At 41.2% G+C, this 72,089-nt stretch overlaps 4 protein-coding genes and 1 pseudogene across 6 annotated transcripts in view; 3 read left to right on the forward strand and 2 right to left on the reverse strand.

The window, feature by feature from the left end:
- Positions 1-11,228: 11,228 nt before the first annotated feature.
- LOC120064326 (UDP-glucuronosyltransferase-like) lies at positions 11,229-19,672 on the forward strand. The gene is made up of 5 exons (XM_039014820.1): positions 11,229-12,306; positions 13,710-13,841; positions 16,039-16,126; positions 16,311-16,530; positions 17,785-19,672. The coding sequence occupies exons 1-5, from the start codon at positions 11,368-11,370 to the stop codon at positions 18,071-18,073; spliced, it is 1,668 nt and encodes a 555-aa protein (XP_038870748.1). The 5' UTR covers positions 11,229-11,367; the 3' UTR covers positions 18,074-19,672.
- Positions 19,673-19,708: 36 nt separating this feature from the next.
- On the forward strand, positions 19,709-29,492 carry LOC120063984 (annotated as a pseudogene).
- Positions 29,493-33,460: 3,968 nt separating this feature from the next.
- prmt2 (protein arginine methyltransferase 2) lies at positions 33,461-38,666 on the forward strand. The gene is given in 9 exon segments (XM_039014295.1): positions 33,461-33,484; positions 35,355-35,449; positions 35,487-35,574; positions 35,817-35,978; positions 36,237-36,401; positions 36,586-36,674; positions 37,412-37,541; positions 38,198-38,334; positions 38,425-38,666. Coding segments are annotated over 9 exon segments (1,086 nt in total). The 3' UTR covers positions 38,621-38,666.
- A 24,623-nt stretch (positions 38,667-63,289) lies between these two features.
- si:ch211-218d20.15 lies at positions 63,290-71,396 on the reverse strand. 2 transcript variants are annotated; one of them, XM_039014109.1, is made up of 8 exons: positions 71,189-71,396; positions 70,818-70,936; positions 70,563-70,623; positions 70,359-70,426; positions 66,603-66,705; positions 64,924-65,042; positions 64,594-64,739; positions 63,290-64,380 (listed from the first exon to the last, which is right to left on the reverse strand). In XM_039014109.1, the coding sequence occupies exons 1-8, from the start codon at positions 71,250-71,252 to the stop codon at positions 64,278-64,280; spliced, it is 783 nt and encodes a 260-aa protein (XP_038870037.1). In that variant the 5' UTR covers positions 71,253-71,396; the 3' UTR covers positions 63,290-64,277. The 2 variants fall into 2 exon arrangements, with proteins under 2 accessions (XP_038870037.1, XP_038870036.1); XM_039014108.1 differs by having other exon boundaries at positions 70,818-71,396.
- A 404-nt stretch (positions 71,397-71,800) lies between these two features.
- Positions 71,801-72,089, reverse strand: part of med14 (mediator complex subunit 14) — a 51,130-nt gene continuing 50,841 nt past the window's right edge. For both annotated transcript variants that reach the window (XM_039014822.1, XM_039014821.1), the window contains one exon: positions 71,801-72,089. This exon is cut by the window's right edge and continues 688 nt beyond it. The gene's annotated coding sequence lies outside the window, so the exon portion shown is untranslated.

The following is a 72,089-nucleotide window of genomic DNA, read 5'->3' on the forward strand; positions in this document are numbered from 1 at the left end:
GTGACAGTGGTTAATAAAATCTCCCCATTTCTGCCCATTTTTTTTGCACAGTCTTGCAGGCCTTCTTATACAGCTGCAACTATATGCATTCGTAAATCAAGACCTTTCTTGAGTTGGGCTCTTGGATAGTGCAACTTTTGAGAATGTGAGCCTATGGTTGTGTGGGGGAAAGGGGTTGAGTGTGTGTGAGTGTGTGGGTGTATGTGTGTATCCCACAACTGTTGCGAGGGAGTAAAGGATGTTGGCCAATATAGGATGACTTACAATAATTGTTTTCTAATATAATAATTGTTTGCAATAATGTAATTTTGGTAATGATGAGACTGGTGAGAGGTAAAATCCTTTGCATAAATTGCCTACATTATTACATATATTAATAGCTAATTATGGGAAATAAGAAACAGGATTTTTAAAATATATATTTTTTTTATGGCTATATATAATACAAATCAAGGTGAGGGCGATGGAAATGTATTTGGCGGTTGATCTACTTCTGTTCTGTAAATGGCACTGTGTGCTCTTTTCGAAGGATGTATCCCAGTCTTTTCAGGACTATGGGATACGGGAGGTCAGGGGTGGTCTGCCGGGCATTGGGATGACAACCCAACTCGGGATGAGGAGGGCTTTTAGCGGGTGGAACAGTGGGGACCAATTGGAGGTTTACTTAGTAGCAATGTAAATATCATGGTACAGCTATACAGACACTCAATCATCATGTTACTTTTTAATGGTACGTTTACAAACATATATTTTGATAAATAGAATTGAAAGTTGTGTCTCATTATGGTAAGTGGTGAAATAAGTATAGCCAGTTACAATTGTAATGGCTTAGCAGATAATAAGAAAATACATTTACCTGGCTAAAAGAGAAGGAATATAATATCTATTGTTTACAGGAAACTCATTCAGCAATTTTAGATGAAGTTTTGTGGAAAAAGGACTGGGGGGCGAAATATATTTCTCCCATGGGCAAAGAAATTCAAAAGGGGGGATGGTATTAATTAACAGTAATTTTGATCCAAATGTGCAAATTGTCCAAACAGATCATCAAGGTAGATGGATTATTTGAAATATGTTATTGGACAATAAACAGATATGGCTTATTAACATATACGGTCCAAATAATGATGATCCAAGCTTCTTTGAAAATATATATAAGAATTGATCAACTCTACAAGCAACACTAGACTCTATTATTATGGTGGGAGATTTTAATACGGTCTTAAATACCTCTATGGACCGGAAAGGAAATCACACTACAAACTATCACCCTCGGGCACTAATATTGGAATTAGTGGATATATGGAGGCTTAAATACACTGACCTAGTGAGATATACATGGCGGAGGCTTAATCAAGCTAGTTGTCTTGACTACTTTCTTATGCCATTCTCTCTGGCACCAAAAGTTTGAAAAGTGTTGATAGGGGACGGAATGCGGTCGGATCATCACATAATTGGCATATATATTACTCTTACAGAATTTCCACGTGGGTGAGGATATTGGAAATTTAATCAAAGCCTACTAGATTATAAATTGTTTAGAACTAGGACAAAATAATTCATAACTGACTTTTTCAGACATAACATAGGTACAGCAGATCCCCTTAATGTATGGGACACTTTTAAATGCAATTCAGTACTCATCTATAAAACAAAAGCAATTTAGATCAAAAGAGTCCATATTAACAAAGGAAATTGAAGGACTAACAGTGCAGTTAGATAGCAAAAAAAAACTACCATAGAGGCACAGAATAAGTTAGAGAGGAAAAACAAAAAGAAATGGAGGAACTTATTCAAGAAAGATCCAGTGTAATATATTATTTAAAAAAAATTATAATAAAGCAAACTGGATGGAATATGGGGAAATGCACCAAATTATTTTTCAATCTTCAATATAGAAATGCTACCAAAAGAAAATGTTTTCAACCTTGTTACAAATTATGGAGTCACGCATGATTCACCGAATTATATTTTGAAAGAGGAAGTAAAGTACTTCAAGAATATGTTTTCGTTTCAGGCTCCTCCATCTTCACTAACCGAAGCTAATTGTATGTATTTTTTCCCTGTATGTATTTTTTCCCTAATAATAATGTAAAATTAACATCTGTACAGAAAGACTCATGTGAAGGCCAAATTACAGAGGAGGAACTTCTTGATGCAATTAAAGCCTTTAAGGCGAGGAAAACTCCAGGGCTGGATGGCCTACCAGTGGAAGTACACCAAACTTTTTTTGATGTACTCAGAGGACCATTATTAGCATGTTTTAACCACTCCTATATAAATGGTAGATTATCGAACATGCAACAAGAAGGTCTGATATCATTATTACTGACACAGGCACAATGTCACGCCCTGGCCTTAGTATTCTTTGTTTCCTTTATTATTTTAGTTAGGTCAGGGTGTGACATGGGGAATGTATGTGTTTTTGTATTGTCTAGGGTGGTTGTATGGTTTAGGGGGTTAAGTAGAGTAGATGGGTTTGTGTTTAGTGTAGGTGTCTAGCTGTGTCTATGGTTGCCTGAATGGTTCTCAATCAGAGACAGATGTCATTAATTGTCTCTGATTGGGAGCCATATTTAAGACAGCCATAGGCACTAGGTTAATGTGGGTAATTGTCTAAGTTGTACGTTTGTAGCTTGTGTGTGCACTTACGTTTATAGCTTCACGATCGTTTTTTGTTTCGTTTTGTTATAGTGTTCGTTGCGTGTTTTTCCCTTCTCGAAATAAAGAGAATGTATTTTGCACACGCTGCGCCTTGGTCCTCTCTCTCACCCATAGACGATCGTGACACACAAGTGGTATATCTAAAGATCCAGTCCATTTAAAAAATTGGAGACCTCTTACACTTCAGTGTTGTGATGCAAAAATTCTAGCAAAATGCTTGGCGCATAGAATTAAAAAAGTATTGTCAGATATTATTCATCCTAATCAGACAGATTTTTTACATGGACGATACATTGGGGATGATATAAGACAAGTACTGGAAACAATAGAATACTATGAAATATCGGGGACACCAGGCCTGGTTTTCATAGCTGATTTTGAAAAGGCTTTTGATAAAGTACGACTGGAGTTTATATATAAATGCCTGGGATATTTCAATTTTGGGCAATCAATTATAAAATGGGTTAAAATTATGTATAGTAACCCTAGGTGTAAAATAGTCAATAATGGCTACAACTACGGTTGCAAACCGTAGTCAGGCTTTTTTTATGGAGGTTTTGGAGCAGTGGCTTCTTCCTTGCTGAGCGGCCTTTCAGGTTATGTAGATATAGGACTCGTTTTACTATGGATATAGATACTTCTGTACCTGTTTCCTCCAGCATCTTCACAAGGTCCTTTGCTGTTGTTCTGGGATTGATTTGCACTTTTCGCACCATCTCCTTCCTGAGCGGTAGGATGGCTGCGTGGTCCCATGGTGTTTATACTTGCGTACTATTGTTTATACAGATGAATGTGGTCCATTCAGGCGTTTGGAAATTGCTCCCAAGGATGAACCAGACTTGTGGAGGTCTACAATTTTTTGTCTGAGGTCTTGGCTGATTTCTTTTGATTTTCCCATGATGTCAAGCAAAGAGGCACTGAGTTTGAATGTAGGCCTTGAAATTCATCCACAGGTACACCTCCAATTGACTCAAATGATGTCAATTAGCCTATCAAAAGCTTCTAAAGCCATGACATCATTTTCTGGAATTTTCCAAGCTGTTTAAAGGCACGGTTAACTTAGTGTATGTAAACGTTTGACCCACTGGAATTGTGATACAGTGAATTATAAGTGAAATAATCTGTCTGTAAACAATTGTTGGAAAAATGACTTGTGTCATGCACAAAGTAGATGTCCTAACTGACTTGCCAAAACTATAGTTTGTTAACAAGAAATGTGTGGAGTGGTTGAAAAACAAGTTTTAATGACTCCAACCTAAGTGTATGTAAACTTCCGACTTCAACTGTATATGGGGGATACAATATTCTCAGCTCTGCAGATTTTGCTGTGAGGAGGCAGAGTCATTAGATCATTTATTTTGGTATTGTCCATATGTAGCTCGTTTTTTGTCACAGGTCCAGGAATGGCTGAAAAATTGCAACATTTGCCTAGAACTAACGCTGCAGATAGCAATACTGGGTGATTTGAAAAGCCATAGTCAATCAATAATATAATAATTATTTTAGCATAAATGTTTCTCTTTAATTTACATGAGCTATGAGAATAGAAAGGTTCAGTACTTTTGTGAAGCATCACAGCACAGTTGAAAAATATATGGCAAATAGAAATCCAAAATGGATGGTGTTAAGAGATAGATGGGAGGGGTTGAATGGAGCTGAGGGTGGGACTAATAACAAGGTAACCAATGTAAAACATACGGGGTCTGTCAAATGTTTATATCTTCAGAAATGTTGTGAAATGGCACAGTTACAAATAGAAATCAAACTGGATGGACATTAGAAATAGAGGAAGGACTAAAAACAAACAAAATATAACTATTGTAAAATAGATTGTGTCTGTAAAATGTGTATAAGATGTATAAACGGATGGTAGAAGCCTAAGTGTTATTGTTTATTAGTTTACTCCAATTGGGGGAAGGGTGGTAAGGTTTGCAGGGAATAATAAAGGTATATTCTAAAAAAAAAAGAATGTATATCTATATGGGTATGTGTATGTATATATGTGTATATGTATGAATGTTTATGTATGCATATGTATATGTATGGGTATGTATGTGTATGTATATGGATATATATGTATATTTACCCCAAAAATATATGGTGGATTGGAAATGATGCAGACAATTACATTGATGGAAGCAGCAATCTTTCCGCAATATTAAGATGATCCACTCCTAAGAATATATATATATTTTTTTAAACGTCTCCGATCTCGTCTCATTGATTGGACTCCAGGTTAGCTGACTCTTGACTCCAATTATCTTTTGGAGAAGTCATTAGCCTTGGGGTTCACATACTTTTTCCAACCTACACTGTGAATATTTAAATGATGTATTCAATATAGACAAGACAAATACAGTCGTTTGTGTGTTATTAGTTTAAGCACACTATGCTTGTCTATTGTTGTACTTAGATGAAGATCAGATCAAATTTGATGACCAATTTATACAGAAATCCAGGTAATTCCAAAGGGTTCACATACTTTTTCTTGCCACTGTAGATCCTTCAGGGACCACAATCATTATCGTGATTGGAAAATAAAACAAGGAAAGCAATACAAAAAAACTACAGTCAGATCTTGTCGTGGAAATATTGAATCAAATATTTCTCAGATATACTTGTAAATTCAATTAGACTTTATTACAAAAGTAACAGAAGCCACGCAATTCCATGGAAGAACTGATTTCTCCAGTCTCAGTACTCAGCTTTTATACCTTTCCACACTTGCATAACATACATAGTCATTCATCTCTATGTAAATGATTAACACCCCTTGGCCTTGCGCCACCATTATCTTTCTGTCTCAATTCTGGCTTGTTAACGCCCACATCTGACTTATCTTGCTCAAGTTTAGATTATATTGGTGGCGACACCACAGTTCTAATACAAAAAATAATACATTTATTGCATATATATGTTCCTAGTATAAGTGCATTTCTAATAGTACTTGATTAATACAAACATATCTTTCCAGTGTGTAACATGTCTCCCCAATACAAACACATGGCTTGTGGTTCTATAATTGATTAACTAAAGTACACAGTCACTAGCCTTCACAAGTTCAGGCCTATGTTGCCTATGAATGATTAACCCATATACGTGTCCAGTAGCCTTCGCAAGATCAGACATGGCCCAGGACGGTCAGGTCTATGTTGTTCCAGCTTGGCATATTCACATAGACATGTAAAAACAGAATGTAAGCAGAATCTAACAGTTAGCCTTATATTGTTCCAGCTTTATACATTCACATGGATCCAGCCTACGTTATGCTTACACATGTCTAATGAATAACCCCATAGTAATTATGCTCCCTACATCTAAGAAAACAATATAGATACTGGAAAATCCACATGATGTCATGGAAATTCTTCTACAATCTCCTGTGAATCTGTTTGGATGGAGTCAAAATGTAAATATCTTACTTTGGCAAATCTTTGTTTCTAATAGATAGACTTTATGGTTCAAGAGAAAATAGCCTAATTCATGAAATAAACAACTAATCAACAATGGCATTATTTTCAATTAACTCTGCAACTCATCCAACTATTTACTTTGTTCACAACTGATACCAGTTTGACACCAAAACATTGACAACAAATACATATTGACAAGGTAAAATAAATAAGTGTGTAAAAAAATGTATAGGATATATTTCATGCTGAAACTCTCATAATAAACACCAATGGTATTCACTAAGTTGATGGGTTATATTTAGGATAATGTTTTGCAGTTTTGTCATTCTATTTTTTATTTTAAAATATTTTATTTATTTATTTTTTCCTATATTTTATATGTGATAAGGCCACACAGAGGGCCAGAGATAATTACAGACATCTGCGATAATCTGAAGTACCCAAAAGGGCCATGTCAAGTGGTAGATTACATCAAATCCTTGTAAAATACCCAAATTCTGGTAGTTTACTGATAAACTTTGAAAGTTTCCAGTAATATACCCTCCATTTGCAACCCTAGTTATGCCTATAATAAGGCAATTCATATTCATTTTCCAAAATGAATTATTGTTAACTTACAGCAACGCATGCTAGAAGCCTTGACCTGGTGCACACATATTTCTCTGTCCTCAGTTTAATTGAAGTCCTCAATCTGTCTTTTTGCCTTGTAACTGATTGGTTCTAGAAAGAAAGAGAGAAGGAACAACACATGATGAAGATGAGCTAGCTACTTGTATAAAGCAATGGAAAATCGAATAAAAAAATCTAAGACAACGATAAACAGCTGCCTCTGATTGGGAACCATACTAGGCCAACAAAGAAATATAAACATAGATTTGCCCACCCAAGTCACACCCTGACCTAACCAAATAGAGAATAAAAAAGCCTCTCTAAGGTCAGGGCGTGACAGTACCCCCCCCCCCCCCCAAAGGTTGCAGACTCTGGCCGCAAACCTGAACCTACAGGGGAGGGTCCGGGTGGGCATCTCATCTCGTCGCCGGGGACTCCGGACCGTAGATCGTTGTCGCGGACTCCGGACCGTAGATCACTGCAGGATCACTGGGGACCGTCGCCACAGGCTCCGGACTGGGGACCGTCGCCGCAGGCTCCGGACTGGGGACCGTCGCCAGAGGCTCCGGACTGGGGACCCTGGATATACTGGACCGTGGAGGCGCACTGGAGGTCTGGAGCGTAGAGCTGGCACAACCCGTCCTGGCTGGATGCTCACTCTAGTCCGGCAAGTGCGGGGCGCTGGCACAGGACGCACTGGGCTGTGAAGGCGCACTGGTGACACAGTGCGTAGAGCCGGCGCAGGATAACCTGGACCGAGGAGGCGTACTGGAGACCAGGAGCACTGAGCCGGCCCAACCCGCCCTGGCTGGATGCTCATTTTTGCACGGCAAGTGCGGGGAGCTGGCACCACAGTATTCAGACCCTTTACTCAGTACTTTGTTGGAGCAACTTTGGCACCGATTACAGCCAGCCTCGAGTCTTCTTGGGTATGACGCTACAAGCTTGGCACACCTGTATTTGGGGAGTTTCTCCCATTCTTCTCTGCAGATCCTCTCAAGCTCTGTTAGGTTGGATGGAGACACAGCTATTTTCAAGTCTCTCCAGAGATGTTCATCGGGTTCAAGGGGTCTGAATAGTTTCCGAATGCACTGTATAGGCTACATGTAGGAGAATAATACATACATTAGCTACCTTATCAAGCTTGAAAACGATACACTCATTTATCACTCAAAAAAAGTGTTATGTGTGCACCACAGACATCTTTCCAGGGTGTTGATGCATCCTCCTTCCAATGCAGCTTCTTCCAACACCATGGCGATGGGTATCCATCTGCAAAAGTGAAGCTCAAGTTAGCTCATAATGTTGCTAACTGAGCTGTTGTGCTAGCAAACACCATTTTTAAGTTTATAAGGAAGTGTAATTAATACTGTAAGTTAGACACTCATCAGACAACTTCGGCAGGTAGCTAGATAGCTTGGTTTCCATTTCCCCCCTGACTGGTCCTCAACGTTACTGGTCTTGGAACTCATGTATTCACCAGAAACAGCTTCTGGTCAACTGTTTCCAACTAATGTCAATAAATATTTTTGCCACAGGTTTGCCACAGATTGAAATAGAATCTTGAGAGAATTGTTTGCCAGAAAGAAATCTCTGGCAAACTGTTTGCCACTAGTGGAAAAAAGTATTATTGTTGCCAAAGGTTTGCTGCAGATTCACCACTATTGGTAAACATTTGCAAACTTCTGGCAACAAGTTACGGTTATGACGCCGAACTGCAGTCAGGTCAAGACCCTGGTGAGGACACCGAGCATGCAGATGAGCTTCCCTGAGAAGGTTTCTGACAGTTTATGGAAAAATTATTCAGTTGTGCAAACCCACAGTTTCATCAGCTGTCCAGGTGGCTCATCTCAGACGGATGTTGAGGTCCTGGGCTGGCGTGGTTACACGTGGTCTGCGGTTGTGAGGCTGGTTGGACGTACTGCCAAATTCTCTAAAATGACGTTGTAGGCGTCTTATGGTAGAGAAATTAATATTAAATTATCTGGTGGACATTCCTGCAGTCAGCATGCCAATTGCACACTCCCTCAAAACTTCAGACATCTGTGGCATTGCGTTGTGTGACAAAACTGAACATTTTAGAGTGGCCTTTTATTGTCCCCAGCACAAGGTGCACCTGTGTAATGAGCCTGCTGTTTAACCCAGATTATTGATATGCCACACCTGTCACGTGGATGGATTATCTTGGCAAAGGAGAAATGCTCACTAACAGGAATGTCAACAAATTTGTCCATAGAATTTGAGAGAAATAAGCTTTTTTGTATACGGAAAATTTCTGGGATCTTTTATTTCAGCTCATGAAATATGGGACCAACACTTTACATGTTGCGTTCATATTTTTGTTCAGTGAAGATGGGAAAACAAACATGGTAACAACAAACAGAAAACTGTCCGATCACTGGAAGTACAGTAACTTCATATTTTGTTTCTTTAATCAGAAACATTCACTGTGAGTTGATCACCTCAACAGTTTCTGTTGAGTAGAGAGTAAATAGGAGGTGGTGTAGAAAGGCGCTCTGTGGGTGAGACTGTATTCAGGATTACATTGTTGTTGTTGATCACAGTAATTTCACCTCCAGATCTTTGATTAGCACTGTTTACTGCATTGTAATGTGTGATTGAAAGTGTTGATTGCGTAAAACGTAGTGTTATTTCAATGCAGATTTATTATTTCCATAGAATGGAATGTTCAAGGATATCTAATATTATATTCTTCATTACCATAGTGTAGAACAAATGTAACGTATTTGTGTCACTCTGCTGAAGGTGTTTTATCAACCGTGGTGTCAATAACCGTAGGTGAAATTCCTTTCTATATATAATATGTTTGATGTTATCTCCCCCGGACTGGAGGTGTGGGTGTCTGTTTTCCAAGGCAGCTTGCTTCGCACGCCACTGGTATTTTTGAAGTGTGTGTGTGTGTATCAGCGTGTGTGAACGTCTGTGCATGCAACAGTGCTTGCGAAAGTATGTGTGCATGCAGGTTGGCGTGCCACTGAGAGTTTAAGATTGCGTGTCAGTGTTTTGGGTGGGAGGAGAAATGGGAGGAGTTGAAGGGGTAATGGGCTGGATTCCTCACGAAACATGAGGTAATACTTTGAGATTTAGGGTATAGCTCAATGGTTAGAATACCATCATGACTCCTCCCAGAGCAGGGTTATTGGTGTAAGGGTTAACTATGACTTGCATTTTGCGTGCTCTGTAATGACCTTTCCCGTTACTTTTGTTTTTCATTAAGCAGGTTTCCCTTGACCCAGGTTAATTCAACAAAATAATTGTCGCTCAAAATGTGTAATGGAAACGGCAGCTATAGGATCCATTTCCTATCCATTCGACAGGGGTGTATTTTTATTTTGTCTAGCTTCTTTATTGCGACAAATGATAATGGAAACGTTTTCGTTTAAAAATAAATTATGATTGCCTAATCATTTTGAAGGTGATGTACACGTGATGTACCAGTAACTATAACGCGTCACTCCACATTTCATTCTAAATGTCTGCTACATGCTAAATAAAAAATGTAAACTATAAAAATTATGTTTCTGTGCAGGACAAGGATTGTCCTGACTTTTCAGAATGTCTAAATTGCTTCCCCATTCTTTTCTGGTTGGCTGGCAAGTTTCAACATCCAATTATTTCAGATCTACAAGAGTGCACGTTTCACCATGGCATGGACCTTGGCGATACGTTTGCACATGAGAATTGTTAAAATATGGCACATATGAGTACATTATTGCATTCTATAGCCTACATTCTGGCTTTCGCGGGTCCTACCTGAGACGAAACAGATAGGTGGGAGGGCATACAGGTTGTCGCCAATTTATTAATGCGCAATTTGCCTAAATGGGTAATGAAAACAACCATTACATTATTATTCAACACTGTAGGTTTTTGCGTGTTTTTATTTTATTTGTAGGTGTGACGCCATTAAGTCCAGTTGTTTTTATCGACAAGGTAGTTAAATGGAAAAGCACCTCAGCAGGCAATTTTCGCATCTATTTTCGATGCGAACTTTTTAAATGTAGACAACAAAAAAAATCACTGGACAAGTTATTGTAAATATAGCTAATGTCATGCTACTCAATGGGACATTTATGAATAACAGACAACAGTTTATTTTGTAGAACTAAGAAAACCATCAATTAAACTATAGCAATATGAGGACTATTGGAAAAAAGTATAATGCTGTATTATTAATGAGTGTTGTTAAAAATAGCATTTTGTTTTTACAGAGCCCATTTAAATGAGTGATGCTTACTTTTCTGTTTTCAGTACTTGTTAATACAATGTTTTACTGATCATAAGTATAACTGTTATACTTTCTCCCTCAAAAAACGAGTACATTATAAGTCACTAGTCAATAGGCAGCTAATATCGGCACCCAGAACCAACTCAGCTACGCTATATGTTAAGTCACATTGAAATTACTAGCGAGCTAATCCTCTCCATGTCATCAATAACCTGAACCATTCAGCCTGCTGATAGACTTTAGTCAACAGGAAGGATTGACTGGGGTTATATAACAGCCTGCCTGCAAAGGCAGACCCAGACATAGCAGGGAGACACACTCCCACTCACAGTTTAGTCTGAGGTCCAGCCCCCTCTCAGTAGCATTCAGTGCCAGACTTCAGGGAGGTAGTTTCCTTCTCACAAAACAGCTTGTGTAACTGAGCAGAGAGGCATGGGCTGGCGGAAGGGTGTTCTTGTGCTGAAGCTGGGGCAGGGTCTGAGGCCGGGGCTGAGGCTGGGGCCAGGGTTGGGACTGAGGCAGGGGCTTAGGCTGGGACTGCTGGTTCTGCTGTGCTGCCTTGCCCTGTGTCCAGCGCCTGTCCAGGGGGACAAGGTCCTGGTGATGCCTGTAGACGGGAGCCACTGGCTGAGCATGAAGCTGCTGGTGAAGGAGCTGGCGGCCAGAGGCCATGAGATGGTTGTGCTGGTCCCTGACACATCCATCCTCATCCAGGGCTCTGACTACTACAGGACTGAGACCTTCAGGGTCCCCTACAGCAAGGCACAACTGGACGAGAACGTCAACAAACTGAAGGACGCTGCGTTCCTCAAGGCCCCGGATGTAATGGACATATTCGTGAACGTGCAGCATCTGATTCACTTCACCACCATGCAGGTGAAAGGCTGTGAGGGTCTGCTGTATGACAAGCCCCTGATGCAGCGACTGAGAGGAGAAATATTTCAGATGATGCTGACCGACCCCTTCCTACCCTGTGGATCCGTCATCGCTGACTCCTTCAACATCCCAGCGGTTTACTTCTCGAGGGGGATCCCCTGTGGGCTGGATGAGAAGGCTGCCCAGTGCCCCACTCCCCCATCTTACGTACCACGCTTATTCTCCGGCAACACTGACAACATGGACTTCCTAGGGAGGGTTAAGAACATGCTCATGTACAGTCTGGAGAGCTACCTGTGTACGGTAATGTTTGCCAGCTTTGACGAGCTGACCAGTAGGTACCTGGAGAAGGACATGACGTACAGGGAACTGCTGGGTCACGGGGCCATCTGGCTGCTGAGGTATGACTACTCCTTTGAGTATCCCAAACCCAGGATGCCCAACATGGTCAACATTGGAGGCATCAACTGTGGTAAAAGAGCTCCACTTCCAGCGGTGAGTCTCATAAGAATATGTTTTAGAATAAACAACTTCAACTGTGCGTAGCTGTGCAACCTATATGGATCCAGGTCCAGAAACCTCAAGGGATAGATTCACTACTGTGGCAATTATACCCCCCACTATAATCTAACAGAGGAACTGAGGGGCCCTTCTAGTTCCTACCCTACAAACCACAGGAAGATAAACTACTCTGCAGGGATTGTTCTGTGGGGTAAGGGTTGGGGTTAGCTGTGATTGTTATAGGGTTTATTATGCCTTTATCTTCTATGAATACAGGGTGTGTTATCAAAGCATGGTATCCTTTCACAACTTCACCCTCCCTCCTTCAGTTAATGTTCTGTTAATACTGTTCTAATACTGATGTGTGGGATTTAAACATACGTTTTTTTTAATGTGAATTAAATCATTTGATGCCTTCTCTGTTTATATTGTTCAATGTGAAATATTGATGACCACCATGAGGTAAGGTTTCACACAGCAGTTGCTGTTTGTTTTCTGCCTGTATGTACATACAATTCCATTGCATAATGAAGGACCACAATTCATTGTGTGTTTGGTTCATCGTGTGTGTCGTTCTGCAGATATTTCGGAGAGGGGTCTACTTCCAATAACTGTGATATGTGATTGTTTTTTCTTACTTCTTAGAAGTTGATTAAACAGCATGATCATTCCACAGGTGCACCTTCAAATAAAATTGTATTAATCACATGCACCGAATACAATAGGTGTAGACCTTACAGTGAAGTGCTTACCTACAAGCCCTTAATCAAGAATAAGAATAAGAAAGAAAAGAAAAGGAACAAGTAATTGTGCTGGGGACAATAAAAGGCCACTCCAAAGTGTAAAGTTTTCTCACACAGTACAATGCCACAGATGTCTCAAGTTTTGAGAGAGCGTGCAATTGGCTTGCTGCCTGCAGAAATGTCCACCAGAGCTGTTGCCAGAGAAATGAACATATATTTATCTCCCATAAGCCGCCTCCAACATCGTTTTAGAGAATTTGGCAGTACATCCAACCGGTATCACAACCACAGACCACGTGTAACCATGCCAGCCCAGGACCTCCACATCCGGCTTCTTCACCTGCAGGATCGTCTGAGACCAGCCACCCGGACAGTTGATGAAACTTAGGCGTATCTATGTCTGTAATAAAGTCCTTATGTGGGGAAAAACTCATTCCATTGGGTGGGCCTATGCCCTCCCAGTCCCACACATGCTCCCAGGCCCACCCATGGCTGCGCCCCCGCCCAGTAACATGAAATCCATAGATTAGGGCTTAATTAATTTATTTCAGTTGACTGATTTCCTCATAAAATTGTTGCATGTTGCGTTTATATTTTTGTTCAGTGTAAATGTAAAATGTTTTTGTTAACTAACTCTTCCCCGTGCCTCAACAGGACCTGCAGGAGTTTGTGGATGAGTCAGGAGAGGATGGCTTCGTGGTCTTCACCCTGGGCTCTATGATCTCTCAGATGCCTGAGGAGAAAGCCAAGCAGTTCTTTGATGCCTTCAGCAGGATCCCTCAGAGGGTAAGGACTCCTCGATGCTGTCCCAAATGGCACCCTATTCCATATATTGCACTACTTTTGACCACAGCTGGTCAAAAGTAGTGCACTATATAGGGAATATGGTGTTTGGAACGCATCCATCATCTGTCTATTACATAACGTTTCCCACAGTTAACCCTTTCTGACTAACACAATCTTTAAGTATACAGTCTCTACGTCTTCTGTAGACATCAACAACTGACAACATATTTCCTGAGCTTTCTTGCATCTCCTAGATATAGGACAGACACTTTAAAACCTTATTCCTTACTGTCTTTTTTGCTATTTATGAATGAATGTGTTTCTATGGGCTGTAGTAGTAAAGGCCAAATTCAATATTTTATCAAATACAATTTTTTATATATATTTTTAATACTAAATGGGGTCCTAAAATTCTAAATCAAATAGCTAAATGATCAATAGTATGACCATCTTAAAACAATTCCATATGTTAGCTTAGTCATGCACTGCAATGACACGATTGACTGATGATTGGTTGAAATAAATTCATAAGAAGAAGATTGAGGGAGCTATACTGTTAGAGTTCAGCCTGTGTGTCCATGTATACTGATGATTCAACCCTATATGTGTCAGCAACCACAGCTAGTGATATCAATGCAACCCTGAACAAAGAGTTGCAGTCAGTTTTAGAATGGGTGGCCAGTACTAAACTGGTCCTTAACATCTCTAAAACTAAGACCATTGTATTTGGTACAAATCATTCTTTAAGATCTAGACCTCAGCTGAATCTGGTAATGAATGGTGTGGCTGTTGAACAAGTTGAGGAGACTAAATTACTTGGTGTTACCTTAGATTCTAAACTGTCATGGTCAAAAATGATTGAATGGTTGTAAGTCTGTCTGTGGTAAAGAGATGCTAAAGAGACACCACACTACACAAAGCAAGTCCTGCAGGCTCTAGTTTTATCTTATCTTGATTAATGTCCAGTCGTATGGTTAAGTGCCGCAAAGGACCTAGTTAAGCTGCAGCTGGCCCAGAACAGAGTGGCACATTTTGCTCTTCATTGTAGTCAGAGGGCTAATATCAATACTATGCATGCCAGTCTCTCTTGGCTAAAAGTTGAGACTGACTGCATCGCTTCTTATTTTTATAATAAACAAATTGTTTGCATAGTCAACTTACATACAACACTGACAAACACACTTACCCCACCAGACATGCCACCAGGGGTCTTTCCCAGTCCCCAGGTCGGGAACAAATTCCAAAAAACATACAGTATTATACAGAGCCATGATTGCAGGGAACTCCCTTCCATATCAAAAACAAATAAAGCAACACCTCCAGTCACAAGGCCTCTCCCCCATATAACCTACTTGTTGTATGCACTGACATGTATGTGTAACTGATAGATGCACACACACGCAAACTACATGTTAATGTACAGTATGTCAGTTGTAAAATCTTGTCTGTAATGTATTTTTCGTTATGTGTCAGACCCCAGTAAGACTAGCTGTCGCCATTGGCGTCAGTTAATGGGGATCCTAATAAAACAAAATCAATACAGCCTTATTGTATAATTATCTATAGTAGAAAGCAATGGGTTAGAAGAAGCCTACATAACCAACCCGTAATGCAAAATGCAACATCCATTTATGGCCAGCTATGTAAACTCTAACACTGATTTATCCTGCAATAGATGTCATTAAATTGGTAATATTCATTTTTGTCTTCTTCTAATGCCTTAAGGGGAAAGTAATCTGAAAGTAATTAGATTACGTTACTGAGTTTGGGTAATCTAAAAGTTACGTTACTGATTACTATTTTGGACAGGTAACTAGTAACTAACGGATTACATTTAGAAAATGACCTACCCAACGCTGCATATAGGCCTAATCTCCAATCCACCATTAATCTAATCTAGACTAAGAACAAGTCCTTTGTCCCCCGTTGTACTTAACTCTGAGGAATGCTGTAATTACATGGAGTTTCAATGACATTTGCATATTCTCCATTCTTCATATACAACGTCAAGTGTCATGGCAAGCTGCTGTTCTATGTTGTTCAGTTTGTGTGGAGTACACTGGAGCTATGCCTTAACGCTCCAGACACACATTTATATTCCACTACAAAGTGGTGTACCTTCACCACTATATCCAGAATTGGCAGATGATTCTATATGACTTGATTAGCTAAGTAAACTGTTGTTCTCTGTTTTAAGGTGGTGTGGAGGTACACAGGAGTGGTGCCTGAGAACGCTCCAGACAACGTCAGATTGATGAAGTGGCTTCCTCAGAATGATCTGCTGGGTTGGTTTAGTCTCTCATCATCAGAGATAATGTTACAATGATATAGTTATGATGAAAACCACCTGGGTTACAGAAGTTAGAGGGGTACTCTTCTCAGTAAACACATGCTACTGTTGTTGCCATTTTGCAAGAGAAACAATACATCTTCTTCTTCGTGGTGAATGTTCTATGTTCCATGTTCTAGGCCACCCCAAGGTCAAGGCCTTCATCACCCACGGAGGAACCCACGGTATCTACGAGGGGATCTGTAACAGTGTTCCCATGGTGATGCTTCCGTTGTTCGGTGACCAGAGTGACAATGTACACCGCATGGCAGTGAGGGGTGTCGGGGAGGTGCTCAATTTGTTCGATATCACCTCAGACAAACTGGTGGAGGCCCTCAACAAGGTCATCAACGACAAGAGGTCAGACATCATGTTAACGTAATACAAGGAAGTATACTGAACAAAAATATAAACGCAACATGCAACAATTTCTACGATTTTACTGAGTTACAGTTCATATGAGGAAATCAGTCAATTGAAATGAATTAATTAGGCCCTAATCTATGGATTTCACATGACTGGGAATACAGATATGCATCTGTTGGTCACATACAGTATACCGTTAATAAAAAATGGGCCTCAGGATCACGTCATCGTATTTTTGTACATTCAAATTGCCAATCGATAAAATGCAATTGTGTTTGTTGTCTATAGCTTATGCCTGCCCATAGCATAACCCCACCACCACCATGGGGCACTCCGTTCACAACGTTGACATCAGCAAACCGCTCACCCACACAATGCCATACACATGGTCTGCTGTTGTGAGGCCAGTTGGACGTACTGCCAAATTTGATTAAAACAACGTTGGAGGCGGCTTATGGTAGAGAAATTATCATTAAATTAGCTTGCAACAGCTCTGGTGGACATTCCTACAGTCAGCATGCCAATTGCACGCTCCCTCAATACTTCAGACATCTGAGGCATTGTGTGTGTGACAGAACTGCACATTTTAGCTCAAGGTGCACCTGTATAATGATCATGCTGTTTAATCAGCTTCTTGATATGCCACACCTGTCAAGTGGATGGATTATCTTGGCAAAGACAAAATGTTCACTAACAGGGATGTAAACAAATTTGTGCACAAAATTTGAGAGAAAAAAGCTTTTTGTGCATATGGAACATTTCTGGGACCAACATTTTACATGCTGCGTTTATATTTTTGTTCAGAATAATAATGTTACAAGGACATGTTATACACTGAAAATACAAACTATGAACCTCTTAAATGAAACTACATGTAATCTAAAATTGAATCTTTGTAATCCCTGAAAGTCATTTTTATCATGAGGACCATCAACAATAACTAGTAATGCTGCATACTCCAAGATAGGTTAAAATCTTGCCTTTTTGGTAATTTTTTTAATAAATTGCTAAGGTGTAGACACGTTGTAGGACACAAGCTCAAATAAACAGGACAAGCAGGATAAAAATATAGCAGTGCAAACAGTACAGGGACCAAATCTTAACTCGAGATCTACATATTGAGTTTCAGTGCAAATATAATATTGTCAACAATGCATGATTTACATGAACGTCTGAGTTCCTCATTAGAATTCAGCCCCAGTCTATGAGGAGATTGTAAACCCTGTTGCATCTGTCCTTCCGCCCCAGTTACAAGGAGAAGATGCTGAAGCTGTCAGCGGTACATAAGGACCGTCCCATCGAGCCCCTGGACCTGGCTGTGTTCTGGGCGGAATTTGTGATGCGCCACGGAGGAGCAGAACACCTAAGACCTGCCGCTCACGACCTCAACTGGATCCAGTACCACAGTCTGGACGTGTTCACTCTGCTACTCACTATAGTTCTCATTGTTGTCATGGTCACCGTTAAATGCTGCAAAGTCTGCTTCCGCAAGTGTTGTGGAACGAAGAAGACTATGAAGAAGAAGAAGAGTGAGTGAATGTCCTTCCTGTGGCCTAGGCCGGGATTCAATCCAAGGCTCGTTGTAGAGCGCTGTCGACAATAATGTGCCTTTAAAAGGCAATGTTCCTGTGTTTGCTGAGATCACATTCACAGTAAACGCTGCAGATGTTGGCTCAATCATAAAGTACCTTAAAATGTCAAGCGCACTACAATGCGCTACAGATTGAATCCCAGCCCAAGCCATCAGGCCCTAGAGTTCAGAGTAACTATACTGCCCACTCTAGGTCCTGTGTATAACAGGGAGTGAATAGGCTACTGTAGGTTGAAGGAAAGAAACGCCTGACAGAGATTTGCCATTTTTATGTTTGTTTGATATCTCAGGATAATGTCAGAGTAACTTCATGTATCTGTTGTCAATAAGGCCTGATGCCTGCCACCAGCAAGACAGTCTCATTCCATCACAGGAGGTTGGTGGCACCTTAACTGCTGGTAATGGCTGGAGCGGAATGAGTGGAATGGTATCAAATACATCAAACATGTGGTTTCCATGTGTTTGATGCCATTTCATTTGTTCCATTACAGCCATTATTATGAGCCGTCCTCCCCTCAGCAGCTTCCTATGTATTCCACAGTCAGCCACTGTGCCTTTGGAGGAGTGTGACTCAAACTGTTGGCCTGTCTAGCATGTGTGATGCCAATTCAAGATCCTGTTTAGTAAAAAGCATGAACTGATGCACACCCACATTGTTTTGTAGAGGTGCTAACCAACGAAGATTAAACTGTATAAAAATCAAGTTGCACAGTCAGAGTTGCCGAAACGTTGGTTATTAGGTTTACTTAATCAATTGTTTGGAGTATATATATTGAGTGTACAACTTTCTTTCTTTTTATACAATTTAGGATCCTGGTAACACAACCAATATATGTCATGCTGGTATAAAGGATTTTGGAGACAGGCACAGTAATACACAATAGGGTTTTTTGATACACCCAAAACAAACACGTATACAAAAACACTGGGCTGTACCCAAACAAAAGAGCGAGGGTAAACCTTGTTGAACGCCACAGGACGATTCCCATAATACACAATATATATATATATATATATATATATATATATATATATATAGATAGCACGCAGCATAGCAGCTGCACCAACGTACTCAAACCACCAATGGACATGGGAACAATAACCGCCAGCCCAATGGAAACCAAAGGGCACACTTATACAAGTACTAATCAGTGGGAATAGGGGACAGGTGTGCGTAATGAATGTTCCGGAGGGATCCGTGACAATATAGTGGCAAGAGAGAATTTCTCTTTGTCTTTGAAAGGCATTTTGACAATAAAAAGCTATGGCAGGTGTGTCATTTTGCTTGCGCCTCATTCGGTCTTCATCAAGGTCCAGAGAGCACCACTGACATTTTTTAAAATATTTCCTCACCGTCAAAATTTGCTAAATGTAGTCCTTTATCCATCGTTTTTGGAATTTCCAATGCTCCCTGACTGTCTAGCGTTCATTTCAGTAACTATTGTTTTTTGTTGTACAGTACTTTTTCATTATGTTTGGAATAATGTTTCAAGTGAAAAAAAAACATTGTGAAAATCTACAAATAAATTGTAATACAAAGTTGCATCCCTGTCCCTTTCATTGCAGTTAGAGGGAAAGGAAATGGGTTGGGGCTGTGTATGTGACCGGGGCTGTGTAAGTTTGGTTATTTTGATTTCCAAGTCAAAAAAGGAGAGTAAAAAAAAACTGAAAATGCCTCAATTTATTTTTCGCTTCTGAATTTGAAAATTGCATTATTTTCTCATTTATTGTATCAAAATTGGACATGGAATAACGGGAAACAAATAACCACTTTTATTCAATTTTTGTTTTTTGTTTTGTTCATACCCGGAAGTACACACCTCCTCATAGAAAATTGACAGGACTTAGTGGCGGTGTTAACACCCTAGGTTGGCAGTCCAAAGAAAGGATTAGACTATGACTGGAAGATAAAAAATACTAATGTTAGCTAAGATGCAGAACTTTTTAGGAAGTTTGCATGCCAATAGAACAAACTGAACAAAGTTGGCTTGCACTAGCTGGCTACTGACTATACTCATGTTAGATAGTAGTAGCTAGTGGAAGTAAGTTAGTCCCTCAACCTGCTATAAGATGAAGCTGCCTGACCAGAGCTACCTGCTGCGGAAAGGTCAAATTTCTCCATTACTTTCTGTAGCTACTTAGCTAGATCTTCAGTCGGCTGATGGTGTTTATTTACTGAGTAATAATGAACAGTAGTTACTGTAAATGGTCTATCTGGTACTTTATATAGCTAACTTAGGTATTGCTTACACATACAACAATATCCAGTTAAGCTATAGCGAAATGCAGACATAGGCTATACTCTTCAGTTGTGAACACGACTACTGCTACGACAATTGGCCTAGGATCTTAATTCGATTAGCCTGTTGTTGCAGGAAATGCAGAATTGTAGTGTATTCAAGGTTTTAAAAGGCTTCTAAAGTTTGTAGTTTACACTTTAAAATGTCAGACTTGATTTTCCCTAAAATGTATCAACCTCTACAAAAATATCCATTAATTATAATCCATACAATAATTCTAATTTCCTGTTGCTGCAGGATTATTTTCCTGCTGTGAGAAAATGGTCAAATTAAGATCCTACATCTGTACAGTGCCTTTGGAAAGTATTCAGACCCATTGACTTTTTCCACATTTCGTTACGTTACAGCCTTATTCTAAAATGGATGTAAAAAAAAATCCTCAGCAATCTACACACAATACCCCATAATGACAAATTGAAAACAGTTTTGTAGAAATACCTTATTTACATAAGTATTCAGACCCTTTGCTATGAGACTCAAAATTGAGCTCAGGTGCATCCTGTTTCCATTGATCATCCTTGAGATGATTCTACAACTTGATTAGAGTCCACCTGTGGTAAATTCAATTGAGTGGACATGATTTGGAAAGGCACACACCTGTCTATATAAAGGTCCCACAGTTGACAGTGCATGTCAGAGCAAAAAGCAAGCCATGAGGTCGAAGGAATGGTCTGTAGAGCGCCGAGACAGGATTGTGTCGAGGCACAGATCTGGGGTAGGGTACCAAAACATTTCTGCAGCATTGAAGGTCCCCAAGAACACAGTGGCCTCCATCATTCTTAAATGGAAGAAGTTTGGAACTACCAAGACCCTTCCTAGAGCTGGCCGCCCGGCCAAACTGAGCAATCGGGGGAGAAGGGCCTTGGTCAGGGAGGTGACCAAGAATCTGCTGGTCCCTCTGACAGAGCTCTAGATTTCCTCTGTTGAGATGGGAGAACCTTCCAGAAGGACAACCACCTCTGCAGCACCCCACCAATCAGGCCTTTATGGTAGAGTGGCCAGACGGAAGCCACTCCTCAGTAAAAGGCACACTATAGCCTGCTTGGAGTTTGCCAAAAGGCACTTAAAGACTCTCAGACCACGAGAAACAAGATTCTCTTGTCTGATAAAACCACGTCTGGAGGAAACCTGGCACCATCCCTACAGTGAAGCATGGTGGTGGCAGCATCATGGGTGGAGGCAGCATCATGCAGGGGCTTAGGCTGGGACTGCTGGTTCTGCCTTTCCCTGTGTCCTACACCTGTCCAGGGGGACAAGGTCCTGGTGATGCTTGTAGGGGGGAGCCACTGGCTGAGCATGAAGTTGCTGGTGAAGGAGCTGGTGTCCAGAGGCCATGAGATGGTTGTGCTGGTCCCTGACACATCCATCCTCATCCAGGGCTCTGACTACTACAGGACTGAGACCTTCAGGGTCCCCTACAGCAAGGCACAACTGGACGAGAACTTCAACAAACTGAAGGACGCTGTGCTCCTCAAGGCCCCGGATGTAACGGACATATTCGTGAACGTGCAGCACCTGGTTCACTTCACCACCATGCAGGTGAAAGGTTGTGAGGGTCTGCTATATGATGAGCCCCTGATGCAGTGACTGAGAGGAGAAATATTTTAGCTGATGCTGGCTGACCCCTTCCTACCCTGTGGATCCGTCATCGCTCACTCCTTCAACATCCCAGCGGTTTACTTCGAGGGGGATCCCCTGTGGGCTGGATGAGAAGGCTGCCCAGTGCCCCACTCCCCCATCCTACGTACCACGCTTATTCTCCGGCAACACTGACAACATGGATTTCCTAGGGAGGGTTAAGAACATGCTCATGTACAGTCTGGAGACCTACCTGTGTACGGTAATGTTTGCCAGCTTTGACGAGCTGACCAGTAGGTACCTGGAGAAGGACATGACGTACAGGGAACTGCTGAGTCACGGTGCGATCTGGCTGCTGAGGTATGACTACTCCTTTGAGTATCCCAAATCCAGGATGCCCAACATGGTCAACATTGGAGGCATCAACTGTGGTAAAAGAGTCTCATAAGAATATGTTTCAGAATAAACAACTTCAACTGTGCGTAGCTGTGCAACCTATATGGATCCAGGTACAGAAACCTCAAGGGATAGATTCACTACTGTGGCAATTGTACCCCCACCCCCCACACCCCAAAAAATACAAAGAAAAAACATTCAAATAGAGTTTCTGCTCAACATTCACTTTGGGAGAACGTCCCTCTCTGTACTACCCTCCATTCTCTCTTTTCTAAACACTGTGTTCAGCCAGTGAAACCTGAGCCAGGAACAGCATTGATGTGTCCCAAATGGTACCCTACCCCTTATATAGTGAACTACTTTTGACCAGAACCCTATGGGCCCTGGTCAAAAGTATTTGAGTAATAGGGTGCCATTTAGGACAGACCACAGTTATTTCTTCCTGGAATGTGGCCACTGTAATCTAACAGAGGAACTGAGGGGCCCTTCTAGTTCCTACCCTACAAACCACAGGAAGATAAACTACTCTGCAGGGATTGTTCTGTGGGGTAAGGGTTGGGGTTAGCTGTGATTGTTATAGGGTTTATTATGCCTTTGTCTTCTATGAATACAGGGTGTGTTATCAAAGCATGGTATCCTTTCACAACTTCACCCTCCCTCCTTCAGTTAATGTTTTGTTAACCAGACCAAAGACTGTTCTAATACTGATGTGTGGAATTTAAACATACATTTTTCATGTGAATTAAATCATGCAATGAATACAATAGGTGTAGACCTTACAGTGAAGTGCTTACTTACAAGCCCCAAACCAACAATGCAGTTTAAAAAATCTGAATAAGAAATAAAAGAAAAGGAACACTTCACCTGGGGGATCTTCTGAGACCAGCCACCCGGACAGCTGATGAAATTTAGGAGTATTTATGTCTGTAATAAAGCGCTTTTGTGTGGAAAAACTCATTCTGATTGGTTGGACCTGGCTCCCCAGTGGGTGGGCGTGGCTCCCAAGTGGGTGGGCCTATGCCCTCCCAGGCCCACCCATGTTCCCAGGCCCACCCATGGCTGCGCCCCCGCCCAGTAACATGAAATCCATAGATTAGGGCTTAATTAATTTATTTCAGTTGACTGATTTCCTCATAAAATTGTTGCGTGTTGCGTTTATATTTTTGTTCAGTGTAAATGTAAAATGTTTTTGTTAACTAACTCTTCCCCGTGCCTCAACAGGACCTGCAGGAGTTTGTGGATGAGTCAGGAGAGGATGGCTTCGTGGTCTTCACCCTGGGCTCTATGATCTCTCAGATGCCTGAGGAGAAAGCCAAGCAGTTCTTTGATGCCTTCAGCAGGATCCCTCAGAGGGTAAGGACTCCTCGATGCTGTCCCAAATGGCACCCTATTCCATATATTGCACTACTTTTGACCACAGCTGGTCAAAAGTAGTGCACTATATAGGGAATATGGTGTTTGGAACGCGTCCATCATCTGTCTATTACATAACGTTTCCCACAGTTAACCCTTTCTGACTAACACAATCTTTAAGTATACAGTCTCTACGTCTTCTGTAGACATCAACAACTGACAACATATTTCCTGAGCTTTCTTGCATCTCCTAGATATAGGACAGACACTTTAAAACCTTATTCCTTACTGTCTTTTTTGCTATTTATGAATGAATGTGTTTCTATGGGCTGTAGTAGTAAAGGCCAAATTCAATATTTTATCAAATACAATTTTTTATATATATTTTTAATACTAAATGGGGTCCTAAAATTCTAAATCAAATAGCTAAATGATCAATAGTATGACCATCTTAAAACAATTCCATATGTTAGCTTAGTCATGCACTGCAATGACACGATTGACTGATGATTGGTTGAAATAAATTCATAAGAAGAAGATTGAGGGAGCTATACTGTTAGAGTTCAGCCTGTGTGTCCATGTATACTGATGATTCAACCCTATATGTGTCAGCAACCACAGCTAGTGATATCAATGCAACCCTGAACAAAGAGTTGCAGTCAGTTTTAGAATGGGTGGCCAGTACTAAACTGGTCCTTAACATCTCTAAAACTAAGACCATTGTATTTGGTACAAATCATTCTTTAAGATCTAGACCTCAGCTGAATCTGGTAATGAATGGTGTGGCTGTTGAACAAGTTGAGGAGACTAAATTACTTGGTGTTACCTTAGATTCTAAACTGTCATGGTCAAAAATGATTGAATGGTTGTAAGTCTGTCTGTGGTAAAGAGATGCTAAAGAGACACCACACTACACAAAGCAAGTCCTGCAGGCTCTAGTTTTATCTTATCTTGATTAATGTCCAGTCGTATGGTTAAGTGCCGCAAAGGACCTAGTTAAGCTGCAGCTGGCCCAGAAAAGAGTGGCACATTTTGCTCTTCATTGTAGTCAGAGGGCTAATATCAATACTATGCATGCCAGTCTCTCTTGGCTAAAAGTTGAGACTGACTGCATCGCTTCTTATTTTTATAATAAACAAATTGTTTGCATAGTCAACTTACATACAACACTGACAAACACACTTACCCCACCAGACATGCCACCAGGGGTCTTTCCCAGTCCCCAGGTCGGGAACAAATTCCAAAAAACATACAGTATTATACAGAGCCATGATTGCAGGGAACTCCCTTCCATATCAAAAACAAATAAAGCAACACCTCCAGTCACAAGGCCTCTCCCCCATATAACCTACTTGTTGTATGCACTGACATGTATGTGTAACTGATAGATGCACACACACGCAAACTACATGTTAATGTACAGTATGTCAGTTGTAAAATCTTGTCTGTAATGTATTTTTCGTTATGTGTCAGACCCCAGTAAGACTAGCTGTCGCCATTGGCGTCAGTTAATGGGGATCCTAATAAAACAAAATCAATACAGCCTTATTGTATAATTATCTATAGTAGAAAGCAATGGGTTAGAAGAAGCCTACATAACCAACCCGTAATGCAAAATGCAACATCCATTTATGGCCAGCTATGTAAACTCTAACACTGATTTATCCTGCAATAGATGTCATTAAATTGGTAATATTCATTTTTGTCTTCTTCTAATGCCTTAAGGGGAAAGTAATCTGAAAGTAATTAGATTACGTTACTGAGTTTGGGTAATCTAAAAGTTACGTTACTGATTACTATTTTGGACAGGTAACTAGTAACTAACGGATTACATTTAGAAAATGACCTACCCAACGCTGCATATAGGCCTAATCTCCAATCCACCATTAATCTAATCTAGACTAAGAACAAGTCCTTTGTCCCCCGTTGTACTTAACTCTGAGGAATGCTGTAATTACATGGAGTTTCAATGACATTTGCATATTCTCCATTCTTCATATACAACGTCAAGTGTCATGGCAAGCTGCTGTTCTATGTTGTTCAGTTTGTGTGGAGTACACTGGAGCTATGCCTTAACGCTCCAGACACACATTTATATTCCACTACAAAGTGGTGTACCTTCACCACTATATCCAGAATTGGCAGATGATTCTATATGACTTGATTAGCTAAGTAAACTGTTGTTCTCTGTTTTAAGGTGGTGTGGAGGTACACAGGAGTGGTGCCTGAGAACGCTCCAGACAACGTCAGATTGATGAAGTGGCTTCCTCAGAATGATCTGCTGGGTTGGTTTAGTCTCTCATCATCAGAGATAATGTTACAATGATATAGTTATGATGAAAACCACCTGGGTTACAGAAGTTAGAGGGGTACTCTTCTCAGTAAACACATGCTACTGTTGTTGCCATTTTGCAAGAGAAACAATACATCTTCTTCTTCGTGGTGAATGTTCTATGTTCCATGTTCTAGGCCACCCCAAGGTCAAGGCCTTCATCACCCACGGAGGAACCCACGGTATCTACGAGGGGATCTGTAACAGTGTTCCCATGGTGATGCTTCCGTTGTTTGGTGACCAGAGTGACAATGTACACCGCATGGCAGTGAGGGGTGTCGGGGAGGTGCTCAATTTGTTCGATATCACCTCAGACAAACTGGTGGAGGCCCTCAACAAGGTCATCAACGACAAGAGGTCAGACATCATGTTAACGTAATACAAGGAAGTATACTGAACAAAAATATAAACTCAACATGCAACAATTTCTACGATTTTACTGAGTTACAGTTCATATGAGGAAATCAGTCAATTGAAATGAATTAATTAGGCCCTAATCTATGGATTTCACATGACTGGGAATACAGATATGCATCTGTTGGTCACATATACCTTTAATAAAAAATGGGCCTCAGGATCACGTCATCGTATTTTTGTACATTCAAATTGCCAATCGATAAAATGCAATTGTGTTTGTTGTCTATAGCTTATGCCTGCCCATAGCATAACCCCACCACCACGGGACACTCCGTTCACAACATTGACATCAGCAAACCGCTCACCCACACAACGCCATACACATGGTCTGCGGTTGTGAGGCCAGTTGGACGTACTGTCACATTTTATTAAAACAACGTTGGAGGCGGCTTATGATAGAGAAATGAACATTAAATTAGCTTGCAACAGCTCTGGTGGACATTCCTACAGTCAGCATGCCAATTGCACGCTCTTCAGACATCTGAGGCATTGTGTTGTGTGACAAAACTGCACATTTTAGAGTGTCCCTAGCTCAAGGTGCACCTGTATAATGATCATGCTGTTTAATCAGCTTCTTGATATGCCACACCTGTCAAGTGGATGGATTATCTTGGCAAAGACAAAATGTTCACTAACAGGGATGTAAACAAATTTGTGCACAAAATTTGAGAGAAAAAAGCTTTTTGTGCATATGGAACATTTCTGGGACCAACATTTTACATGCTGCGTTTATATTTTTGTTCAGAATAATAATGTTACAAGGACATGTTATACACTGAAAATACAAACTATGAACCTCTTAAATGAAACTACATGTAATCTAAAATTGAATCTTTGTAATCCCTGAAAGTCATTTTTATCATGAGGACCATCAACAATAACTAGTAATGCTGCATACTCCAAGATAGGTTAAAATCTTGCCTTTTTGGTAATTTTTTAAATAAATTGCTAAGGTGTAGACACGTTGTAGGACACAAGCTCAAATAAACAGGACAAGCAGGATAAAAATATAGCAGTGCAAACAGTACAGGGACCAAATCTTAACTCGAGATCTACATATTGAGTTTCAGTGCAAATATAATATTGTCAACAATGCATGATTTACATGAACGTCTGAGTTCCTCATTAGAATTCAGCCCCAGTCTATGAGGAGATTGTAAACCCTGTTGCATCTGTCCTTCCGCCCCAGTTACAAGGAGAAGATGCTGAAGCTGTCAGCGGTACATAAGGACCGTCCCATCGAGCCCCTGGACCTGGCTGTGTTCTGGGCGGAATTTGTGATGCGCCACGGAGGAGCAGAACACCTAAGACCTGCCGCTCACGACCTCAACTGGATCCAGTACCACAGTCTGGACGTGTTCACTCTGCTACTCACTATAGTTCTCATTGTTGTCATGGTCACCGTTAAATGCTGCAAAGTCTGCTTCCGCAAGTGTTGTGGAACGAAGAAGACTATGAAGAAGAAGAGTGAGTGAATGTCCTTCCTGTGGCCTAGGCCGGGATTCAATCCAAGGCTCGTTGTAGAGCGCTGTCGACAATAATGTGCCTTTAAAAGGCAATGTTCCTGTGTTTGCTGAGATCACATTCACAGTAAACGCTGCAGATGTTGGCTCAATCATAAAGTACCTTAAAATGTCAAGCGCGCTACAATGCGCTACAGATTGAATCCCAGCCCAAGCCATCAGGCCCTAGAGTTCAGAGTAACTATACTGCCCACTCTAGGTCCTGTGTATAACAGGGAGTGAATAGGCTACTGTAGGTTGAAGGAAAGAAACGCCTGACAGAGATTTGCCATTTTTATGTTTGTTTGATATCTCAGGATAATGTCAGAGTAACTTCATGTATCTGTTGTCAATAAGGCCTGATGCCTGCCACCAGCAAGACAGTCTCATTCCATCACAGGAGGTTGGTGGCACCTTAACTGCTGGTAATGGCTGGAGCGGAATGAGTGGAATGGTATCAAATACATCAAACATGTGGTTTCCATGTGTTTGATGCCATTTCATTTGTTCCATTACAGCCATTATTATGAGCCGTCCTCCCCTCAGCAGCCTCCTATGTATTCCACAGTCAGCCACTGTGCCTTGTAAAAAGCATGAGCTGATGCACACCCACATTGTTTTGTAGAGGTGCTAACCAACGAAGATTAAACTGTATAAAAATCAAGTTGCACAGTCAGAGTTGCCGAAACATTGGTTATTAGGTTTACTAAATCAATTGTTTGGAGTATATATATATATATATATATATATATATATATTGAGTGTACAACTTTCTTTCTTTTCATACAATTTAGGATCCTGGTAACACAACCAATATATGTCATGCTGGTATAAAGGATTTTGGAGACAGGCACAGTAATACACAATAGGGTTTTTTAATACAACCAAAACAAACACGTACGTATACAAAAACACTGGGCTGTACCCAAACAAAAGAGCGAGGGTAAACCTTGTTGAACGCCACAGGACGATTCCCATAATACACTATATATATATAGCACGCAGCATAGCAGCTGCACCAACGTACTCAAACCACCAATGGACATGGGAACAATAACCGACAGCCCAATGGAAACCAAAGGGCACACTTATACAAGTACTAATCAGTGGGAATAGGGGACAGGTGTGTGTAATGAATGTTCCGGAGGGATCCGTGACAATATAGTGGCAAGAGAGAATTTCTCTTCGTCTTTGAAAGGCATTTTGACAGTAAAAAGCTATGGCAGGTGTGTCATTTTGCCTGCGCCTCATTCGGTCTTCATCAAGGTCCAGAGAGCACCACTGACATTTTTTAAATATTTCCTCGCCGTCAAAATTTGCTAAATGTAGTCCTTTATCCATCGTTTTTGGAATTTCCAATGCTCCCTGACTGTCTAGCGTTCATTTCAGTAATTGTTTTTTGTTGTATAGTACTTTTTCACTGTTTGTAATGTTTCAAGTGAAAAAAACATTGTGAAAATCTACAAATAAATTGTAATACAAAGTTGCATCTTTGTCCCTTTTCATTGCAGTTAGAGAGAAAGGAAATGGGCTGGGGCTGTGTTAGTTAGGTTATTTTGATTTAAGTAAAAAAAATGGAGTAAAAAAAAAACAGAATTTTTCTTATCTGAATTTGAAAGTTGCCTTTATTGTATCAAAATTGGACATGGAATAACGGGAAACAAATAACCACTTTTATTCAATTTTTGTTTTGTTCATACCCGGAAGTACACACCTCCTCATAGAAAATTGACAGGACTTAGTGGCGGTGTTAACACCCTAGGTTGGCAGTCCAGAGAAAGGATTAGACTGGAAGATAAAAATACTAATTTTAGCTAAGATGCAGAACTTTTTAGGAAGTTTGCATGCCAATAGAACAAACTGAACAAAGTTGGCTTGCACTAGCTGGCTACTGACTATACTCATGTTAGATAGTAGCTAGTGGAAGTAAGTTAGTCCCTCAACCTGCTATAAGATGAAGCTGCCTGACCAGAGCTACCTGCTGCGGAAAGGTCAAATTTCTCCATTACTTTCTGTAGCTACTTAGCTAGATCTTCAGTCGGCTGATGGTGTTTATTTACTGAGTAATAATGAACAGTAGTTACTGTAAATGGTCTATCTGGTACTTTATATAGCTAACTTAGGTATTGCTTACACATACAACAATATCCAGTTAAGCTATAGCGAAATATACTCTTCAGTTGTGAACACGACTACTGCTACGACAATTGGCCTAGGATCTTAATTTGATCAGCCTGTTGCAGAAAATTTCCAGCACAGATGGAAATGCAAACTTGTAGTGTTTTCAAGGTTTAAAAGGATTCTAAAGTTTGTAGTTTACACTTTAAAATGTCAGACTTGATTTTCCCTAAAATGTATCAACCTCTACAAAAATATCCATTAATTATAATCCATACAATAATTCTCATTTCCTGTTGCTACAGGATTATTTTCCTGCTGTGAAAAAAAGTCAAATTAAGATCCTACATCTGTACAGTGCCTTTGGAAAGTATTCAGACCCATTGACTTTTTCCACATTTCGTTATGTTACAGCCTTATTCTAAAATGGATGTAAAAAAATCCTCAGCAATCTACACACAATACCCCATAATGACAAATTGAAATCAGGTTTGTAGAAATGCTTGCAAATAAAACAGAAAATACCTTATTTACATAAGTATTCAGACCTTTTGCTATGAGACTCAAAATTGAGCTCAGGTGCCGTCCTGTTTCCATTGATCATCCTTGAGATGATTCTACAACTTGATTAGAGTCCACCTGTGGTAAATTCAATTGAGTGGACATGATTTGGAAAGGCACACACCTGTCTATATAAAGGTCCCACAGTTGACAGTGCATGTCAGAGCAAAAAGCAAGCCATGAGGTCGAAGGAATGGTCTGTAGAGCGCCGAGACAGGATTGTGTCGAGGCACAGATCTGGGGTAGGGTACCAAAAACGTTTCTGCAGCATTGAAGGTCCCCAAGAACACAGTGGCCTCCATCATTCTTAAATGGAAGAAGTTTGGAACCACCAAGACCCTTCCTAGTGCTGGCCGCCCGGCCAAACTGAGCAATCGAGGGAGAAGGGCCTTGGTCAGGGAGGTGACCAAGAATCCGATGGTCCCTCAGACAGAGCTCTAGAGTTCCTCGGTTGAGATGGGAGAACCTTCCAGAAGGACAACCACCTCTGCAGCACTCCACCAATCAGGCCTTTATGGTAGAGTGGCCAGACGGAAGCCACTCCTCAGTAAAAGGCACACTATAGCCGCTTGGAGTTTGCCAAAAGGCACTGTTACGTTCCCAGTTTCTGTTGTGGTTTGTGTATTTGTATGTGTGTTTCAGGATGGCTTCCTGGATTCCTTTAAGCAGCTGATTGGTCGGCCCCATTGATGATTGGAGCTGACCCCGCCCTCTCGTCAGAAACAGCTGAGCATTCATTGAGCATTCTGCGCTGTGCTCTTGCAGTCATCTTTTCAGGACGGCCACTCCTAGGGAGAGTAGCAACAGTACTGAACTTTCTCCATTTATAGACAATTTGTCTTACCGTGGACTGATGAACATCAAGGCTTTTAGAGATACTTTTGTAACTCTTTCCAGCTTTATGCAAGTCAACAATTCTTAATGTTAGGTCTTCTGGGATTTATTTTATTTGAGGCATGGTTCACATCAGGAAATGCTTCTTGTGAATAACAAACTCAAATTTTATGAGTGTTTTTAATAGGGCAGGGCAGCTCTAATCAACATCTCCAATCTCGTCTCATTGACTGGAGACGAGATTGACTCATTGATCCAGGTTAGCTGACTCCTGACTCCAATTAGCTTTTGGAGAAGTTATTAGCCTAGGGGTTCACATACTTTTTCCAGCCTACACTGTGAATGTTTAAATGATGTATTCAATATAGACAAGAAAAATACAATCATTTGTGTGATATAAGTTTAAGCACACCGTTTGTCTGTTGTTGTGACTTAGATGAAAATCATATCAAATTTTATGACCAATTTATGCAGAAATCCAGGTAATTCCAAAGGGTTCACATACTTTTTCTTACAACTGTATGCACACTATCATTCAAAAGTTTGGGGTCACTTTGAAATTTCCTTGTTTTTGAAGAAATGCACATTTTTTGTCCATCAAAATAACATCTAATTGATCAGAAATACAGTGTAGACATTGTTAATGTTGTAAATTACTATTGTAGCTTGAAACGGCTGATTTTTTTTATGGAATATCTACATAGGCGTACAGAGGCCCATTATCAGCAACCATCACTCCTGTGTTCCAATGGCAGATTGTGTTAGATAATCCAAGTTTATCATTTTTAAAGACTAATTGATCATTAGAAAATCCTTTTGCAATTATGTTAGCACAGCTGAAAGCTGTTGTTCTCATTAAAGAAGCAATACAATTGGCCTTCTTTAGACTAGTTGAGTATCTGGAGCATCAGAATTTGTGTATTCAATTACAGGCTCAAAATGGCCAGAAACAAAGACTTCCTTCTGTAACTCTTCAGTCTATTCTTGTTCTGAGAAATGAAGGCTATTCCATGCGAGAAATTGCCAAGAAACTGAAGATCTCGTGCAATGCTGTGTACTACTCCCTTCACAGAACAGCACAAACTGGCTCTAACCAGAATAGAAGGAGTGGGAGGCCCAGATTGCTGATTGTTGCTGATAATGGACTTCTGTATGCCTATGTAGATATTCCATTTTTAAAAATCAGCCGTTGCCAGCTACAATTGTCATTTACAACATTAACAATGTCTACACTGTATTTCTGATCAATTTTATGTTATTTTAATGGACAAAAAAAATTGCTTTTATTTCAAAAACAAGGACATTTCTAAGTGACCCCAAACTTTTGAACGGTAGTGTATGTCTATACTGTTTGTCTATGTCTGTCCCTGACACCTATTGAAAGATTAGTGGAATCTGTGTGGGTAGCTGGACAGGTAGGATGACTGACAGTGAAGGTGAACAGGTGGTCACGTGTCAGGTGACAGAGGAATGGATGAGACTGAGGCAGGAATTCCTTTAACCATAAAGTGGTATATTTACTGAGTAGTCTGTGCTGCATAACAAAGGAAACAAAATAACATGTATCCAATCAAATTCATAATCACAAAGATCAAGTCATAACAAGCATTCATGATAAACATAATTAGGGAATTCAACAATCCAGTTCATTAAGAAGTCAATAGTAATCATCCGTGAGTCATTTAGGCTCGTAACTATTTTTCATAAATCATGAAAGAATACAAACAGTGAATGGTTATTCAATCTATAATCCCCATTATTTTGATATCAAAGTCGATCAGTTAGCAAACAATGACGTTTCTCATTTCACCCTTTCAATTGTCTTCATGTGTACATGTAATTAATTTAATTACATATTAACCATATCGATTGCATAATTGGCCTATGAGGAGCATTAGGGCCGTGATCATTGACCATTCACATTACACCATATGTTTGAAGCATGCGCTCCAAGCCACGCTCCGCGGTAGTAACTATAAACAATAACTGATGGCCCACTCTCCCGCTCGCAACAGATAGTTCAGATGAAAGGTAACAGAGTCGGTGGACTTACATGGATTCATGGACGCACAGAACTTCTGGAGCAGACGGAGTTAAGGAAGAGAAAGCAGCGAGATCAGGCGATGGCGTTTTCCTCCTTTTATGGGGATGAGATCTGTCCGTCATTGCCACCTGACCTAATTAAAGCTCCCCTGGCCCAGCTGAGTAAGTGGCCATGAATTAAAGGATTATTCCACCAACTCCATGTGCCTTTTCTACACCTATACTGTATGTCTGTCTCTGACCCCAGCTGTATGTCTACAGTATGTGTATGTCTGTCTCCGACCCCAGCTGTATGTCTACAGTATGTGTATGTCTGTCTCTGACCCCAGCTGTATGTCTACAGTATGTGTATGTCTGTCTCCGACCCCAGCTGTACGTCTACAGTATGTGTATGTCTGTCTCCGACCCCAGCTGTATGTCTACAGTATGTGTATGTCTGTCTCCGACCCCAGCTGTATGTCTACAGTATGTGTATGTCTGTCTCCGACCCCAGCTGTATGTCTACAGTATGTGTATGTCTGTCTCTGACCCCAGCTGTATGTCTACAGTATGTGTATGTCTGTCTCCGACCCCAGCTGTATGTCTACAGTGTGTGTATGTCTGTCTCTGACCCCAGCTGTATGTCTACAGTATGTGTATGTCTGTCTCTGACCCCAGCTGTATGTCTACAGTATGTGTATGTCTGTCTCTGACCCCAGCTGTATGTCTACAGTATGTGTATGTCTGTCTCCGACCCCAGCTGTATGTCTACAGTATGTGTATGTCTGTCTCTGACCCCAGCTGTATGTCTACAGTATGTGTATGTCTGTCTCCGACCCCAGCTGTATGTCTACAGTATGTGTATGTCTGTCTCCGACCCAAGCTGTATGTCTACAGTATGTGTATGTCTGTCTCCGACCCCAGCTGTATGTCTACAGTATGTGTATGTCTGTCTCTGACCCCAGCTGTATGTCTACAGTATGTGTATGTCTGTCTCTGACCCCAGCTGTATGTCTACAGTATGTGTATGTCTGTCTCTGACCCCAGCTGTATGTCTACAGTATGTGTATGTCTGTCTCCGACCCCAGCTGTATGTCTACAGTGTGTGTATGTCTGTCTCTGACCCCAGCTGTATGTCTACAGTATGTGTATGTCTGTCTCTGACCCCAGCTGTATGTCTACAGTATGTGTATGTCTGTCTCTGACCCCAGCTGTATGTCTACAGTATGTGTATGTCTGTCTCTGACCCCAGCTGTATGTCTACAGTATGTGTATGTCTGTCTCTGACCCCAGCTGTATGTCTACAGTATGTGTATGTCTGTCTCTGACCCCAGCTGTATGTCTACAGTATGTGTATGTCTGTCTCTGACCCCAGCTGTATGTCTACAGTATGTGTATGTCTGTCTCCGACCCCAGCTGTATGTCTACAGTATGTGTATGTCTGTCTCCGACCCAAGCTGTATGTCTACAGTATGTGTATGTCTGTCTCCGACCCCAGCTGTATGTCTACAGTGTGTGTATGTCTGTCTCCGACCCCAGCTGTATGTCTACAGTATGTGTATGTCTGTCTCTGACCCCAGCTGTATGTCTACAGTATGTGTATGTCTGTCTCTGACCCCAGCTGTATGTCTACAGTATGTGTATGTCTGTCTCTGACCCCAGCTGTATGTCTACAGTATGTGTATGTCTGTCTCTGACCCCAGCTGTATGTCTACAGTATGTGTATGTCTGTCTCTGACCCCAGCTGTTTGTCTATGTGTGTATGTTTATCGCTGACCCCATCTGACCTTAACCCTAACCCTCTCTGACCACAGCTGAGTTTCAGAGCTGGAGACAGGTTACTGGTCCACACCAAGACGTCAGCTGACTGGTGGTGGGCAGAGTTAGGAGGCCTCTGTGGCAACGTTCCATCTAGTTACCTGAAACAAGATGTGGAGGACAGTTACCTAAAACAAGGTGTGGAGGAGGACACCTCAGAGGACACCTCAGGACCCCTGGCAGGATGAAGAGTACTTTGGCAGCTATGGAACACTGGTTTGGCTTCTTGTCTCTCTCTCTTCCTAATTAACAATACATTAATTTCTACACAGTGATATTATTTGCATCCCAAATGGCATCCTTTTAAATATATATTTTACTACTTTTGACCAGGGCCCAGATTTGTCCCAAATGGCACCCTATTCCCTAATGTGCACTATATAGGGAAACGGGTGGCATTTGGGAGGTAGCCTATGCAACATGTGTTAATATTGTTGTCTGTGTTTCTGCTGACCCAGAGGCTTCAACTGGAGATGCTGAGTGACCGAGCGAGGACGGAGGCGTACCGCCAGGTGATTCTGACCAACAGCGCCCCCGTCACGGGGAAGGTGGTTATGGACCTGGGCTGTGGCACCGGAGTCATCAGCCTCTTCTGTGCCCGCCTGGCCCAGCCCAAAGCTGTAAGGATACCAAGATAATATATATATATATTATTATAATCAGTAACTATTCATATCGCAGATAAAAGTCTAAGATATTTTATTAAATTCATGTTTAGTGCCAGATAGCAGTCAACTTTTATTTTGAGCCTTCATATTACAATGCCTATATCTCCATCTAGGGAACAATGTACATTCAAACACCATGCGTTTGTGCTGTAGGTGTATGAAACTTCTGTTCTGTAAGTGTATTAAGTCCTGTGTTGTGTTGTTCTGTAGGTGTATGCATTGGAGGCCAGCTCCATAGCAGAACACACTGAGACCCTGGTGAGGCAGAACGGCTGTGAGGAGGTTGTGACAGTCTTCCAGGGTCGGGCTGAGGAGCTGGAGCTACCAGGCACAGTAGACATCCTGATCTCAGAGTGGATGGGCAACTGTCTGCTGGTAGGGAACTGTATGCTGCTAGGACTAGGAGTTATTGTTTTAACCTCTGAATCCACTAACACCATTGTTTCATAAAGACTTCTGTGATTGAGAACCTACTTGATTCTCATCTCCTGATCTCCACCATAGCAAAGCATTTTGCAATGGAAAATGAAATGAAAATCTCTCTGCCTGGTCCCGTCAGGCCCTGGACTACTACACAGAGAGGATGGGCTTCTGGGAGCAGCCCTACGGACTGGACTTCACTGCCCTCCAGAAAGATCCAAAGCTGGGGTTCAGCCCCAGTGGTCACACCATAGAAATATAATCACTAGAACAGACCTGGAGCCTCTGACCATGGTGATTCTATTTCATTATTATTGTATTATGATGATTCTATTTCTATGGGTCTCACTGACCATGTCCATTTGCGTTCTCTAAATGTAATCCCTGATGTGATCAGTTAATTGAGCTGTAGTTGTTATATAAGTATTCTTAGTTTGTTTTTCATGACGCTTTTGCCTGTTTTGTCATTTATTTTAAATGACATGAGTTGTCCTGAGGTGTTTGTCAAGTGTAAACCAGGAGTGTATGTAACTGTTTGTTTATTTCCAATGTGGAGGGTTTCAGTAGTGAGACTGTCTGTCAGGTGTGATGTCACAGTGATGCAACTACAGTAGGGACAACACTATGGACAGTAAGTTTTAACTACAATACCTTTGGGGTCAGTTTCCCAGATATAGATGAAGCCTGTACAAATCCTGAACTAAGAAGCACTTGCTTTTTAGTCCAGGACTAGGCTTAATCTGTTTCTGGCAAGCTGTCTCTCGGTGGTGAGGGTGTAGTTTGGTGTGAAGTGGTAAGCGTAACATCTATGGTAAAGTGGAACAACAAACTTAAAATTGCTCTGTCAGCTATGCTCCAGTCTTTACAGTGCAAATTAAACAACCAAACCAATCGGGTAAGTCTGTCATTGAACAATATTGAGTGGCTGTGAGTGGCTAGTTAATGTGACTGCCCCCACCCTCCAGATCCCTGGCCCAGTCAGAGTTCTTCTCCAGGCCCAGGTTCAGCCACCTCCTCCAGCCTGAAGACTGCCTGGCCACCCCCTGTGATGTCATCACTCTGGACATGCTCATGCTGCATGTTACAGATCTAGAGGTACAGTACGTCTGGTTCTCACAGATCTGGTACTGGATTATATACAGTGTAAATGTAAGGCATAATCAACAAGGGGCTAAGCGTTCTCTGGAAAATAATGAACGAAGTGGAAGGTGTGTTCCACGACGCACTAGCAGAGTGGAACTGAACTTCCACTGAGTTGCATTATTTTTCAGAGAACGTATGAAGCCCCGAGTTGATTATCCTTTTTATACCATGGCTATAATTTAATACATTTGCCACTAGAAATGTGTTAATTTGACAGGATAATGTGTTCAACACTCACTGAAGTAGCTAGCAAGTTTACTAGATGGCTACAGTAGTTGCTGTTGTAACCAAATAAACAGACTTGCTAGTTTAGCTAACCAAACCATCAGACCTAGCTTGCTATTATGAAAATAGAATTCAACAATACCAATACTGTTTTCAATTCAACTTTTGCTGTCAAAAGCAGCTCAAACAAAACGTGTAAAAATGAACTATAGGCATTGAATTCTACCGTGCAAATATACTGTGCGCTATAGGAAAATAACGCACACTCTAGAATGCCTTCAAGCCAATCAGAAAGGAGTATTCAACAATGCCATGGTGTAAAACAATATAATAACATGTAATTCACACACACATACATGTAAGTCAACGTGTTCCCTGTCTAGAAGCTGAGGGGCCAGTTTACCTTCATCGTGGAAAAGGCCGGGACATTCCACGGGTTCACTTCCTGGTTCAGAGTTCAGTTCCAGAGCCTGGAGAGAGACAAAACCACATTGGAGTTAGACACTGGGCCCTACTCTGAGTAAGTAGTGGAGGTAGACACTGGGCCCTAGCAGCTTTCACAATCAGTACAGCCAATGCGATATCAGCCTCTCCCTCTTCCCTCCATCAGGCCAACCCACTAGAAGCAGACTCTGTTCATGCTGGACGGGCCGATCTCGCTGCTCAGTGGAGAGACGGTGTCTGGAATCATTCTTCTACACCGGAACCCCATCTGGAGACGTCACATGACTGTGGAGCATCAGCAGCACAGAGGAAACAGGAAACTGCATGGCAAGTATCCTCTATCTTTTAGGGGTGAATCGTAATTCCCACTTACCTCAAATGTTCACTTATACCCATTTCAGACAGAAGATGTGGTATGTTACCTGTAAAGAATGACCCCCTTTCAAACAGCCCCTTATATACATATTAGTGGGTAACTGGAAAATTGGGTGGAGTGGGGGGTGTTGTTAAACCATGGGGGCTGTTTGTTTACCTCAACGTTTCACTTAGTTTCCCATTGACAGTAATGCATGACTAAGTGAAAATTCAACTTACAGTACCAGTCAAAAGTTTGGACACATCTACTCATTCCAGAGTTTTTTTCTTTATTTTTACTATTTTCTACATTTCATAATAATAGTGAGACATCAAAACTATGAAATAACATATATGGAATCATGTAGTAACCAAAAAAGTGTTAAACAAATCAAAATACATTTGAGATTTTTCAAAGTAGCCACCCTATGCCTTGATGACAGTTTTGCACACTCTTGCCATTCTCTCAACCAGCTTTACCTGGAATGCTTTTCCAACAGTCTTGAAGGAGTTCCCAAATTTGATGAGCACTTGTTGGCTGCTTTTCCTTCGCTCTGCGGTCCAACTCATCCCAAACCATCTCAATTGGGTTGAGGTCGGTGGTTGTGGAGGCCAGGTCATCTGATGCAACACTCCATCACTCTCCTTCTTGGTCAAAACAGCCTGGAGGTGTGTTGGGTCATTGTCCTGTTGAAAAACGAATTATAGTCTCACTAATCCCACAGATGAGATGGCATATCGCTGTGGTAGCCATGCTGGTTAAGTGTGCCTTGAATTCTAAATAAAACACGGACAGTGTCACCATCACACCTCCTCCTCCATGCTTCACGGTGGGAACCACACATGCGGAGGTCATCCGTTCATCATCCGTTCCATCCACTCTGCATCTCACAAAGACACTGTGGTTGGAACCAAACATCTCAAATGTAGACTCATCAGATCAAAGGACAGATTTCCACCAGTCTAATGTCCATTGCTCGTGTTTCTTGTCCCAAGCAAGTCTCTTCTTATTATTGGTGTCCTTTAGTAGTGGTTTCTTTGCAGAAATTCGACCATGAAGGCTTGATTCACACAGTCTCCTCTGAAAAGTTGATGTTGAGATGTGTCTATTACTTGAATTCTGTGAAGCATTTCTTTGGGCTGCAATCTGAGGTCCAGTTAACTCTAATGAACTTATCCTCTGCAGCAGAGGTATCTCTGGGTCTTCCTTTCCTGTGGCGGTCCTCATGAGAGCCTGTTTCATCATAGTGCTTGATGGTTTTTGTGACTGCACTTGAAGAAACTCAAAGTCCTTGACATTTTCCAGATTGACTGACCTTCATGTCTTAAAGTAATGATGGACTGTCGTTTCTCTTTGCTTATTTGACCTATTCTTGCCATAATATGGACTTGGGTCTTTTACCAAATAGGGCAATCTTCTTTATACCCTACCTTGTCAAAACCCAACTGATTGCCTCAAATGCATTAAGGAAATCAATTCTACAAATGACCAAGGCACACCTGTTCATTGAAATGCATTCCATGTGACTACCTCATGAAGCTGGTTGAGAGATTGCCAAAAGTGTGCAAAGCTGTCATCAAGGCAAAGGGTGACTACTTTGAAGAAACTCAAATATAAAATATATTTTGATTTGTTTAACACTTTTTTTGGTTACTACATGATTCCATATGTTATTTCATAGTGTTGATGTCTTCACTATTATTCTACAATGTAGAAAACAGTACAACATAAAGAAAAACCCTTGAATGTCCAAACTTTTGACTGGTACTGTAAGTGGAATTAAAGATTCACCCTGAAGTGTGTACAGTAACTTAATTACTAAGCATCCTTTCTCAGTCTTCTAACATTAATATAATGACGGATTCTACTGTGTTTTTGTAGATCTGGATATCTAAGAAGTTATAGACTTGTCACCTCACCTGTTGCTGTGTTCTCCCTGTAGGTCCAGACAAAGAGTTTCCCTATGTGGAGATGATGACATCATAGGCTGTCATTGAAGGATGTAGCAGCCAGACCTCTCTGATATTAGCCTAGTCCCAGATCTGTTTGTGGCTTTGCCTACTCCATTGTCATTGTCAAGCCAAACATGACAATTCCATAAGGAGTGTTGTGGAAATTACCACCAGGGACTCCAAGTCAAACTTAAATGATCATACTTTATTATCAGCAAGCTGGAGAGGTTCCAACAAACGTAATGCACCAAGTAGTACACGTCTGTCAGGAGCTCTGTCGGAGAAGTCCTGTTCTCTTATATACTGCTTTTGCAGACAAGTTATATTTGCATGATTTACATGATTAAATATTTGAATTCATCATTGACGTTTGGTTCATGTATGTGACCGACCAATACCTCACGAGGCTTCTTCTCTCCAAGCTGAGACCTTGAAACTGATATATCCTTTTCGGTTCTCAAAACAATGTTCTGGGCGTACTGACAAATTGCTTATACTGATAGGGATCAATCAGTCACTTGTATGAACCCAGTCGAATTGGTTATTAGAAAAGCACAAACATCAACATTTCCTTCACATTCTCTCCTCTTATATAAATGTTAGCGTTACATTTTAAGGTATGCATTAGATTATAGCTTCTATCAAAAGGTTCTATACTTCTACTAAAGTAAGTGAAATCAACACATAAAACCAGATACTTCATCCTTTCAAACCCTTCATTCTGGGATGTACAATCTAAACAGTTACACATATGCTTCATTACACAATTTAATTTATGGATTCTGTCAATGACATTTCAGCTGGAGCTTTTGTCGCGAGTGGCATGTACAATGCATTTTTTGTCTAAATTATTATAAATGTTGCAGTATGCAGACCTCCACAATCAACCTGATACCCCAAATAAACCATTTTGGACAAGCCTAAATTAATTACAGGCACAGTTGACCACCCCCCTCCATCCCGGCACTCATTCTTCTGGCGTTTCTTCATTTTCTTCCTTGGATAGTGTTTCAGTTTGTCCTCCCAATGGCAAATGTTCAAAGTGGATGGCCCTTGATAATGTCCCGCTTTCAATATCTGGGGAATAATTCTGATTTAAACCAAGCAGACGAATCTCTCACCTGAGCCACCACCATCCTTTACCGTCCATTGTGTCTTGTCCATTTTCGGACCAGTACAACAGCATGCTCACTCCACGTGGACCCATGTTGCACTCCTGAGAGAAAAGGCATGAGATAAAAGGCAGTTGATAGCTTCGACTGGATGCTGTGCACAGGTTGCTGGCTCGGACTCAGGTTTCAGGTAGAAGTGATGAAGGACCATATTGAACGCCATTGCCACCATCACTTCAGCCGGTTAGAAGGGGTGATGCTCACAATGTTCTCGGACAAATTATCCCTTCTATGCATCTACTGTAGATACCATCGGTTGTCACCTTCGCAATTACCTCGAGAGCGGACAGACCAGAACAACAGTTTAGTTTAGGGCATTTCTGATTAAGGAAATCCAGACAAACTATTCACTGTATGACAAATTATTACTTATACCAAAATTCTTAATACAAATGTCTAAGACAAATGTCAAAAAGAATAACAACACACAGTTGAAACCATTTTTGCAAATTGGCTTATACTCCCCTATCATCTTGGCGATCTCACCACAGAGTTACAGGGTCAGGGAGTTAGAGGGCTAATCCCTAGGGAGAAATCCTGACCATCCATTAGACACAATCTAGTGAGATTTGTATTGAAGCAAGACAAAAACAAAACAACAAACTTCTTCATATAAAACACCTTATCCTTTACTCAATCGAGCTCTCTGTCTATAAGATTACCTGGTTCACATGGCATAGTCTCAGCACTATCTGGTAACAATCCACAAACCCAACAATCTGCTACATTCTGTAGTACAGAGACATTACTAGCTATTTGTAAGAAAGTGTTTGACCCGGGGGAAAAAAATATTTTTTTTCTCCAAAAATCCCCTACATTTATTTTTTCCTTTTACAGGCAGGCATGTGAACAAAATCAATTTGCATATTTACCAAAGGGCCCCAGGGGACTGGTAATTCCCCCTTTGGAGACATGACTCACATCGTGATTCATGGGTCCCAAAAACACAACAGTGCAGGTTAAATAAAAAATTAACGAATTGGAATAACACATTAAATTAGAATTACAACTCTTGATGACTCCAAAAGGAAATAATTGTATCCCATAAGGTAATAGTAAAATAGACGAGAGACAGGTTTCCCTCATTCAGGGGCAGCGCTCTCTCTCTCTCTTTCTTGTGGTCCAAATCACAATATGACTATTGATAAATTATAAACTTCTTCCTAATTATCAGTGTTTACATATTACATTTAAATCTCACCCAATATCTCTATCCTTTCTAGTGAGGGTGATCAGGGCTCACAAGAAAGTCAGAACAGAGGTCAGAGGTCATTCAACCCCATTAAGTGAGCGTTTCTTTCCCTTTTCTTTCCTTGTACCTCAGACTCATTATTCAAAGACATTTCAAACATTCCAAACATTTTGTGTACCAGGTTTACATTGGGTTATCAAGAGAATTTACGTGTGCAACCAAAACTCGGACAATAGATACTTCAGAAAATGTAATTTCTGTGCCCTTTAAGGTGCAACCCTAAACCCACTAAAATCTAAATAAAAAGACCCGTACACAATAAATCAAACACGGTATTAACACCACGAATAAATATTAATAACAGGTGGGTTATGTGTGGGTGCTGGCGTGTGTGGTAAAACGTAGGGTAAAAACAAACAAAATGGCCTTACTTAATTTGGGAGCTCCCATAACAACCGGATCGGGGTACCTTTATACTGTAAAGTACACAGTCTCAATAACTTCTCTCCAAAGGCACCTGCCCCAGGATACAGAATCATTGGTAAACATGTCAAAAAAACTTTGTAGCAAATATTCCATCAGTCCTGGAAGAATGAAATAAACATGTACTTAGTTTTAACTATGCTACATTTTAATCAGTCCAAAAATTGATTAATCTTAATCGATCTTACTGCATCTTGGGCAGGAAGCCTTGATAAAACCATGAGTTTCCAGAATCATACTTGAGACACAGTGTCCCGTTAACCGGAATAGGCAACTTCTAAAGTAAACAATCCCAGAGCCCCTTTCTTGTAGTCTTATCATTTTGACCTGTGACATTAACATATGTTCTGTACTGACTGTCCCTGTGACATCAACTAGTCAAAATATTAAACCTGTTTAACAAATCTCCCAATCACTACTGCTAATACTCACGGATCACTCTCAAACAATGCTCTGCTTTTACCCCTATTGTAAGGTTTAAAAACAAAACAAGCATGATAACTTTCTCCGTATTGGAAGGCATTGTTTTCATTTTATTCTACCCTAACAATGTTATATTTATTACCAATTTCTGTTGGATATTCACTTTCTGCTTCAAACTTATTAACTTCTTGACGCTAGGAAAAATAACGTTCCCAATGTAAATGGCCTATTTCTCAGGTCCAGATGCTAGAATATGCATATAATTGACAGAGTAGGATAGAAAACACTCTAAAGTTTCCAAAACTGTCAAAATATTGTCTGTGAGTATAACAAAACTGATTTTGCAGGCGAAAACCTGAGGAAATCCAACCCGGAAGTGACTCTTATTTTGAAAAATCACTGTTCCATTGCATGCCTTTCGTCCATTTAAAGGGATATCAACCAGATTCCTTTTCCTATGGCTTCCTCAGGGTGTGAACAGTCTTTAGACATAGTTTCAAGCTTTTATTCTGAAAAATGAGCGAGATTTATCAAATCGCATCGGTGGATAGAGGGATGTCCTTCCATTAGTTCATGCGCGCGACACTGATAGCTCAACATTTTCTTTCTCTCCTTTATTGAATAGTTTACAGTCCGGTTTAAATATTATCGATTACTAATGTTAAAAACAACCTGAGGATTGATTATTAAAAACGTTTGACATGTTTCTACGAACTTTACGGATACTATTTGGAATTTTCGTCAACCCTTGATGACATGCCTAAGGCTGTGGGATACTGAACATAACGCGCCAAACAAATGGAGGTTTTTTGATATAAAAATAATCTTTATCGAACAAAAGGAACATTTATTGTGTAACTGGGAGTCTCGTGAGTGCAAACATCCGAAGATCATCAAAGGTAAGCGATTAATTTTATTGCTTTTCTGGCTTTCGTGACCAATCTATATTGCTGCTAGCTGTTCGTAATGTTTTGTCTAGTGATCGATAAACTCACAAACGCTTGGATTGCTTTCGCTGTAAAGCATATTTTCAAAATCTGACACGATAGGTGGATTAACACAAGCTAAACTGTGTTTTGGTATATTTCACTTGTGATTTCATGAAAATAAATATTTTTAGTAATTATTTTTGAATTTGGCGCTCTGCAATTCAGCGGTTGTTTACGAAAATGATCCCTTTAAAGGGATCCGTGCGCCAAGAGGTTTTAAACGTCTATTATTTTTAAATTAACATGTAATGCGTCAAATGTATGAAATACATTGGCCAATTCAGATGGGAATAAAAACTTTCTGGGATCAACATGCATTATAACTGGGCTGGCATTGTCTATCAGTCCACTGTAGATCACTGTCTATCAGTCCACTGTAGATGGAGTGCTTTGTATATAACAGGTCTGGCACCTGAGACAGGATAGACAGTTTCCGACTCCTTCTCGGGGAGTGGTTCAATTTTGTCTACTCACGAATCGGTTTAGAACTTCATTATTTGGGATATCAATGAAAACTCCATCGGGAGTACAATAAATTGTAGCCCTAAGTTTAGTTAACAAGTCTCTACATGTTCAACATTTCATTGGTTCTATTTAACAGGGCATGGGATTTGTTTCAAAATGTATTACCGGGATGGAGGAAATCTCAAAAGCGTTTGTCATTTTATTGGTTAGGGCTAAGTCAAGTCCCGTACCTTTACCAAAAGTGGATACACGCCAATCTATAACTTGTCTATAACTTTATTTCCCAGACCCTTTAGACCAATTTGAATTCAAAGAGGTCCAGTGAATAACATTTTCTCCCCCCAAAGGTCCAAACCATTAAAATGTCAAACATGCACTATGATTTGGGGGCATATGTAGTTCTTGTATATGTATAGCTAATAAACAAAGTACTACATTTCAATAACATTTCAACAATATTTATTGTACATTTTCAATGCAGACACATTAAACATGAGTTAAAAATAAATATGCAGCCTAATCATAAATAAAAGTAGGCCTATCACAAATGTTCTCATTTCAAGCAAAACAAGACTGCATCTTCACACAAAAAATAACAAAAGGCGTTTGGAAATTGTTCCCAAGGATGAACCAGATTTGTGGAGGTCTACAATTTTTTTGTCTGAGGTCTTGGCTGATTTCTTTTGATTTTCCCATGATGTCAAGCAAAGAGGCACTGAGTTTGAAGGTAGGCCTTGAAATACATCCACAGGTACACCTCCGATTGACTCAAATTATGTCAATAAGCCTATCAGAAGCTTCTAAAGCCATGACATAATTTTCTGGAATTTTCCAAGCTGTTTAAAGACACAGTCAACTTAGTGTATGTAAACTTCTGACCCACTGGAATTGTGATACAGTGAATTATAAGTGAAATAATCTGTCTGTAAACAATTATTGGAAAAATGACTTGTGTCATACACAAAGTAGATGTCCTAACCGACTTGCCAAAACTATAGTTTGTTAACAAGAAATTTGTGGAGTGGCTGAAAAAGGAGTTTTAATGACTTCAACCTAAGTGTATGTAAACTTCCGACTTCAACTGTACATCTATGTGTGGGTGTGCAAGTATTATATACAGCGGCTTGCGAAAGTATTCACCCCCTTGGCATTCTTCCTATTTTGCTGACTTACAACCTGGAATTAAAATAGATTTTTGGGGGGTTTGTATCATTTGATTTACACAACATGCCTATCACTTTGAAGATGCAAAATATTTTTTCCTTGTGAAACAAACAAGAAATAAGACAAAAAAACTGAACTTGAGCGTGCATAACTATTCACCCCCCCAAAGTCAATACTCTGTAGAGCCACCTTTTGCAGCAATTACAGCTGCAAGTCACTTGGGGTTTGTCTCTATAAGCTTGGCACATAAAGCCACTGGCATACTAACTGGCATACTATACACAGAGTTTGGAGAAGATAATTTTCACCATAAAAACGCTCTTTTATAATAAAAGCATTACATGCATAATCACATTTATGGTCACTTTTGAGAATCGGTGTTTTCCTGCTAATTTAACAACATTTTAATCTAAACATTCTCATCTGTTGCTTAAAACTGTTTTTTTGATGCTAGTGATTGTATTGATTTGGGATCTATCGCATCCCACAACTGTCCCAGACTGTGTTTGGAATATTTATTTCTTGCACAGAATAGAATAACTTTTGTACTATGGGAGATAGTAGATTGACATAGGCTAGTGTTTTTGCTGTTCGTTAGGCTTACTCATCTTGTTGGCTGACGGAAAGTAAATGTGGACAGTTATTCTAATATCTTCCATATGCGCCTCCGAATTGGATAAGGACGCACGCAGTTGCGTCCCAGATGTGTCTGTCTTCACTTGTAGCCTGTGAGAAAGACATGATCACGTGACAGAGCCATGTGAGTGAGTGGTGCATCCAGCTGGGAGAAGAATTATAATTATCATATTCAGCCCAATGGCACAACGGCCACTGGCCGCAAAAGGCATGGATTGTTTTAGGGGGCATTATGTCCACACAAAGGTGATGCAGTCGGGAAATTCGAGGCATTATCAAGTGCTTGTCAAATTGTGAATGAGAGACTGAGGAAGTATGTACAGTTTGTGCAAAAAACACATGCCTTTCATGCAACCTTTTTCAAATCATCATTAGTCGCATCTTGCAGCCTTAGAATGTATTAATAATCAAAACATATAGCCCAATAAGTTTATTTGTTTGAACCATAATTTAATTGTAACATGTATCATATTTTTGTTTATATACTTATATAAAGGATGTATGTGTTTTAAAAATTCAGAGATATAAGCATGTAAATGTAAAACAAGTATACCATGTGTTGCATGCATGAGTCATTGAGAAAACGGGTACTAATATCTTGCTACGTATCCAGAATTGTATGGATACGTAATACTTAAAAAATGTATGCAAAAATGAAAATGAAATGTTCTCATTATTTGAAAGGGGCTCATTAATGTTGTACATCGGAGAGGCAAGAAGGATGGCTGAGAAGATGCTGAAACACTTTTATTATACCCCCTCTAACCCAGGGTCTTATGGGGGGAAGGAGAGGCTCCAGAGAGCTATAGCTGAAGAAACAGGTAGCAGGTTAGGCGATGCTCAAGTGAATGACTGGCTAGCAGAGCAGATGCTTACACTCTGCATAAACCTGTGCGGAAACAATTTCCACGAAATATAGTTTTTTTCTACTCATCCCTTGTCCCAGTTTCAGGCAGATCTATGTGACATGCAGGCCCTTGCAGATAAAAATGATGGAAATCGCTACATGCTAACGGTTATAGATATTTTCTCTAAAATAGCATTTGTAAGGGTCTTAAAAAATAAGAGCGGGGCAAGAGGTGACCTGGGCCTTTGACTCTATCTTGGAGGAAGGAGGAGCACCCAAGAAAGTGCAGACTGATAGCGGTACAGAATTTTTTAATAATACTTTTCAGAAACTCATGAAGAAGCACAATATCATACATTTTGCTACAGGTTTGGATTTGAAAGCTTCAGTTGTTGAACGCTTTAACAGGACTTTGAAGGAGAGGATGTAGAAATACTTTACAGCTCACAACACAAATAGATATGTGGATATAGTTCAAGATTTAGTAAAGGGTTATAACTACAGCTACCATAAGAGTATACGTATGAAACCCTCCGAGGTCTCTTCTGAAAACTCTTTTCAAGTCTTTAAAAATCTGTATGATTTGTTCCACCTTCGCCGTAAGATGGGTGTTTTCGACAAAAAATATGAGCAAGGTTACAGCGATGAGCTGTTCACAGTTACTAAATGTCTACCACGTATACCTCCGGTCTACAAGTTAAAAGGTTATGATGGGGAGCTTATAGAGGGTTCCTTTTATGAGAAGGAACTCCAGAAGGTAAAGATGGGTAAAGACAAAGTCTTTCACGTGGAGGAGATTCTGGATCAAAAGAGAGAAAAGGGTAAAAAATGGGTGCTGGTCCATTGGAAAAACTGGCCACAAAAGTTCAACAGGTGGGTATTAGAGGAAGAGATGGTGGAGGCAGTGTGGGTTAACTTAAACCCTCATGCATGATAAAAAAACAGCTCCATTTGAGTGTACACTGGAGTGCATCATGGAGCACAGTGGATTTTACCTGACTCTCCCCAGTAATGCGTCTGCAGATATACTGTATATAGGAATAACAAAAGTTTTAATTATACAACCAATTTTCCAAAGCCTATAGAGTTATCAGAGGCCTGGAAAGTAGGTCTCAGCAAGATTACATACCCACATAGTTGGTATAATATCAAGGATAAGGATCGTGATTTTTATTTTTAAAGGACATCTGAACACCCTAAACCTATAAAGCTTAAAAAAGGATTCTATAGAACTGTAGAGAGGATCATCTTTGAGTTGAACGGGCTCATACCCCTGAACCAAATGAAAAAAGTATTGAACTACATCCCGATTCAGAAATGTGTGCAAATCTCCGGGGAGGATGAGGGAGCTATAAGGACAAGTGGTAATTTAGCCTACATGTTGGGGATGAATCCCAATATATGGGCGTATGTGAAAGATAAAATATTCCCACTCCCTGCAGATACCATGACATATTGGAGTCCTCATATGGTATATGAATATCCATGGTATATGCTGAAATGAAGAACCATAGGAGTTATGGTCACCCCCTTTTATTGTTGAGCCATTCCTTTGGTATCGGGGCATGGTTAACGTAACAGCCACGTACTTAGTTTTTTTCAGGGGATGATCCTTCTGGGGGTTCCTTTGAATCAACATCCTTTGGATTCATATGTATAATGCACTGCCTTAGTTTAACAATACACTGCCATTTTTGTCTCTGTACAAAGAGAGAATCCACTAACTCTAACATTTTCAATTCCATTATATCCCAACTTTTAAAAGGAATAAGCATACGCAACTTAAAATCCCCGGTCAGTCCACCATCACGGATGTAGCCGTTGCGGATTTTCTCATTGCTGATATAGAACTCCACGCACCCACATGGAAGTCCATTCTTTCTTTGTATTTTCACCCTATGAAATATTCTTCCTGAGGAGTCAGGGATACCTTCCCAACTGGCCTCGTAGCCCGTGAACAAGCTATACCTCTTTGTGATAACTCTCAGTTCAGGACACACCACCTTGCGAAACACATGCCAGTCTTCAAGCCTGTAGTCCACTCCTAATGTCTGGTCTGTATAATCTTCTCCTTCGGCTATGGTATACAGTTTCACTCTACAGGCCGGGTATAAAACATATACCCCCATAGTTGTCCATTAGACATCAACACTTAATCCTCCAGCACATTTACGGGAGGTATTTGAGTTCTATACAAATGTAGAAAACTATTTTTTAGCGCATCATATATTTCTGATTTATACTCACCCCTTTCTCTATGTTTTAACCGGGGTCCTGCTTCCAATGCTAAGGTCGCCATGGGCGTGTCAGTAATTAAAAAATCCATGTTTTATTTCTTTTTTCTTTAGAGTCTTCTGTGGTTTAGCTCTCTTGAGGTTTCTTGGCGCTCGTGGTGTTCACAGATCTTACTTATACCCCGGAAATTACTGTTTCGTATACAAGATCCCTAAACAGCAGAGCCATAAGTTCACTACAACATTTCCCTACTCTTTCAAATGTTCAAACACATTCCACAGTTCAACAAGGTCACTACACATCAATCACCATGACAGCTTTAGTGCAAACACATGCTTTACTTCAAAGGAACAGCTGCACTATCAGGTTACACTGACTCGATAGTGTGAGAACATCCAGACAGGATGTACATATATGGGCATAACCACGTGATACATAAAATAGGTCAATCAATCACTTTCGGACACATGCCGAATACTGTATTCTCTCTCTCACAATTTTCAAACATTTGCTAAAAATGCAATTCGCAGGAAAACTCCATTCTAAAGCATATGAAAGTTGAAAAGAGGGGTAATAAAATAAAATAAAAAGATGCAACAACTAGGATGGGTTGCTGATATGACTAGGATTATACCTTTGGCTACTGGACAACAAAAGAAAGTTGATATGAAAACGAATAGAACAGGAGAGAAATGGCATATGAAGTCTTTCATAGGCGGTGCGTCGAATATGTTAGGGAAGTATATTTAAATAAATGTGCCAATATTCAGTGATGACCCGTCATTCACGGCAGGTGGGGCAGAGTCCCACCTGTTTTGAGCCCCACTTGTTTAGCGATAAAAAAATATAGATATACAGTACCAGTCAAAAGTTTGAACACACCTACTCATTCCAGGGTTTCTCTTTATATTTAGTATTTTCTACATTGTAGAATAATAGTGAAGACATCAAAACTATGAAATAACACATATGGAATCATGTAGTAACCAAAGAAGTGTTAAACAAATCAAAATATATTTAATATTTGAGAATCTTCAAAGTAGCACCCTATGCCTTGATGGCAGCTTTGCACACTCTTGGCATTCTCTCAACTAGCTTCATGAGGAATGCTTTTCCAACAGTCTTGAAGGTGTTCCCACATATGCTGAGCACTTGTTGGCTACTTTTCCTTCACTCTGCGGTCCAACTCATCCCAAACCATCTCAATTGGGTTGAGGTCAGGTGATTGTGGAGGCCAAGTCATCTGATGCAGCACTCCATTGCTCTACTTCTTGGTCAAATAGCCCTTACACAGCCTGGAGGTGTGTTGGGTCATTGTCCTGTTGAAAAACAAATGATAGTCCCACTAAACCCAAACCAGATGGGATGGCGTATCACTGCAGAATGCTGTGGTAGCCTTGCTGGTTAAGTTTACCTTGAATTCTAAATAAATCACAGTGTCACAAGCAAAGCACCCCCACACCATCACACCTCCTCCTCCATGCTTCATGGCGGGAACCACACGAGATCATTCGTTCACCTACTCTGCGTCTCACAAACACATGGAGGTTAGAACCAAAAAGCTCAAATTCAGATTCATCAGACCAAAGGACAGAATTCCACCCGTCTAATATCCATTGCTCGTGTTTCTTGGCCAAAGCAAGTCTCTTCTTATTATTGGTGTCCTTTAGTAGTGGTTTCTTTGCAGCAATTCGACCATGAAGGCAGGATTCACATAGTCTCCTCTGAACAGTTGATGTTGGGATGTGTTACTTGAACTCTGTGAAGCATTTACAGCGGCTTGCGAAAGAATACAACCTGGAATTAAAATAGCTTTTTTGGGGGGGTTGTATCATTTGATTTACACAACATGCCTTCCACTTTGCCTACCACTTTGAAGAACAAACAAGAAATAAGACAAAAAAACAGAACTATTCACCCCCCCAAAGTCAAAATTTGTAGAGCCACCTTTTTGCAGCATTTACAACTGCAAGTCTTTTGGGGTATGTCTCTGTAAGCTTGGTACATCTAGCCACTGGGATTTTTGCCCATTCTTCAAGGCAAAACTGCTCCAGCTCCTTCAAGTTGGATGGGTACTGCTGGTGTACAGCAATCTTTAAGTCATACCACAGATTCTCAATTGGATTGAGGTCTGGGCTTTGACTAGGCCATTCCAAGACATTTAAATGTTTCCCTTTACACCACTCAAGTGTTGCTTTAGCAGTATGCTTAGGGTCATTGTCCTGCTGGAAGTTGAACCTTAGTCCCAGTCTCAAATCTCTGGAAGACTGAAACAGGTTTCCCTCCAGAATTTCCCTGTATTTAGCGCCATCCATCCTTCCTTCAAATCTGACCAATTTTCCAGTCCCTGCCGATGAAAAACATCCCCACAGCATGATGCTGCCACCACCATGCTTCACTGTGGGGATGGTATTCTCGGGGTGGTGAGAGGTGTTGCGTTTGCACCAGACATAGTGTTTTTCCTTGATAGCCAAAAAGCTCAATTTTACTCTCATCTGACCAGAGTACCTTCTTCCATATGTTTGGGGAGTCTACCACATGCCTTTTGGCGAACACCAAACGTGTTTGCTTATTTTTTTCTTTATGCAATGGCTTTTTTTCTGGTCATTCTTCTGTAAAGCCCAGCTCTGTGGAATGTACGGCTTAAAGTGGTCCCATGGACAGGTACTCCAATCTCCGCTGTGGAGCTTTGCAGCTCATTCAGGGTTATCTTTGTTGCCTCTTTGGTTAATGCCCTCCTTGCCAAGTCTGTGAGTTTGGTGGGTGGCCCTATCTTGGCAGGTTTGTTGTGGTGCCATATTCTTTCAATTTTTTAATAATGGATTTAATGGTTCTCCATGGAATTTTCAAAGTTTCTGATATTTTTTTATAACCCAACCCTGATCTGTACTTCTCCACTGTACTTCTTTGTCCCTGACCTGTTTGGGGAGCTCCTTTGTCTTCATGGTGCCACTTGCTTGGTGATGCCCCTTGCTTAGTGGTGTTGCAGACTCTGGGGCCTTTCAGAATAGGTGTATATATACTGAGATCATGTGACAGATCATTGCACACACATTGCACACTGATTAATAACATTTGCCCTTGGCTGTAGCATAGCATATTCGACGGATTAGTTATGTTTTACATCATATTTGCTAAATCCTTAATACACACAGTAGGAACTTCAAAGGGAACATTTTACTTCACATGTGCTTTATTCACTTTGTGTGAGAACAATTTGCATACACTGAGTCAGACAACTTGTGATGTCTAATTTCTGATGGCCTTTTCCTTTTAGCATGTGAACAGTATGGGTGCTCGGCGCCACTGTTCTGGCCTTTTGGTCGTCCAGTCGTGAGACGCCGTTTTGTACCAGCCTTGTTGGAACGACGGGCAACAGCTGTAGGCTATCAGGGAATCATAGGGCTGGTCGTCTGGCAGCTCTTCGGAGTGCTGCTGTGCTGTTAGCCGCTGGGCTGATGTGAGACTTCCCAAAGCAATGGATGGCTGACACAAGCCTTGATGGATTGCCTTTAATTGCATTAAATTGCCTCACTAAAGTTGTCATCAATACTCAGCCCTTTGAGGTCATGCAGCATTCCAGCAACCAGGTCAATTGGTGATAATTCAGAGGATATGTCTGTAAACATATTTTTTTGTGCAATGTAAAAGTATAGTAATTCATCCCATTATTAGGTGACAGACAACTAAAATTACAGAAAATGTGTCATGACAAAATAATGTCAGTGCTGAATGCGAACTGCTTAGAAGTACAATTCACTTACCCTCATCATTGTCACTGGGCACAGGTTGTTGGTGAGGAGCACACTCTGTTTGTTCCTCCAAGCAGCTGGCCATGTCTGCAAGTGAACATAGAAACTACTAAGATACGACTACTAACGTACAATGAAGGTTGTATATTTGGATTGTTCAACTGCACTCAATATGAATGACAATACCGTATACTATTATTTGAAAACAACAATGGAAAATGATGACCCAAACAGAATACAAATGCCAGTCTAAATACTTTTACTGTATTCATTCATGAAGTGTAGATGTACTGAACATTGATGTTTAAGCTTCATACCTTTTACTGGTGAGCTTGGATCCCCAAGTTGTTGATTGGAATGAGCTGTAGCTAATAGTTAGAATCATGCTGGTAAATGACATGACAATCTATTTTAGTGGTTGTATTATGTCCGTGAAACAGTGTAAGTACTTGTTGAGTACAGGCATGTTACCTGTGTCTGACTTACCTCTTGGCTGACCTTTGTCCCTCAGGGGTTGCAGGAACTCCAGGGAAATGTTAGCCATAACAGGTATTCAGAGTACATACAATGAACACTGATGCATGTATTTACGTACATTAACAGTACATTCATTTCATGTTGGGTTTTATAATGTTTTGTTTGCACTGTATTACCTCCTGATGTTATTTTAAAGAGCTCAGCCCGCATCTCTGGTGTTGTGGGAAGGAAGTTGCTGAAGAAGCATCCAAAATTCTGCACCACTGCAGCCTGGTGCTTCCAGGTGTTGCTGCATTTGAGGTTGTACTCTGCCTCTCTAGTGCTGACACCATGGAAGGCCCACTCTGCACTCCATACTCTTTCCTAAAGTCTTTCTGATACAATCTGTGCCAAATACAAGAGAGAAGATGTTGAGAATAAGGCATATGTACCGGTAACAGAACTTCAGGTCTGAACAGAGAGCTCTATTTGCAGAGGCAAATATGTAATTCTCCCCATTTTTCATCTGCAGATCACTTTTTAGCACATCCAAAGCTGATGAAGGGGAGTGCCCAATCTCAAATAGCCTTGACAAGGTCTCTGTGGCTTTGGCCCCAACATCCTGGTGTTTAAGTGCATCAGCCACAAAGAGATTGTGGTTGTGGACATTGGATACACGCACCATGGCTGGATACATAGGAAGATGTGGGTCCTTGCTCCAAGAACAAACATTTGATTGTGTTCAGCTAAATCAAAGTTAGAGAATGATTAACCACAATGGGCAGGCTTGTATATGTAAGTAAACCATTCACACACCTGCTCAGCCTCCCCTTTCCGGTGACACTGCGTATCAGAGTTATACTCATTTTGGGGGGCCCAAAGTGTTTTCTGATGTTCCCTTGTTGTCCGCAGTGGGGGATCTACTGTAAATCTTGTGACGGCATCTGTAATCAGCCTAAACAGAAGGTGTATTGTATTAATTATCTGAATGTCTGCATGCCTTACATTTGCTCTATCCCACTGACAAAATCTCATTTTATCCACTTCAATCATTACCTTGATAATAATTGTATGTCCTTTCCTGGGTGTTGTTACGCTGACCCTCCATGGCACTCCAGTGTCTCTAGTCTTTAGAAGCCACTCTTGTAACTCTTCAACAGAATTCACACCTAGGCATAGGCTCAATTCAAAAGTTGAGTGGTCTCTATGGGTAGGTCTCTCCACAAGAGAACAAATATGATATTTGTACCCGGGGGGTAGCCAACTCTAAATAGAAATGTATAGAAATGACAAATATATATAGTAAATATATAGATATAGTAAATATAGAAATTATTAGCTAATAGATAATTGAGAAATTATGAATAATAAGCATATGCTTTTACCTGATAATAGACAACTAATGATAATATAACAACTTTAAATATTGAGCTAGTAATGTTAAGTAGCCTAGGTTAGCTTAGCTGACCTTCAATTGAGGGAATTCAGGAGAGTTCTCTGAGACATTTTTACAACTCATTGAAACTCTGAAATAAATACATGGGCAAATGTTACCAAACATGATAATAATAGGTCTGCATTACGGTAGGCAGCTAATTGTTAAATGACGCTTTCCATCCTTACTTTAGAAGGTCACTGTCATTCAGGGGTGTGTGGTCATCCCATGAGGTTGTGGTCTAAACACTTAAGACACACCCTCGTCCACTTACCCTTGCCTTATGCCCTTGGGGGAATCCCCGTCGCCATCTTGGAGGATGGTCCAAATGATTAGCCAAGCAAGGGAAGTTTGCAACGTAAGCCCATCAGCCCTCGTTGCGAGTGTACAATTATGTTCACTCCGGGCCTGAAACTCCCCATAATTCAATTCGTGACGATTGTACATCCGCTAAGAAAAGACTGCGAAAACTTAAAAACAACATCAATGGAGAAGTCAACATACAAGTGTAAGTAAAAACGAATGCAAATAAGTTAGACATTTTGCTACTACGTAAAAAGTAAATATGTTTTTGTTTGGTTATCTTTTGGAAATTGGAAATGTTTCCTTCTTCAGAAGTTCCAGCTAGGCAGGCTAACATTAGTTAGCTAATTAATTTGCTAGCTATCATACAGTAGGTGTATATTAATAATTATATATTTAATATAAGTAGACATGCACTCATAATTGAATGTAGCGCATATAAAGCACCCAAAAGGCACCGGTGGCTGAAAAAACAATCATCGCGGGATGAACGAGTGACGAATTTCCGGCCAAGTGTGGTCCATTTAAAAATGATTCCTTCCTCCCTCGCCCCTTGCCCTGCAAGTGTATACTCGTCAGACGTCATCAGAAGTGTCCACTTAATTTGAGGGCTGAGGGGATAGGGTGTGTATTTTAAGTGTTTGGACCTCAGGATAGTCTCTCAAGCAACAGGCTGTGAGGCAACAGCTGTCGCAAGCCCTGTGGCGAGCCAACAGCTGTCGCGAGCCCTGTGACGAGCAAACAAATGCTAGCCAATGGAAGCATAGTAGAACGCCCCTCCTAATAACAGGGCGTGGTTTTGGCTTAACTGCATTGGGGAAAAGAAAGACACAGAAGTACCTAAGAGTTCAGGGAGGAGGAGGAGGAAAGCAGTCCCGTGGTGGACGGAGGAGTGTGGGGCAATGGTGAGGAGTAGGAACAACGCATTTACAGTACTAAAAAGGACACATAACTTCCAACATCTGATTCAGTATAAGCAGGCCCAGGCCCTGGTGAGGAGAACTATCCGTCAGGCAAAGAGGTCATGTTGGTGTCGGTTCTGTGACACCATTGGAAGGGCAACACCAGTGGGAGAAGTGTGGGGCATGATTAACAGAATGAGTGGGGTCAGAAGGGAGTGGGATTATCCAGTGTTGATGAGTGGGGAGGATGTGGCAGTAACAGATGAGAAGGCAGAGATGATGGCCAAAGCGTTTGTTCAAGTGCATAGCTCTGTAAATTTGTCAGAGGGGCAGAGGGAGAGAGAGAGAACAAGAGAGGAGCATCCTGGATTGCTGGATAGGAGGGAGGATGTAAATGATGCATTGAATGCACCATTTACCATGGCAGAGGTGAAAAGGGCAATAGGTAAGGCTGGGTTAACTTCACCTGGGAAAGATGAGGTGTGATATGTTATGTTGGCCCATCTTAGTGATGAGGCACTGGATAAGGTATTGGTGTTGTACAACAGAGTGTGGGAGGGGAAACTACCAGGCAGCTGGAAGGAGACAGTAGTGGTACCAATCCGGAAGCGAGGAAAGGACCCAACGAGGCCAACAAGCAATCGGCCAATGGCCTTAACATCACATGTATGTAAAATTATGGAGTGTATGATAACGGAGAGGCTAACTTACTTCCTGGAGAGCAGGGGGTTAGTATCTCCACATCAGAGCGGATTCAGGAAGGGTAGGGGAACAATGGACCCAGTGCTCTGCTTAGAAGCAGAGAACAGGAAGGCTCAGGTGAACAAGGAGACTGTTGAAGCTGCATTTTTTGATGTGGAGAAGGCGTATGATATGATGTGGAAGAAGGGGTTGTTAATCAAGCTTGATATTATGGGGGTAGGAGGAAGAACGTACAACTGGATAAAGGATTTCCTGTTTGGAAGGTCTATCCAGGTGAGGAAGCCTCTTTCAGGTAGCTACATGGTGGATAATGGTACACCACAGGGGAGCGTGATTAGTCCTCTGTTGTCCTCAATCATGATTAATTATGTTTACTCTCAGGTACAGCCGGATATTGGGAGGTCGTTATTTGCATATGATGGGGCCTTATGGAAGAGAGGAAGAAATGTGCCACATATAGTCAGGAAGGTACAGGAAGCAATTGATGAGGTAGAGCGGTGGGCATTAATGTGGAGATTCAGGTTCTCTGTGGAGAAAACTCAGACAGTGTTCTTTACCAGGAGGAAGGTGGGAGATGAGGTATGCTTGAGGTTATATGGGAGAAACTTGGAGAGGGTGGGGGTCATCATGTTCCTTGGGGTACAAGGAAGTGAGTGGGTGGAGGAAGATAAGCCAGAAAGAGTAGTTATTTGCTCTGATTCATGTGCAGTCCTTTATATCATTTGGCAGACAAGACCTGCTTTATGAGGTACTACAAACCCATGGCAGGAGTAAACAAATGGGTATACAGATAATATTTACAATGGTCCCAGCTCATGTGGGAGTGGAGGGGAACGAGGCAGTTGATATATTGGCTAAACAAGCACTAAGTAGTGGGGATGTTGATGTGCTAGTTTCAATGACCAAGGCAGAGGCAAAAAGCATGATAGGAATAGTGATGGGGGAGAAATGGCAGGAGCAGTGGAATAGAGATACTAAGGGCAGGCATTTATTTCAAGCACAGAGGAAAGTTGGGGAGGGGAGAACGGCAGGAAGGGACAGAAGACAGGAGGCTATATTTACAAGATTAAGGGTGGGACACAGCCAGTTGAATAAGACTTTACATGTGATAGGAAAGCATCCAACAGGAAAATGTGAGTATTGCCAAGAAACAGAGACCGTGGAGCAGGTATTTTTACAGTGTGGTCATTATTGGAGGGAAAGAGAGAGGATGAGATCTGGTATGAGGGAGAAGGGGATACAGGAAATTAGTTTAAAGAGTATATTGAGTAGAACGTCATTTGATATAGTCCCAAATATTTTGTTAGCTTTTTTTAAGCAACGGGGCTGGCAGGTAGGATTAGGTTTCTCGCTGTCTCTGGCCTACACTCCAGTACAGTAGGTGACGGTAATGCACCGCAATGTTGGATGCCACCCTCCAATAAACCCCACCGAAGAAGACGCGGACGTCGCAGTGTTGCCAACTTAGCGACTTTGTCGCTATATTTAGCGAGTATTCAGACCCCTTTAGCGACACATTTTCAAAGTGACTAGCGACAAATCTAGCGACTTTTTCTGGTGTTATTGGAGACTTTTGGAGACTGACGTGAAAGCACGTATCGTTCTTACTCTTCTCAACGAGCAGCGGGTGCTGCCGTGGGCCCCACCCCCGTCTGTTAGGGCTGCGAAAGTTCAACTGAGATAGGAACAGTAGCACACCTGAACTTGGTTAAAATAATTGTTTAATTCAAAAGTTAATAAATGGCAAATACATTTTTCGTATATACGGGTTCAATGTTTCATCACGCAGGATAAGACAGAGAACTGATTTGTTCCTGACAAAGATAGTATATTATACTCGTGACAGAGATTAGTTCCCACTTCCGAGCCGGCCTGTCAGAGTAGAGACTGGGCGTGGTTTAGACTCACCCAGCCTATCGTTGGTGTTGGCACATAAGCTGGTCCCAGCCCCTTTGCGCTCTCTGGTGTCCTGTCGCTGTTGCTGTGTAGATTACGCTCCCTCACCCCAGAGACTGGGGCCAGACAGTTTTGTAACATTGTCTGAGATATTTGCACCTGTATACAATGTCCACTGTTCTCGCTCAAGGCTAACTACAGCTTCCCAGCACTCTTATCTGGCGCTAACTGTTACTTCCAGCACACACACACACAGACACCCAGACTCCCAGGCCAACAGTTTGTCAATATCCAATCACATTTAATACAGTTGCTAATCACGTTTGTTATAGTATTCAATCACATATAATACAGTTGCTAATATTCAATCACGTGTGTTATAGTATTGGGTTATAGTGCATAACTCAGAACCTCACATATGTTCTTCGTGTGTATAGTTTATCTGTTATTGTCTATTGTACACCACAGTCAGCAGTCTCCTGATTCACCCCCCTCCTGTGTCTCTCTAAGATTAGCACAGTCTCGGTCACACAGTACAGCGCCCACAGCGCCCTTTTTAACACACACACATTTCACACTGCTGTTCATATCTTATACATTTGTTGCATACACACACATATTTCATACACACACACATATTTCAGGCTGTGGCCTCATGGTTAGACAGAGCACTGGTAAGAGTGAGAACAATGGAAAATGCAGGTTCACATGAGTCAGTAATTCAAACGTTAATGCATAAGAAGCCCTACTAGCTTATAGTTAGTTAAGCATGTCAAAAAACCTTATAAAACCCCACACGTCCCAAAGCACTCAGTCCTCGGGCAGCAGTCCCTCCCAGCTGCAGTCAGAGCAGGAGATGTTCACCCCTCCGCGTCCAGACTGCAAATGAATTGCGCATGCGGGAAGCCGCCGCTGGCTGATCCCGCCCTGGATGACATTTTAAAAAACTAACCTGAATTAGGGCCAGACTATTTACCATAATTTTCTCACATTGCCATTGCCAGTTTTTTCTATTGTCTCTTTTTGGTCCATTTAGATTGTTAATGTAGAATGTATACAAAAAAATATACACTGCTCAAAAAAATAAAGGGAACACTTAAACAACACAATGTAACTCCAAGTCAATCACACTTCTGTGAAATCAAACTGTCCACTTAGGAAGCAACACTGATTGACAATAAATTTCACATGCTGTTGTGCAAATGGAATAGACAAAAGTTGGAAATTATAGGCAATTAGCAAGACACCCCCAATAAAGGAATGGTTCTGCAGGTGGTGACCACAGACCACTTCTCAGTTCCTATGCTTCCTGGCTGATGTTTTGGTCACTTTTGAATGCTGGCGGTGCTTTCACTCTAGTGGTAGCATGAGACGGAGTCTACAACCCACACAAGTGGCTCATGTAGTGCAGCTCATCCAGGATGGCACATCAATGCGAGCTGTGGCAAGAAGGTTTGCTGTGTCTGTCAGCGTAGTGTCCAGAGCATGGAGGCGCTACCAGGAGACAGGCCAGTACATCAGGAGACGTGGAGGAGGCCGTAGGAGGGCAACAACCCAGCAGCAGGACCGCTACCTCCGCCTTTGTGCAAGGAGGATCAGGAGGAGCACTGCCAGAGCCCTGCAAAATGACCTCCAGCAGGCCACAAATGTGCATGTGTCTGCTCAAACGGTCAGAAACAGACTCCATGAGGGTGGTATGAGGGCCCGACGTCCACAGGTGGGGGTTGTGCTTACAGCCCAACACCGTGCAGGACGTTTGGCATTTGCCAGAGAACACCAAGATTGGCAAATTCGCCACTGGTGCCCTGTGCTCTTCACAGATGAAAGCAGGTTCACACTGAGCACGTGACAGACGTGACAGAGTCTGGAGACGCCGTGGAGAACGTTCTGCTGCCTGCAACATCCTCCAGCATGACCGGTTTGGCGGTGGGTCAGTCATGGTGTGGGGTGGCATTTCTTTGGGGGGCCGCACAGCCCTCCATGTGCTCGCCAGAGGTAGCCTGACTGCCATTAGGTACCGAGATGAGATCCTCAGACCCCTTGTGAGACCATATGCTGGTGCGGTTGGCCCTGGGTTCCTCCTAATGCAAGACAATGCTAGACCTCATGTGGCTGGAGTGTGTCAGCAGTTCCTGCAAGAGGAAGGCATTGATGCTATGGACTGGCCCGCCCGTTCCCCAGACCTGAATCCAATTGAGCACATCTGGGACATCATGTCTCGCTCCATCCACCAAAGCCACGTTGCACCACAGACTGTCCAGGAGTTGGCGGATGCTTTAGTCAAGGTCTGGGAGGAGATCCCTCAGGAGACCATCCGCCACCTCATCAGGAGTATGCCCAGGCATTGTAGGGAGGTCATACAGGCATGTGGAGGCCACACACACTACTGAGCCTCATTTTGACTTATTTTAAGGACATTACATCAAAGTTGGATCAGCCTGTAGTGTGGTTTTCCACTTTAATTTTGAGTGTGACTCCAAATCCAGACCTCCATGGGTTGATAAATTTGATTTCCATTGATAATTTTTGTGTGATTTTGTTGTCAGCACATTCAACTATGTAAAGAAAAAAGAATTTAATAAGAATATTTCATTCATTCAGATCTATGTTTATGTGATGTGTTATTTTAGTGTTCCCTTTATTTTTTTGAGCAGTGTATATATATGTTATGGTTATGTCACGTTCTGACCATAGTTCTTGTGTGTTTTACTTGTTTTAGTGTTTGGTCAGGACGTGAGCTGGGTGGGCATTCTATGTTGTGTGTCTAGTTTGTCTGTTTCTATGTTTGGCCTAATATGGTTCTCAATCAGAGGCAGGTGTTTTGTGTTGTCTCTGATTGGGAATCATATTTAGGTGGCTTGTTTTGTGTTGGGGTTTGTGGGTGGTTGTTTCCTGTCTTTGTGTTCGTTTCACCAGAGAGGACTGTTTCGGTTTGCCACGTTTGTTATTTTGTATAGTTTGTAAGTGTTCGCGTTATCGTCTTAATTAAATCATGTTGAGCACAAACTACGCTGCGTCTTGGTCCGATCCCTGCTACACCTTCTCTTCAGACGAAGAGGAGGAAGGCTGCCGTTACAGAACCACCCACCAAACTCGGACCAAGCAGCGTAGTAACGGGAAGCAGCGACAACAGCAGCAGCGGCCCATTACACAGGACTCCTGGACATGGGAGGAAATTCTGGAGGGTAAGGGACACTGGGCTAAGATTGGAGAATATCGCCGCTCTCGTGAAGAGCTGGAGGCAGCTAAAGCCGAGGAGCGGTGGTATGAGGAGGCAGCACGGAAGCGTGGCTGGAAGCCCGAGAAGAAACCCCAAAAATGTATGGGGGGGGCTTACCATGGAGGGGGGGGGGGGGGGGCTTACCATGGAGGGGGGGGGGGGGGGGCTTACCATCGATCCCTGCTACAGGGCTGCCGTTACAGGTAAAAAATGTTCATGTTTTACTGTGACTTGTTGTAGGCTCCTAAGTGGACCATAAGGTTAAAAACCAAACCAAATTAAGAAAACTAAACTAAAAAAAATAAAAAATAAAGTTTTTTTATTTGTTATATTTCACCTTTATTTAACCAGGTAGGCTAGTTGAGAACAAGTTCTCATTTGCAACTGCGACCTGGCCAAGATAAAGCATAGCAATTTGACAAATACAACAACACAGAGTTACACATGGAATAAACAAAACATAGTCAATAATACAGTAGAACAAAAAGTAAGTAAGTAACCGAGTGTCTCTTTTGGGTCACTTTTGCCGGTCCCAATCACTAAAAGACTTTGAAGTCATAAATTGGAGGAGGGTTGGAATTGTGACATAAAAAAAACAAGAAACGACAGAAGAAAGTTCATTTGTAGTTCTAAACATATTTAGGCTGTTTTTTTACTCACTTTTTGTCTCTCCCACGATGTTATTCCTCTCTCCTACAGCGTCCATCACAATTACATGCACATGGCCAAATATGAAAATTAGGTGATGACGTCATTTAGCGACTTCTTGCGACTTTTAGGACAGCCAACAGCTACTTTCCTTACTGAGGAGTTGGCAACACTGCGTGACAGTGCAGGCTAGCTGAGTAACACAAGTTGATAGCCAAACGGCAGGCTGCCATTAGCAACGAAAATATCCTTAACTTATTTTCTGCGATTTTAAAATAATCGGTTCAATGACATACATCTGGTGTATTAGAAGCAACTATTGGTACAATGGTTTTCTTTCAAATGTGTATTTATTTAGACGAAGATTGACCATAAGGATTTCCATTTTTCCATTCACTATCCTGTTTTCCGCTAACAATGCATGCTCTACCGCGATCGGCCTTGAACTTCTGTGGCTTCAATGAGAAGGTGCGGGGGGGCAGTCGTTCTTCTCTTTGATCTAACTTTATTAAACGAGCACCATTTGCCCGATTAGCCTGTTCTCTTTCAAATCTATGACTCGTGGTCAATCTCTGTTATTGAAATTCAGAAGATTTTCAGTCTATAGGCTTCTCTCAATTTAATTTATTGGCCAATGTAAACATTAATTTGTTCAAATGCAATTTCATACAGTAACATTATTTAGCACCTCTTTTTAGACATTTGGCCTAACACATTTATAACACATTCATTAACATTCACAGGTTGGTAATATGTAACACAATGTTAGGTGTTGTGAGGTCAGGTGAGATGTCATAGCTGGGACACAAAGGTCATGGCTGGACTCAAGTCTTCAGTGAGTTCCTCTGGTAGCGAGGAGACTGTTGACGTTATACTAAGAGTCAGCTCCAATATCCTGCAGGGACACACATTCCAAAAGAGTAGACTATGATTGTAACCGTAAAGTTATCACATTAAACCAATGAATAATAACTGGGTTTGGAGTTAGGTTGGGTTCGGTTGGGATTAGGTTAGCCTGATAGTGAAACATGGGGCATTCACTGCACTGCAAGGAAAGTGTGATAATTGAATGCAGTCCATAAATTAAAGCAGTAGCTCCTGCTCTCACCAGCTGATGTAGTGTGCTGGGAGCTGAGGCTCCTGTCTGGAGCCCTCCTCTGTCAGCAAAGATGTCTTCATCTGTCTGAAGTTGGCCTCAATCTCTTTCTTCAGGACCGACAGTGGCTGGATACCTCGGAATGAGCTGAGCACTTGCTACAACACATGAAGGTAAGATAAAGTGTGTAAATCACTGTGAAACCGTGAATGTGCAATGGGGGAAATTATTATTGTACTGTCGAGTTTAACCTATGAATATAATAAACATAGAGAGCAGACTGATCGGCTACCAATAGAATAGAATATACAGAATAGAAATGAGTAGACCATATTCACTTACATATATAACTGACAGCTGGTGGGCGATGTATTTGTGGCTCCCGAGATGTTTTACATCCTCCTCTAGCTGCTGACTAAGTACTAGTAGCTGATTGAGCCTCCCGATGTGTGAGAAGTATTCTGCAACAGAGACACAATCTTAGGTATAAGCGGTTATAAAGGTGAAATGTCTGTTTATAAACTGCTTATAACCATTGCATACTACACTGAACAAAAACATACAATTTAAAAGATTTTACTGAGTTATAAACTCAGCAAAAAAAGAAACATCCTCTCATTGTCAACTGCATTTATTTTCAGCAAACTTAACATGTGTAAATATTTTTATGAACATAACAAGATTCAACAACTGAGACATAAACTGAACAAGTTCCACAGACTTGGAATATTGTGTCCCTGAACAAAGGAAGGGTCAAAATCAAAAGTAACAGTCAGTATCTGGTGTGGCCACCAGCTGCATTAAGTACTGCAGTGCATCTCCTCCTCGTGGACTGCACCAGATTTGCCAGTTTTTCCTGTGAGATGTTACCCTACTCTTCCACCAAGGCACCTGCAAGTCCCAGGACATTTCTGTGGGGAATGGCCCTAGCCCTCACCCTCCGATCCAACAGGTCCCAGACGTGCTCAATGGGATTGAGATCCAGGCTCTTCGCTGGCCATGGTTCATATAAGGAAATCAGTCAATTGAAATAAATGCATTCGGCCCAAATCTATGGATTTCACATGACTGGGAATACAGATATGCATATGTTGGTCACAGATACCTTTTTTTTTTTAAAGTAGGGGCGTGGATCAGAAAACCAGTCAGTACCTGGTGTGACCACCATTTGCCTCATGCAGCGTGACATCTCGTGACATGTAGCGTGACATCTCCTTTGCATAGAGTTGATCAGGCTGTTGATTGTGGCCGGTGGAATGTTGTCCCACTCTTCTTCAATGCCTGTGTGAAGTTGCGGGAAAATGAACAGAGCATCCCAAACATGCTCAATGGATGACATGTCTGTTGAGTATGCAGGCAATGGAAGAACTGGGACATTTTGAATTAGTAGCACAACAATGGGCCTCAGGATCTCGTCACGGTATCTCTGTGCATTCAAATTTCCATCAATAAATTGCAATTGTGTTCGTTGCTTATGCCTGCCCATACCATAACCCCACCATGTGGCACTCTGTTCACAACGCTGACATCAGCAAACCGTTCACCCACTCGCCATCTGCCCAGTACAGTTGTAACCAGGATTAATCCGTGAAGAGCACACTTCTCCAGAGTGCCAGGGGCCATCAAAGGTGAGCATTTGCCCACTGAAGTCGTTTACGACGCCAAACTGTAGTCAGGTCAAGACCCTAATGAGGACATCTAGCACGCAGATGAGCTTCCCTGAGACGGTTTCTGACAGTTTGTGCAAACCCAAAGTTTCATCAGCTGTCCGGGAGGTGAAGAAGCCGGATGTGGAGGTCCTGGGATGGCGATTACACGTGGTCTGCGGTTGTGAGGCCGGTTGGACGTACTGCCAAATTCTGTAAAATGATGTTGGAGGCGTCTGATGGACATGCCTGCAATCAGCATGCCAATTGCACACTCCCTCAAAACTTGAGACATTTGTGGCATTTGTGGCAAACCCTAACTCAATATCATCAATAGGGGTGTCTCCACTGGGCTGCTTTAACCCCTGATCTTACCATCCATTGGGGGTTTCTCCAGCATGTCTACTGGACTGCCCTGGATGAGGAACACCTCCACGCGAGGGTACATGGTCGACAGACCCACCATGTCAAGATAGTCCTGAAAAAAACCCACATCTTTCACAATTCTGACAAATCACATTAATGAAAAAATGTAACATCCCCTTCAAAATACTTGAGAATATATTTGGCATAGGAGCCAAAGCTGGGTGAAACCCTGTTAAATTTGTTGGCGTTCATTATTCAGGTTCTCCACAGATTTGGTGAAAAAACTTAATGTGAAATTATAAGGCTGAGGAGGATATAACCTTGCATGATGGTAAAGGGCAAATGGCCACAGCCTCTAATGCAATGCCATGCCAATTGGCCACATGGTGGCGCTATAACAAGTGATTGAAATTGCTAACTTTGAAAGCTCACGCCCCTCACCCTGTGTGACCTAGAGTGCAAGTCAGCAAATAAGTTACTCTCCTCACAAAAAACACATTTGCCTCAAGGAACCATAAGGTCCGCCATTTTGAATTTTGTAACACAATGCTAGTCTGGCACCGAATGACCAATTGTCATGAAACTTCATATTTAGCATCTATGAACCAAGGTCTCTCAATGCAATATTTTCCAGGCTAATATCTCAAACAACATGGCCACTATGGACCAATAAATATTCAAGTGGGCGTGATTTAAGACATAAATGCATGTAAATCATGCATGGTTATTCATATAACTTGATGTACATGTTCAAAACACTGTAAAGACTAAACATATGCAAGCGCAGGCAGATCGACCATATTGTGGTACTATAATGGGCACATATTTATCTCTTGATCGGTTTGACCCACAGTCATGAAATTTTGCCCACATGCTCAGCAGTGTCGTAGTGCCATTTCTTTAGGTGCAGGAGAGCATTTATTTTTTTGTTACATTATTATTTCTCAATCAAAGTTTGTACAGACAGATGTAGTCTACTGAATATTTGTATAGAATGTGCATAAAATGCATCCTACAATTTCAATGTCTGTCTATGCCCACACATATTATCTCAAGAAAATTTTATATTTTTAATACCCTCAAACACCAAGTTAGCAATACCTAATTTCAAAAATAGGCATTCATCACTGACAATCGTGAATGATAATTCTTCACATTTTACCGGTGAAATGTCCAAACTGCGTCTGCATGCCAATCATTTGGTCTTCTTGGGAATATGCATTTAGATATTATATTACTGTTTCGTGAGTGAATTAGAGCAGATGGTGTTAAACTATTAGCCTTTGTTGTATTTTGATTCAATCAAAGCATATATCCTGCCGAGTGGCGTGCGCTGTTGAGTTTTGGCCGCATGAGAAAAGCAATGTGAATATTTAGCTTCAGCTCTTATAATCTCACTAGAAATTAGGTGTTTTTAGTGTAATGTTATAGGCCTAACTATGCTATGATATTAGATTTGGTTCTGTTATGTAAAATACTCATTCATCATTATGTGATCTTGCTGGACATAATTGTTCAGCTTCAGAAATTATTTTCCCAAAATATTTTTACCAGCTCCATGTATTATCAAATCAAAACAAGTTATGCTCCGGCAGCACTACATCCCTGATGCACAGGGATGTGAGTCTAGCTAACCTGTATAGTATGGTACTGTTTGGCTGCATGGGGGCGCTGTTGGACAGGAAAAGCCATTCATAGAAGCTTATTGGCTTATAGTGGCCATATTAATTGAGCTAGAGGCTTGCCGATCGGTCTAGCGGTTCTGGAGACGTTTAAAGTCAACAACATCAAAAGCATATTGCACGACCTGTTTGATTTTGAGTTCTGATATTTGGCAAGCGTGGTAAGTAGTACAGAAGTAGCTAATCCTAGGGCGATGTGTCCAATTTGTCCAGATGGTTGCACTGTATGGCCATAGCTTGAACCCTGCCCTTCCCCAAAATGTGTGTAAATATTGGACTATAAATAGTGCCTTCCTGTCATATTCTTATGCGAAAATGTTCATTTAATTATTTCTTATTGTTGTTGCATTGTCGAGAAGGAACCTGCAAGTAAGTATTTCGTTGGACTGTGTATCCCTTACCTACAACTAATAAAACTTGAAACTTGCAGCTATATTTACATTTGAAGTCGGAAGTTTACATACACCTTAGACAAATACATTTAAACTCAGATTTTCACAATTCCTGACATTTAATCCTAGTAAAAATCCCTGTTTTAGGTCAGTTAGGATCACCACTTTATTTTAAGAATGTGAAATGTCAGAATAATAGTAGATAATGATTTATTTCAGCTTTTATTTCTTTCATCACAATCCCAGTGGGTCAGAAGTTGACATACACTCAATTAGTAGTTGGTAGCATTGCCTTTACATTGTTTAACTTCGGTCAAACGTTTTCGGTAGCCTTCCACAAGCTTCCCACAATTCCTCCTGACAGAGCTGGTGTAACTGAGTCAGGTTTGTAGGCCTCCTTGCTCGCACACGCTTTTTCAGTTCTGCCCACAATTTTTCTATGGGATTGAGGTCAGGGCGCTGTGATGGCCACTCCAATACCTTGACTTTGTTGTCCTAAGCCATTTTGCCACAACTTTGGAAGTATGCTTGGGGTCATTGTCCATTTGGAAGATCCATTTGTGACCAAGCTTTAACTTCCTGACTGATGTCTTGAGATGTTGCTTCAATATATCCACATAATTTTCATTCTTCATGATGCCATCTATTTTGTGAAGTCCACCCACCCCTCCTGCAGCAAAGCACCCCCACAGCATGATGCTGCCACCCCCATGCTTCACGGTTGGGATGGTGTTCTTCTGCTTGCAAGCCTCCCCCTTTTTCCTCCAAACATAACGATGGTCATTATGACCAAACAGTTCTATTTTGGTTTCATCAGACCAGAGGACATTTCTCCAAAAAGTACGATCTTTGTCCCCATGTGCAGTTGCAAACCGTAGTCTGGCTTTTTTATGGCGGTTTTGGAGCAGTGGCTTCTTCCTTGCTGAGCGGCCTTTCAGGTTATGTCGATATAGGACACGTTTTACTGTGGATATAGATACTTTTGTACCCGTTTCCTCCAGCATCTTCACAAGGTCCTTTTGCTGTTGTTCTGGGATTGATTTGCACTTTTCGCACCAAAGTACGTTCATCTCTACGAGACAGAAAGCGTCTACTTCCTGAGCGGTATGACAGCTGCGTGTTCCCATGGTGTTTATACTTGCATACTATTGTTTGTACAGATGAACGTGGTACCTTCAGGCGTTTGGAAATTGCTCCCAAGGATGAACCAGATTTGTGGAGGTCTACAATTGTTTTTCTGAGGTCTTGGCTGATTTATTTAGATTTTCCCATGATGTCAAGCAAAGAGGCACTGAGTTTGAAGGTAGGCCTTGAAATACATCCACAGGTACACCTCCAATTGACTCAAATTGTGTCAACTAGCCTATCAGAAGCTTCTAAAGCCATGACATCATTTTCTGGAATTTTCCAAGCTGTTTAAAGGCACAGTCAACTCAGTGTATGTAAACTTCTGACCCACTGGAATTGTGATACAGTGAATTATAAGTTAAATAATCTGTCTGTAAACAATTGTTGGAAAAATTACTTGTGTCATGCACAAAGTAGATGTCCTAACCGACTTGCCAAAACTATAGTTTGTTAACAAGAAATTTGTGTAGCAGTTGAAAAACAAGTTTTAATGACTCCAACCTAAGTGTATGTAAACTTCCGACTTCAACTGTATATGTTGTTATAGGTTGATGTGGTACTACCTCCAGGTGCGGCATAGGTTTTGGCAGGTGTTCTAAGCATTGGAGCATCTGATCAATAATCTCTGCTCCTGGGTAAATACAAAAGGGACATTAGACACTCAGGGTAGGAATCACAGGTCTGTGGTGCAATAGGCAAGGTGACAAGAGCTGCAGTTAGGGTTAGGCCTACTTCAGAGCATCTGTTCTGTTCTGATTGAGACTCACCTTGCTCCTGGAAAGTGTCCGACTCCTCAGGGCTACAGTCCTGTCTCAGCTGCTCCTGGAACTGTAGAGTGAAAATACATTTCAAAAGAGGACGTGCACAAAGAAATAGAGTAGGTCTACTAAACATAACAGTTTATTTCCAAATACACAACATCAAAATCTCTCAAGTTATCCATTACAGTACTCTCATACTCAAGTGTATCAGTAAGTTCTGGTGAGGAAGGGTATACTCAGATGGGGTGCATGAGTTCTCACCTGGTGTACCTGTGCCCTGATGAGAAGGTCCAGTTGTCCACAGAGATACAGCATCTCCAGCCCCACCTGCTCTGGACTCAGGTGGACAGGCATCAGGGGTCTCTTCACATTCAGCTCAACTGACCACAGGGGTTTCAGCACATAAGGTCCCCCCCCCCAGAGGGTTGCAACGTTTAGATCAGTACAGATAGCTAGGAATGTAATGTGTAGAACTGAGGAATCCCTATTGTACGCGATAATCTGTGTACAATGCGACAACATAAATAATTTCAAATCAAAGCAGTACGCCATTGTACGGCGTGTGATAACCAGTTTAATCGCACATGCAATAAATTAAATAAATAATGATGGGTCAATGATGCTCGACTTACCTTTGAATTTCTCGTGATAAACGCACGGCTGACAGAGCGCCTCGGAGAAGCTGACTGCTGCCATATCTCGATTAGCGTTATCAACCTATTATCTGACAAACCGACCTTTATCATCCAGAAAAAAATGAAAATAAATAACGTTGGTGTGTGTTAGTGGCCGTGTATCGCTGCGGAAAACATTTGTATTTGCGCTCATTGCCGATCGGAATTATTTGTCTGACACAAGGGGTGCGTTCAAGATCACTGAGGTATTTTTGAACGGTTCAAGATCAATTCATCGTTGAGATCCAATCCATCAAAAACATTCAGCAATGTGAAATAACGTACATCATGAGAAATGAAAACTAGCAAAAGCAAGTATGCATTGGAAATACAGCACACACACACAACTAGAAGAACGCTTGATATAATATACATCAGATCAGTAGATATAACCTACCATTTTAGATCGAACAGCAGCTTTGAAGTTTTGAACGTACCTCTATTGAAGACCAGTCTGCTTTCTGGATGATGTCATCATAAATCGATACTCAGCAAGGCGAAAGTGGCTGTTTTTATTTAGTCTCATTGTGAATCGCCAAAGAGACTGGACAAAACAGACAAATTGACAACTCACGTTTTTGACTGGTTTATTAAATAGTAATCAAAGACAGACAATGGGTCTTCGATTCTTCATTCAGGACTCAAAAGCAGTCATAATAAAATACAGCTGGCTTATAAAGTTTGTCACAGTTTAACAGTATTTCAAAGTGACACATTTGAACTAAAAAGGGACTAGGTCTTGACATCAATCAGGGAAAAAGACATTTAAATAGTTTACTAAGAAAGAATACATCCCCAATACCACAACAGTATGGATATCTTGCGTTATAAAAAAAAAAGAAAGAATGTGAAGTCTCAC

This window comes from Salvelinus namaycush, chromosome 19 (assembly GCF_016432855.1).
Source record: "Salvelinus namaycush isolate Seneca chromosome 19, SaNama_1.0, whole genome shotgun sequence".
NCBI classification, from domain to species: Eukaryota; Metazoa; Chordata; class Actinopteri; order Salmoniformes; family Salmonidae; genus Salvelinus; species Salvelinus namaycush.

Bases quoted from the DNA above. Each gene is read 5' to 3' on its own strand.
- LOC120064326 (XM_039014820.1), top strand. From the start codon at position 11,368: ATGGGCTGGCGGAAGGGTGTTCTTGTGCTGAAGCTGGGGCAGGGTCTG. The intron at 12,307-13,709 runs GTGAGTCTCATA...GTGCCTCAACAG, and splicing joins AAAGAGCTCCACTTCCAGCG to GACCTGCAGGAGTTTGTGGA. The intron at 16,127-16,310 runs GTTGGTTTAGTC...TCCATGTTCTAG, and splicing joins TCCTCAGAATGATCTGCTGG to GCCACCCCAAGGTCAAGGCC.
- si:ch211-218d20.15 (XM_039014108.1), bottom strand. From the start codon at position 71,108: ATGGCGTACTGCTTTGATTTGAAATTATTTATGTTGTCGCATTGTACA. The intron at 70,624-70,817 runs GTGAGAACTCAT...TTCACTCTACAG, and splicing joins TCAGGGCACAGGTACACCAG to TTCCAGGAGCAGCTGAGACA. The intron at 65,043-66,602 runs GTAAGATCAGGG...TCTCTGTTGCAG, and splicing joins GGAGAAACCCCCAATGGATG to AATACTTCTCACACATCGGG.